Source organism: Carya illinoinensis, chromosome 9 (genome assembly GCF_018687715.1).
Source record: "Carya illinoinensis cultivar Pawnee chromosome 9, C.illinoinensisPawnee_v1, whole genome shotgun sequence".
NCBI classification, from domain to species: Eukaryota; Viridiplantae; Streptophyta; class Magnoliopsida; order Fagales; family Juglandaceae; genus Carya; species Carya illinoinensis.
The window spans coordinates 27,174,578-27,246,666 of NC_056760.1; the positions used below are offsets into that span (position 1 = coordinate 27,174,578).

General features: G+C 33.2%; 3 protein-coding genes, 1 long non-coding RNA gene and 1 other non-coding gene across 11 annotated transcripts in view; 1 reads left to right on the forward strand and 4 right to left on the reverse strand.

Annotated features, from left to right (window-relative positions):
• The first annotated feature begins 17,394 nt into the window (after positions 1 to 17,394).
• On the forward strand, positions 17,395 to 39,229 carry LOC122276047 (nucleolar MIF4G domain-containing protein 1). Its single transcript, XM_043085476.1, has 14 exons — positions 17,395 to 17,501; positions 22,319 to 22,354; positions 22,486 to 22,586; positions 22,715 to 23,546; positions 23,650 to 23,717; positions 24,123 to 24,205; positions 25,581 to 25,680; positions 25,787 to 25,872; positions 26,500 to 26,582; positions 27,023 to 27,150; positions 27,245 to 27,346; positions 32,609 to 32,902; positions 32,982 to 33,104; positions 38,515 to 39,229. Exons 2-14 carry the CDS (start codon positions 22,351 to 22,353, stop codon positions 38,896 to 38,898), a joined length of 2,388 nt encoding a protein of 795 aa, XP_042941410.1. The 5' UTR covers positions 17,395 to 17,501; positions 22,319 to 22,350; the 3' UTR covers positions 38,899 to 39,229.
• On the reverse strand, positions 30,393 to 30,550 carry LOC122277851. The gene has a single exon (XR_006229159.1). It is a non-coding gene; the product is annotated as a U4 spliceosomal RNA (small nuclear RNA).
• A 2,631-nt stretch (positions 39,230 to 41,860) lies between the features above and the next one.
• LOC122277560 (protein DETOXIFICATION 24-like) lies at positions 41,861 to 48,566 on the reverse strand. Its single transcript, XM_043087587.1, has 9 exons — positions 48,280 to 48,566; positions 45,145 to 45,394; positions 44,374 to 44,915; positions 43,288 to 43,374; positions 43,138 to 43,194; positions 42,800 to 43,038; positions 42,589 to 42,707; positions 42,269 to 42,355; positions 41,861 to 42,115 (listed from the first exon to the last, which is right to left on the reverse strand). The coding sequence occupies exons 2-9, from the start codon at positions 45,388 to 45,390 to the stop codon at positions 42,053 to 42,055; spliced, it is 1,440 nt and encodes a 479-aa protein (XP_042943521.1). The 5' UTR covers positions 45,391 to 45,394; positions 48,280 to 48,566; the 3' UTR covers positions 41,861 to 42,052.
• Positions 48,567 to 51,384: 2,818 nt separating this feature from the next.
• Positions 51,385 to 53,726, reverse strand: LOC122277441. 2 transcript variants are annotated; one of them, XR_006229009.1, is made up of 4 exons: positions 53,132 to 53,726; positions 51,901 to 52,032; positions 51,697 to 51,780; positions 51,385 to 51,559 (listed from the first exon to the last, which is right to left on the reverse strand). It is a non-coding gene; the product is annotated as an uncharacterized LOC122277441 (long non-coding RNA). The 2 variants fall into 2 exon arrangements; XR_006229010.1 differs by having other exon boundaries at positions 51,513 to 51,559; positions 51,655 to 51,780.
• Positions 53,727 to 70,885: 17,159 nt separating this feature from the next.
• The window catches only part of LOC122277511 (double-stranded RNA-binding protein 4-like), a 16,178-nt gene continuing 14,974 nt past the window's right edge, over positions 70,886 to 72,089 (reverse strand). For all 6 annotated transcript variants that reach the window (XM_043087515.1, XM_043087513.1, XM_043087512.1 and 3 more), the window contains one exon: positions 70,886 to 71,391. In XM_043087515.1, coding sequence (XP_042943449.1) covers positions 71,045 to 71,391 — 347 coding nt within the window. In that variant the 3' untranslated portion in view covers positions 70,886 to 71,044. The remainder of the gene's footprint in view (positions 71,392 to 72,089) is intronic.

Genomic DNA, 72,089 nt, shown 5'->3' on the forward strand with positions numbered 1-72,089 from the left:
GCAGGGGTTAAGACTAATGGATCTTTTGAAAAGTACTTAGGGCTTCCAGCCTGTGTTGGGAGAAGAAAAGTGACTGCATTCCACTCCCTAATTGACAGAACCTGGGCCAGAATTGCAAACTGTAAAACTAAGCACCTTTAAGTGCAGGGAAAGAAGTATTACTCAAGGTTGTTCTATAGGCCATTCCCACCTATACCATGGGGATATTCCTACTTCCAAACTTGATCACAAGGAAACTGAATCAACTACTAAGAAAGTTTTGGTGGGGCTATAATGAAGACACATCTAAAATACAGTGGGTCAGCTGGAATCAGATCAGCAAAAACAAAGAGGCTGGAGGTCTTGGTTTTAGGGACTTCAAAAGCTTTAATCTTGCACTTCTATCCAAACAAGGCTGGAGAATGCTCAATAACCCAACTTCCCTGGTGGCCATGATTATCAAGCAGAAGTATTGTGGAAAAGGTGATTTCTTAGAAGCACAACTGGGCTCAAGACCATCCTTTGCTTGGAGAGGCATACATGCAGGCCTAGAGGTCCTTAGAAAAGGGGTGGTATGGAGAGTAGGAAATGGCCAGAGTGTGAATATCTGGTCGGACAACTGGATCCCATCTCTGCCCTCCTACAAAGTCATCACCCCAAGAGAAGAAGACTGCTGGTGTGAGCAAGTAAGTGATCTTATTGATTCAATATGTAGAAGTTGGAAGGAATGTCTACTTCAGGAATTGTTTTCAACACACGAGATAGAGGCAATCAAAGCAATACCAGTGTGCCTTGGGGACAGAGAGGATAGGATGATTTGGCAACATACCAACAATGGTCAATTCTCAGTTAAGAGTTGCTACCACATGCACAGGTCAATGGAAGCTGAAGTAGATGGGGAACCCTCATGTAGAAGACAAGATGCACAAGTGTGAAAGACAATATGGAAGATCAAAACCACACCAGCAACCAAAATGTTTTTATGGAGAGCATGCAATGAGGCCCTCCCCACCTTGGCAAATTTGCAAAGGAGAAGAGTTGTGGAAGATAGTTATTGTAGTATTTGCAAACAAATCCCTGAGACATCAGGTCATGCACTATGGGGTTGTGTTGCTGCGCAGGATGTATGCAACCATAGCAGTAAAAAGGTTCAAAAAATGACATGTCATAGTGATTCACTTCTTTGATATATGGTCTAATCTAGTGGAGGTGCTGAACACCAGTGAACTTGGAATAGTGGCAGGTATCTCAAAAGGAATATGGAACAAGAGGAATGAGATTTTACATGGCAAGGAATTTAAGCATCCCACCAAGGTATACAACCAGGCACTAGCAGAGTTGACTCTATACACAGACAGCTTACAAACCTCAAGAAAGGAAAGCGACAACTCTCGAGCAGAGTCACACAAGTGGAAAAAGCCAGCTGAGAACCACTACAAGGTCAATTGGGATGCGGCAGTAAGATCAGTAGAAGGAAGAATTGGCATAGGTGTCATAGTTAAAGACCACACAAGCCAAGTTGCTGGTGCACTCCGGGCTCAAAGATCCTTCAGGGAGAGGCCTTTTGATGCAGAGGCCTATGGCTACCGCTAGCAACTGTGTTCATCAAAGAGTTAGGCATACAACAGGCTTCTTTAGAAGGAGATTCAAAACAGGTAGTTGACTTGACTGCAAGACAAGGCTTGGATTCGAGCATGGGAGGATGTTAGTGGGAGATGCAAGGAAAATATTGAACTCATGCACACAGTGGAGTATTACTCATGTTCCTCGTGAGGCAAACATGGCAGCCCATCGGTTGGCACAAGAAGCATTAGGCTGTTCAGAGGATATCTATGATGTTGAAACCTGTCCTTCATGTGTTATGTCAATTGTAATCAAAGAAATGGTGTAATCCTAGCACTCTATGTATGTATGTATCTAGAGTCATCCGTTACAAAATGTTTCTGGTTTTATTAATGAGATGAGATCTCTTAAAAAAAACAATTTTTAGAGCCAAAACTTCAAATTTTTAAGAAAAATTCAAAATTTTGTTGCATTTTAGATTAGCTTGTGACAAAAAAAAAATTAAATTGATCTATTCTTAACATTTTCCTAAAAATAAAATTATTTTAAATATAATGGAGATATTTTGAAATTCTTTGAGAAAAGGATCATTTTTTTATTTTTTATTTATTTTGTAAAGTTTTAAAATAGAGCTAAAAAAGAATTTATCTCTGGTTTGATTATAAAGTTTTGGGTTGGATTTGCGCAGTATTCTCGATTTCTATTGATGCTTATGATACAGGATCACATAGTTGGAACATTGAAAATGGTTTTGGGGTGATTCTTTGAATGTGATGTGATGTGTTTCTTTTTCTTTTTTTAAGGGAAACTGTAGGATTGTTCATACTGGCCAGATTTTATCCAGCCCGGAACTCGGATAACCGGGTTTCCGGTTCTGATTTTCGGCCCAAGTCAACTCCAGTCCCGAACCTGGATTTATAAAACAGGATGGATCCAGACCTAGTACCGGATTTTAAACCCGAAACATGGATTTAAAACCCGGTACCTGAGTTTTATAAAACAAAAAATGACCAGTTGACAATAGGGTTTCGCACGAGTAGCCGCTCACCCCCTTCCTCTCTGGAGATTTCTCCCCCAGACTTCCCTCCTCTCTCTCTCTCTCTCTCTCTCTCTCTCTCTCTCTCTCTCTCTGTGCAAAGTTTTATTTTATAGACGATGGAAGACTGTCACTCATCCTCTGCTAATCGAAGACCTGTTACTCACGGCCATCGTTTTCTACTTTTTTGCTCCGTCGTTGACTTCTACAACCCAAGGTTAGATTTTTGTTTCGTCATCTTCTACATTTTTGCCCCGTCGTCGAAGATCTGTAGTGATGTGCTATGTTTGTAACTGCATGTTTTTGGGAATCTGAGTTTGCTGTAGTGATGTTTGTATGCAGAAGAGAAACAAAAAATAAAACTTTTGACAATTATGAAAAAATAAAAATAAAAATTTTGCTCGATTTGCTCTATATTTAAGTATGGGTTGTTTTTCTTTCTTGGTTCTGTAGCATTTGTGATGTCTGTGAGGGAGAGAAACAGAGAAATATACCTTTTGTCGAGATCCCTCACCCCTCTTCTCTCCCATTTGCCCATATCTCGCAGATCACTAAAACCTTTGGTTTTTATTGTTCTTTTTTTTTTTAATATTTTGGAGCTCATGTTTGATTTTTGTGAGAGAAACTTCAAAGCCTGCTGTGTGAAAAATGTAATGTTTTTTTGGGATTTTCATTTGGCTTTCTTTTTTCGAGTTTAAATTTCCACTCATAAGGTTATATTTTTAATTTGTTAAATTAGAAGAATATATAGAGAGTCGTTAGTGAAGATGGGTTTAGGATTGTTGCAAGATTCGCGCACTAATGGGGTTTTCTTTGATTCTCTAAGTGAATGTATGTGAATCATTCAGTATTTTGGTTAGTGTTCCTAAAGCAAGTAAGTGATAGCATTCAACTTTGTATGTTTGACTTCCTCCATAAGCCTCTTTCAAAAGTTATGTGGGACCCGGAAAAGATTTTGCATATGGCCAACCATGTGTGTCTTCATTTCCAGTTCTCTTTGCATCTTTCTGTGAGCTTTTTTTTATAGATTCAGGATCTTCTATAGTTATGCATCAACCTTTCAGAATTGTAGCTAGCTGAATATTCATGCACGAGGAATTTAGCTAGAGTTTTCTTGAAAGGGAATATCCTGGCAAAGCTCCTCATGCAAAGAGAGAAACCGAATTCTTCAAACAAAAGCAGTTAAAACCAAGGTATATTAAACATCTAATATGACTACATTAATGTGTTTTATTTTTATATTTCAATCTATTCCAAACTAACAATTGATAGTGTCATCATATATTACAGAGACCCATTCTAAAAGAAAAGCCACACTGCTTTATTTAAAAAAAAAAAAAAAAAAAAAAAAAAAAAAAAAGAAAGAGCCCATAGTATTTTTTTTAACGGAGACCCATTCTAGTGTTAAATTTGAACTAGACATTATTAACATTGTGCAAACATAGTTTTATAAATGGGAAAATAAAAATACTAGAGTAAAAAAAAAAAAAAAAAAAAAAAAGAGCCCCTTTTAAGGAATTAGTCTAAATGTCCAGTTGCTGTCGAGGATAGTATCTGCTAAGATGCACTATGGAAACAAATTGGTAACAGGCTTAGGGGAACTCATCCTTGTGCTTGCTGAAGTATTTAATAGTCGATAGGCTTTAGCTGCCATGCTGTTTATTCATAAGTGAGTTTTTTCTTATTTTATAATCTACTGAATTTTTTTACTAATGTTTCATGCCAGCTTTTCTATTAATGTTTTGAGTAATCATCTTGAAATACAAATTGTCATAATCCAAAAAGCTTCAATGATGCAGTATATGACTAGAAGATTGGAGGAGGTAAATTTGGGTTTCCCTTTAGGAATGTGTAAGAGTAGTAATAATGTATCTGTTAGGCTACCATCTCTTTGAATGGCTTCCCATACAATTTGAAAATTTATTTGTTCTCTCTCTGGGAGAAGTTGATGCTAGGCCATCTTATTAGTTAACCAGATCTGGCTTGTGGGTTATAGATCCTGTTGGCATGATAAGATTACTGGTTCTCTTTTTATGTTTGAAGTGCTGGATGGTGGCGACTCTAGACCTACCTTTAGAGTCAAAAGGTGTTCATGCCATTGATTGCCTATTCCAAATGGCATAATCGTCCTTAGTTGGCCTATCCCTAGACCTTTTGCTGGTCATGCTAATGAAAAAAGTTATGACATTACTTCTAATGCTTTATCTTCTTTCCTTTTATGTTTTTCAACAACAAAATTGTAGGGCTTTGGTAAAAGCTTATGAGATGAACCCATTGATTCATCTTCTGTTTGGGTGGCTACAGCAAATAGACTTTAAGTTTTATTTAGTGTGATTAAATCACATGGAAGACTATGTTATTGATATGTAACTTAGCTTATAATTTTATATTTTGTAATGTAATCTAATTTGTAGTGAATTGCATGCATTTTAGTTTTTCATTTTTATATATTTTATTATTCTAGACAATGTTAGTATTATGCTTTTTTAACATTATCTCTTAGAAAAATATTTCATAAAATATAGGCTTTTATAAAATTAAAAAAAAATGATGATTTTCAACAGTTTTTTTTTTAAATTTCTATAATAAGTATAGGCTTTTACATAAAAGAGAATTATGCTTATGTTTGTTATAGAGAGAGAGAGAGAGAGAGAGAATTATGCTTATGCTTTTCAACATGAATTTTTCTTAAAAAATATTTAATATAATTTAGGTTTTTAGTTAAAAAAAAAACCGGGTTTAACCCAGATCTGACCAGGATTAATCCGGTCTAGGTTTCAGCCCGGGTTTGAAACCTGGGTTGCGGTCCGGGTATACCCGGGTTCCGACCATGAACAACCCTAAGAAATTGTCATCATTCATTTATCAGATAAACTTACATCTATGACCTGATATATTATGAGATATTCTCATATTAAACATGACATTATAAACTAAAATAATACATTTGAAGTTCCACTAGTACACTATTTCTTTTTGTGACTGGTCTAATCTTCACTATTATTGATACTTTCTTCAGACAAACGTCTAAGAAATAATACTTACTGCCTAAACAGAGACTCAACCTCAGCCTTCATAGAAAGAGAGGATTCAACATCTACAGACAAAAGTATAAGAGACAGACTACAAAAATCTAAGAGACGAACTCTTTTTTTATTTTAATTAACAATAAAATATAATTATGTGTTTCTTTAGATGGGATGTGTTTCTTTTTAATTATGCGTATTTTGTTCGTTGAAATCTTAAATACAAAAATATAATTATTACTATGTAGTTTTTTATTTATTATTTTATAAGAAATATAATTCATTCATATAAAAGTAAACATATACAAAGTAGCTCAATTACAATGCAACATCTAATAATACTCTATGCATAATAAAATCTGAACATAGATGTTACCAATTACCATTGAACTGTATCTTCTACTAATCTACCAATCATGAACGACCTCATTGTCCTGAAAATTTGAAATCTTCTAAATAGAAACTAAATTTTCATAATTATCAATGTATAGCTGAATTTAGAAGCAATTAAATTTTATTAATTGTATATGGATTCTCTCTCACGATGAGTTTTCTCTCCAGCTCCTTGATGAGTTCAAATCCAATCTAACCAGGTTAAGCCTGTACATGCCAACAAACAGCCCAGCACAACCATTAGTTAAAAACTTTCAGGAAACCTGTCTCCCTCTACCTGCCCTTCCCAACAACCAACATCCTTCCCCTTTTACTCTTCACAGAAACCACCATGTCATCATCTCAACCCACGAAGCCAATAGAGGTACAAAACTAGATTTCACTCTGGAATGACCTCAATTTGCAACCAGAAACAGAATTTGCCACGCAACTGTTAGCCCATGTTTTAATAGGAAGAATTATATCATCCAGGCCCTTGAACAAAAATGCTCTGCATGCAATGATAAGATCGGCTTGGAGTTTCACTGGGGCGCTAAATATTGAAGACCTAGATGCAAACACTTTCTTGTTCACTTTCAAAACACAACAAGAAAAAACTCGGGTGATGGATCAAAGACCATGGAACATAAAAGGCTTCCACATGCTCGTTTGCGACTAGCCTCCATGTTTAAGCTTGAGAGAAGTTGATTTGAAGAAATCAGTTTTTTGGGTTCAGATACATGGATTGCCATTAGAATTTATGACCCATCAGAATACAGAGAAAATAGCGATGAAGCTTGGGAGATTCATTTAAGTAGAAAAAGCAGAGCATCCAAGAATACTATTTAGAAGATATATGCGTGTTCAAGTAGAGATAAATGTGGAAAAGCCATTACTAGAAGGTTTCCCTCTCATCAGGCCAAGAAAACGGACTACATGGATCAACTTCAAGTATGAAAGATTGTCAGATTTCTGCTATTGTTGTGGTTGTCTAGGACATATCTAACAAGTTTGTCCTCTCCTACAAGATCAAACTAAGGTGACGAATTATGGACCATGGATGAGAGCAGAAAGTCAGGTCATCAGGGGCAACAACAGCATGGAAAACATGCATCATCCACAAGATAACCATCCATCTGAAATCAACCATTTTGTCGCTTCTCATCTGGTAATAGAAACAAGAAATTTTTTCCTGGATAATCGTGTGAAAGGCAAAGAGAAAGTATATCCTGTAGAAGTCAGTGCTATGTTCTGTCAAAAGTTTGCAAGTGAGTCACTGGAAAATCAAGAAGAAAGAAAAATGAACAATATCTATGAACTAGTGCAAATTAGCCAGCGAAACTGCATGAGCATGGAGATGGGAGGCATGTTCATAGGGACACGTGGCGGCACAACAAATAAGGAGGCAAACTAGTTAGAGGTATTAAAGGAAAATGATTCTGGTCATGTCAAATTCTTGGCTGAGGAAGAAAATATCCAATTTAATCCTCTGATCTCGACCACTCATTTCAATAAAGGAAATCTGACGGCAGTAATCAAACCCCAAGCTTTTAAAGCCAGCCCAAAACCATTTAATACCATCCTATTGCCCTACAATGCTCAACCGTCAGAATCAAATGATCAAAGGGATCAAACAATCGGTATGGGGCCTGCAGAACAAAGCCTCTTTCATCAAATCCTAACCCAATTTGAAAATCTCCAAAGCCCAACAAACCTAAGCCTAAAAAATCATTCACTTTTAATATTGGTCAGCCATTTGGAAAATCGATTCTGGCCTTGAGGCCTAACTAGGTGGGTCAAAACATAGTGAAAATCCCACTATCCAACCAGCATGAAATCAGCCCACCTCTGAGTACTTTTCCCTTTCATCCACCTCAAACCCGAGACATTGCCTCTATTAAACTCCCTACACACAACCTAACCCTAACTCCAGAAAACCCAATGGCATTCTTGGCTACACCTAGAACAGGATCAGAGCAGGCTTACAAGGCATTTGGAAGGATAATGACTCAAGTAGGGAAAGAATCGGCAAATGAAGAGAACATTCCGATAGCAAGGATTTTTCAATCTCAAAAATAGAAATGGTATGAGCAATTCAGCAAGAGATAAAAAAAGTCAAGGTTCACCATATCTGACAAATGATACTTTCTCTGGTAATGAATCAAAGTCTTAGGTTTTCAATTCACTCACAATAGCTGATGCGGCTGAAGTGGCAGGGCCTATGTTGCCACCAAACTAGACATAAGAATATTGGCATGGAATTGCTGGGGTCTTGCCCAAACCCTAGCAATTCAAAATCTAGGGGTAGCAATCAGATCCTATAAGCTTGATTTGGTCTTCCTGTCGAAGACAATTTTGAGTACTGTTAATATTTCATCTATTGTAGATAGGTTGGGTTATAGTATGTATCTTAATGCACCCTCCTGTGGAAAATGGGGAGATCTTTTGGTTTTGTGGATAACTAGACTAGATGTTGAACCTGTATTTGTGCATTGTAATATTATCTCTATGTTTGTGTATTCGGGTCCTACTCATAATCCTTGGCTTGTTAATCTTATATATGCTCACAATGAAAAAAAATGAAAATTTTGGGATTGATTAAATGCAAAAGTGGACAACTTTAGAGATCCTAGACTAGATATTGGTGACTTTAATTCAATTCTTAGTCAGGAGGAAAAGTATGGTGGTAGACGATTTGCTTGCTCTTCTAATACAAGTGGCCTTAGAGAGTACATGAATATGAATGTAATGATTGACTTAGTCTATCATGACCCCCAAATTCACTTGGAGTAACAATGGAAGAGGGAATGGTCACAGAGGAGAAATTTGGATAGGGGGATTGCTAATCACCTATGGCTAGATTTGTTTCCCAATGCAACCATTAAGCACCTGCCCATAAATGTCTCAGATCATACACTCATTCTTTTGGATACTTTGGGAAACAACCTTCACAAATCAAGAATTTTGGTCACAGGATCACACTAGTCATATGGTTATAAAAAATGCTTGGATCACTTTCATAAATGGTACCCCCAGTTTTAGTTTTACAAGAAAGTTGAAATTGGTCCAAAAAGCCCTTGCTGATTGGAATAGACACCACTTTGGCCACATTCAATTTTTTATTAGGGAGGCCACAAACACTCTTTCAAAAATTCAGGAAAAAGATTCTAACCCTCAAAATAGAGTGATGGAAGAAGCTGTTAAGGCCAACTGAATGAGCTCTTAAAAAAAGAGAAGAAATCATCTGGAAGCAAAAATCTAGGCAATATTGGTTGAACACAACTAATCTGAACACTAAATTCTTTCATCTTACAACCACCATTCAAAGAAGGAAAAACATGATTGACCTCAAGATTGGTCCAAATAATTGGTCTAGTGATTCTATTGTCATTCAAAATACCATTATTGATCATTTTAATGCAATTTACAAGACCACAAATCCTGAATTAATTGATGACATTGACAATCTTTTTCCTGACAAGATCACGGACCAAGATAGCATCCTCTTTTGTGAAATTCCTTCGGATGTGGAAATCTTTTCAACCATCAAACAAATCCCTTTTGGGAAAGCTCTGGGTCTAGATGGATCCACCAGTTTTTTTCTACAAACACTATTGACAAATCATTAAGTTTGACTTTAATGAAGCTATTAGCAACTTTTTTATGATTGTGAGACTTTTAAAAGAAATGAACCACACTCATATAGCCCTCATTCCAAAGACAAACAATCCTAATACTATCCATCAACACAAACCGATTAGTCTTTCGAATGTTTACTATAAGGTCATTGCAAAGATTTTAGCAAACAAAATAAAAAAAAAAAAAAGTTCCTCCTGAAGATTGTCTCTCCACATCAAACGGCCTTTGTTCCTGGCCGTACCATTCAAGAGAACACCATCATTGCTCAGGAAATTTTTCATTATCTCAGAAAAAAGAAAGGGAGGTAGGGCCTAATGGCCATTAAGATTGACACGAAAAATGCCTTTGATCTTATGGAGTGGAATTTTATCTTAAAAATATGGAAAATCTTGGTTTTCTCCCTAGATGGGTGAATTGGATCAAAGAATGCATCACCATGGTCTCGTATTCCATTCTTATTAATGGTGAACCTCACTGATCGGTGCAAAATTGCAAGTGCATAGTATCATATATTTTATAGTAAAGAGATGAGAAAAGTATCGTCCTCAATGATTGATAATTTATTTTTGACATAAACAGAAATTCTACTAATCTTGATTTTATTTAGAGAAGTCACTAAAATTTTTGTAATTGCAATTTAAAATAAAATCAATTAAAAAAAATACTCAAAACTCAAAGGAAAAGAAAGCTATTGTTTGAAGAACAAATTAATGAGAAAGAAAACTTCTAAAAAATCAATTTCACCTAACCTCTCAATATGCTTTAACCATCTAACTAATTTAATTTAATTCTCTTTATTTGTTAGCAAATCTCCAAACTCATCCAAAAGTCTCTTTCTATAGTCAATTGGAAATATTTGTGTTCACATTTTACACAAAAGTATGCAATTTAATAAAACAAGAAAGCGTTAAGACCAACGATTTTAATACTACATAGGTTTATATAAGTTTTTCGATCTCTATATTTATCTATGCCGAAATATCCAAGATTATCCTATAATTTCCTCTTTCAATAGCAAATCACAAGATCAAAATTATCTAATTAATGGCCAGTCAATTAGAAGCAATAAGTTCATAATAAATCAGACAAACATAGAAGAGAATGACTTTAAATTAGCATAGATAAGCAATCATAGTTTGAAATTAGATTATATTGTTTTCCTAGAATAAAGAAAATTTAGTTCATACTAAAAATTAAATTAAATTTAAACGAATCCACCATAATTTTCTGAGAGGAAGGGAAGAAAATCAACACTAAAAAATACTCATCGTAGTCCGTAGTGTCGTCCTTTAGCGCCTTCAAAATGAAAAATATCACTACCGTCCTTTCTCATATGTGCGTCCACATTTTCTTCAAAATTCCCTCTCTTCAGGGTCCTTCTTCAGAAATTCTGAAAAGTCAAGAAGAATCTGAATGTATCGTCTAAAACGAGGACCCTAGAGTTTTGGGTGAGACCAGCACCGAAATTAAATCTGCATACCTCTCAAAATGGAAAGTTACTGCATGTCAGATCCTTCTAGCGTCCAACGTGAGTCCAAATCCAAGGGGCCCAGTGTACGTCTCCTTTTCTTTTGCCAAGTCAAACCAAATAAATTCAAGCTATATCACTAGCTTGCGTCTTGGCTTGAAATCAAAACTAAGTCAAATCACCAAGAGCCCCATGTTGCATACATGAGGTTTTCCATCAATTAAAATAAATGACCCGTATTGTCTACCTCCACTTTTTCACATCCCTTTTTTTTTTAAGATTCCTTCAAATTTTCAGCCCCTTTTTGTCCTCAAATTTTTCGTTCATTTTCAAACTTTTTTCATTATTTTGAATTCTAAAACCTACTTCTATTTTTGAAAATCCTAGATTTCCTCTTCAGCGTTGTACGTTTCTTCAACTTTTAATTTCAACTTGATCTTTATCCTCAAAATAGTTCTGATGACTAGCTCTTATATTCAAATAAATCTTCATTTAATGAAAGAGAGTCCTTAGATGATAAATCTCTAAAATTTGGATCTTCTTTTTCTTCGAATCTGAAATAAAATTTAAATAACAACAATAAAGCCTAAAATTAACAAAAATAAATAAAATTAGACTAAAGTTTAAAGTTAAGAAGTAATAAAATATACTAAATTATGCAACTCATCACTTGCGGATTCATCAAACCTAGTAGAGGTTTACGCCAAGGAGAGCCCCTCTCACCCTTGATTTTCATTTTAGGAATAGATGTCCTTTCAAGATTGATTATTCGAAATGAGAACTTAGGTCAAATCAGGGGTATTTCCATAAGTAGAAATAATGTTGTTCTTTCTCAACTACTTTTTGCGGATGACTTTATCCCATTTGGAAAAGCTTCGAGTACCACTGCCAATAGCTTCAAAGATTGTTTTGACATTTACTCTCAATGGTCTAGCAAAAAAATTCACACAAACAAGTCCTTAATTACTTTCAGTGGAAACACCCTACCTAGACACAAGATGGAAGTTAAAAAAAATTTTGACTTCAAACAAACTCTAACCAATATCAAATATCTGGGTCCTCCATTGGTTTTTGGAACCTCAAAAAAAGTCTCCTTTTAGGATATTCAGTAGAAAATTACTCAAAAACTTGGGGGATGGAAAGCGAAAATCATTTCTCAAGCTAGGCGGACCACCTTAATTTGATCAGTAGTTAGTATTATCCCATCTTACTTTATGGCTACTATCTCGATCCCAAAGAATATCACCAAGAGGCTGGATAAAGAATTCATGAGATTTTGGTGAGGTTTTCCTTCGGAAAAAGTCCATAATTTCATCCCAAAGTCTTGGAAAACAATTTGTCAACCAAAATCCATGTGAGGTTTAGGACTTCGTCTAACCTAAGATTTCAGCAAAGCTTTCTTATAAAAAATTGGTTGGCTACTGGTTCAAGGAAAAGAGAGTCTTTGGAGTAGAATGCTAACAGCAAAGTACCTTAGACAAAGTTCTTTCCTCTCCACCAGTCAAAAGCAAAATGATTATTGGATATGGAAATGAATTATCAAACAACAAGAGCTCTTGAAAAAACGTTTGTGCTATCAGATAAACAATGGGGTAGGGGTTAAAGTATGGACTGATCCATGGATCTAAACCATGCCAAATTTCACTCCTCAACCAAGAGATGAAACCATTAAAAAAGATCATTCCCTAAAAGTTTCTGAACTCATGATGGAAAATCCTAGAAGCTGGAACATTATTCTACTACAAGCTCTCTTTAGTCAAGACTTAATGAACAAGATCTTAAAAATACCTCTTGCTCAACACAACTATCATGAAGTGGAAGATAAAATCATTTGGATTCACCATTCATTGGGGCAGTTCAGTGTTAAATTTTCTTATGTTGCAATCACCTCCAGCTTAGAGAGTGTTAATAACAATTTCATTTCCTCAAACACATGGAAAAATATTTGGAAGCTGAAAGTCCAAGATAGGTTGAAAAACTTATGCTGGAAAATCCTCAATAACATAGTTCAAACCAAAGACCTATCAAGGAGTTTTTTCCCCATTGATAGTGATGCTTGTTCTTGTCCCATTTGCAACACAAAGATAGAAAGCTAAGAACACATTTACCTAACTTGTAGTTTTACTCGGGTGCTTTGGAGACAATCCCCTTAGCCTCTAAAACATTTATAATCTGGCTGAGATAATGACCCAATGGATAGAGTGCATTATTAGTCCTCACAAAACACTTGATATCTATTTAAATGAGGAGCATTCTTTCCAAGTTTTTGCCCTTGTAGCTATGGACAGTATCTGGCTTCTTAAGAATAAAGTTGTCCATGAATCTGTTAACTCAGATCTTAAAATGTTTATTTCCCAAACATTGAAAATTTAAAAAGAAAATTTTGAAGCTTGGGACAATAATATGATTAATAATAGCCACAATTGGAAAGCTGTCACGAAAGACCATCAAATCTTAACGTTCGATGTAGCAGTGAGGGCAAAAGGAAGTACTGATTCGGCAATCTGCAGGAAGGATGATGGAGAAATTATCTTTATTCAAACCATCTTCATCCATAGCACAAATCTTGCTAAATTAAGTAGCTTAAATTATTTATATTTTAAATATTTTTTTAAGATCTTGCTAAATTAAGGTAAAAAATTTGCATTAAGGTCTCATTTTAAGTTATTGTATCAAATATAAATTCAAAACAAACTTTATTTAAAGATTTTAAATAAAATCTCATTTTATTGATAATTTTGAAAATATTTTAAATAATAGCTTATATTCTATTGTATTCTAATTAAAAATAATTAATTTAAATTTCGCTTTAGGGCACAATTTATATTGAGGTTCGATTTGGTAGTGAGATGAAAATTTTGAGTTTTTAGATGAATATTATTATTATTTTGAAATTTGAAAAATTTTAAAAAAAATTAAATTATTTATTATATTTTATATAAGGATTTTAAAAAATTATAATGATGAGATGAGAATTTTAAGATGGAGATAAAAAATTTTCAGTGCCAAACTGAACCAAGTCGCCCCGCCTCCATGGGTGAGATATGTTTGTTTTCTGCTGAGTTTCTATTAAAAGAAAGGAAAAATATAGTTACAAGCACAATTGTGCACTAATCTGTGCACCAATGTGATGTGATTGGTCAAAAAGTAAATTTTATTGAAAACAATGTTAATTTAAATTTTAAATATGAATAAATCAGTATTGGTGCACAGATTAGTACGCAACTGTGCTTGTATGTAGCAAAACTCTATAAGAAAAGCTTAGGTCGGATGGGTTTAAAAGTGGTTTTTGCACCAGCCAATAGTAATGTGCCACGTAGACATTTCAAGAAAACACCAGCTGAGCCCGCGTCCACCCGATCCTCGTCTTTTCCTCCGAATCTCCCTCCCTCCCCCCACGGTCCACCCCATCATCTGGACGCAAGCTTCTTCAGAGAAAAAACAAAAACCCTCTTTCTTTGAGTTATTTTAGGTCTATAAACTCGGATATAGTATTAGCCCATACATAATGAAACTCAAAATTCAAACAAAAAAGTTTGATGCGGATAAACCCACAAATCTGACGAGAAACATAAGGAACTAGGAAGTTGGAGATTTTCACACCACTATATTCAATTTTTTCATAACGAGAAATTCACAGATCTAAATGTTCCAACTTTGTTCTCCACAAAATAATAACGTCGGCTTCTTGTTCCAGCTCCGTGAATATTCCAGCGAAAAGTAAATAAAAAATTTGACTGATTTGGAGAAAGTACAGAGGTGTTTATGGTTTAAAGCATAAAAGAAAAAAGCAAACGCAAGAGATTTTCGAGGTTGGAGGAAGAACCAAGGCTTCTGCAGAAAATAAACAAACAAAAAAAAAAGCAAACGCAAGAGAGAGAGGTAAAAAAAAGTACAGAACAAGAGAGGGATTTTGTTTTTTCTTTGAGAGAAGCTTGCGTGCAAATGATCAGTGGGTTCAGAAATGCATACGTGGCATATTATTATTGGCTGGTGAGAAATCCACTTATAAACCTTCCGGAGCTCTCTCTTTCTATTAATAGAAGTGACTTTGTTTTTTAAAAAAAGACTGACGTTACCGGACCATTTACAGTCCAAGCCCAAGACCCGAATATAATAAAACCCAGCCTGCTCGGTTAAAATAAAACATAGATACAACAAACGTTTTGTCAAACCTCCTCTCTCTAAACTCTCTCCCCCATGCCTCTTCCCTTCGTCACGCCTCAGTCCCCTAACCTCAAGTGAAACCAAATTTCTTCTTCTACACAGCGAACTACTCCCTCTCTCAGCAAGCACCTACCTCGCCGGAAACCATCACAGAGCACGCCGAAGGTAAGCCCTCCTTCCTCCACGACGTGCGTCGACCCCTAAATCCCTCTCCGTCCCTCTCTCCACTGTCAATAACCAAACAGCCCCAGTGTGTTTTTGCTCAGCCCACCGTCGACCACAGGGAACGTCGGAACACCACCCAGGCTGCTCAGAACTAGCCGAACAGGAACCCCCTATCACTCGCGCCATTCCGGTAAGCCCATGCTGGAATCTTCTTCTTTTCTCTCTGTTGCTTTCGGTTTGACACTCTCTCTCTCTCTCTCTCTCTCTCTCTCTCTCTCTCTCTCTCTCTCTCTCTCTCTCACTATGTCGCACCACCATGTTCAGAGGTATCCTCCAGTTGCCGCTGTCTAACTCAACTCACCTTCACCGCCGCATCTCTCTTTCTCTCGGTGAGTCCCAAATCCCCGTCGCACGATGCCCCTCTTCCGTAAGCCTATGTGCTTTTTATTGTTTTGTTTTCAGCCTTCCCAAAATGCCCATGCTCATTTATGATGTTTTCCCATATTTGACCAATTTTATGAATAAAACACCTGCATCGGATTGGTTAAGGACTTTTTATATCAATTTTAAGCTACAGTATTTTCATCTATTTGAGGAATGCTACACAACTTCCCAACACTCCACACTCCATTTTTTTTTAATTTTTTAATATTTTTTTAATATATATTTTTTGAATTTATTTTTTTTTAAATTAATTTAATTCTTTTATTCATTATTTATATATTAAACTAGGTGGGAGCAACGTGTAAAGCACGTTTGTCTAATTTTATGAAATGATTATTTGTAAAAAATAATATATATTTTATAAAAATTATTGATGTCACTTAATAATTTAAGGCATATTGGAAAAGATAAAAAAATTTGTTCAAAATATCATATAATCTAATACATATTTATAACATCCATAATTTTAGCAAAGATGTATACGAAAAATTTAATAAAAGTCTAACACAAGCGGTAGTTCAAAATATGTGTCGTTTGATGTTTGTATTATAATTCATCAATTTATGTAATCCTGTAGACGATCAATAGAGACAACATTGAAATTCTTATTTTGCTGTTGGTTGAATCGATCAGGATCAACATAAAGTTAAAACATAATCTTTTTATAAAATTTGTGGTATAATATTTTTTATATATAGCATATATATAAATCCTAAAATATATTTTGAAGTTGTTGGCCGAATTTACTATTTCTTGATTAGCTCAATGATCATGACCTTTGTCATGTGCCCATCATAGCAAGCCCACGTGTGGAATATGACTTAGTGGAAGCTACGTTCTACTACCATGGGAAAAAAAACGCTTTGATTAAACACACTTGTATTATATATTATATGAGATTTTTAAATTTAGAATATTCAATAATCTGATTTAATGAAACGTATAATACACATGTATTATACTTAGGAATTCACGTCTTATGCACCTAATACACATGTATATGTTAAGGAGAAAGAGAAAAATATAATAACTAATTTTTAATTACTTATTATTATATAAACTATTAAGTATTGTAATTATTGTGATTAATAAATCATATAATAACATTGAATGTTATCTCTCTCAATATTTATGTCTTCATTCTATATGCCGATTACATTCACACGTATTTAAACAAATAGTGTTAACTTTAACGAAAAAATAAGAAAAACTATTAAAACAAGATTTTCCGTTTTATACACACTTTTTATATATAGAAGATATTTGATAAAAGATAAAATAATAAAAATTAAAAAAAAATATGGAATGTGGAGTGTTGAGAGGTTGTGAAGATTTTTTCTTTTTCATTTTTGAAAAGTCCCGTTGCACGTCCAAAATCTTATTTTATTATTTCGGCTCCTCTCTCCCGCGGTCCTCTTCCCTTCCGCGTATCAGGATTCACCTCCTCACTTCTTCCAGTTTTTTTTCTTCTTTCTCTTCTTCTTCCGTCTCCCGTGTCTCTCCCTTCTTGCTTTTCTTCTATTTTTTTTCTCTCTTCTTTCTCTTCTTCTTCCCCCTTTCTCGCACGCAGCTCTTCTCTTTCATCTTCTCTCGAGCACGGCACCGCACGGCTTCACTCCAACGCCGATCGCCCAACAACACGGTAAAATCCGAAACCCTAACCTTGATTCTTTCATCTTGATTTTGTTGTTTGGGTTTGATTTTCTTGATGTTGTTGGGATTTTTTTTGGATTTTTTTGGTGGATTTTTTTGTTGGGATTTTACTCTGGTTTTATCAGTTAAGGCATACCCATTCCGTATAAACGACACCGATAGCCGTCTAGACCTTTGAACTTCTGCTAAGCCTGTTCTCCAATCTTGATGCTTCCATAGAAAACTTTCACAGAAAATAAATATGCAATAAGTAACAACTATAATCTGGAAAGAGAGTGTGCATTTTTTCGAAGGCCATCTTCCCGTGCATCAAAGGCATTTTTTCTGTAATGCGGATCATTGGGATCTCCATTGCATCCAACCATCTCCACAAAACTCAACCTGTGGGCCACAGGCCTTCGACCTCAACTACCATCAATGTATGCAACAGAATATATAACCAAGCCCTCTCTACGAGTGAAACCAATGCGGAAGCTCCACTGCCAACGACAACAAAACATAGGAACTTTACTTGAGTTTCTGAACTTAGAACAGCAAAAGTTATATTTTCCAACAAAAATTATATATCATAATCTGGAAAAACAGCACCTGCCTTCTGCCATTAGTTTCTATGTCATTAGTTCTGAATTTGTTAAAAATGTGTTTCATCAAGGTGGCATCATCAGTACTACCTTCTCACACGTACACAGACAGACAAAAAGAAAACTTAAAGTTAGAGGTAGTACACATATATAATACTTCCTTAGATATCCTTGCAAAGGAAAGTTAAGAACATCAAATATTTCAAACTTAGATTTCCTAGCTAAGCAAATATTTCATATTTATATTTCCTAACTAGTCATTTTTGTCTTTTCAATCTGGTTTTTGTTTGGAGATCACGATCAGGGAGCTTATATGGAGTATTGAAAATAAATATTATGATAATGGATTGCATACTCTGTTTTGTCGATGATGGGTTCATGAGTCATGATGATCATTGGGCTGATTTTTAATGTTGGAATGATCCTTTTAACAATAGTTTCTTTGAGAGAAGTCTTGACTTATTCACGATTTTGTTCTTTAAGAAGCTGGCACTAGGTCTGTGTTGCATCAAGAGCCCAATTGAGCTGTACTTTGATGTAGAGTTTTGGATCAATTGGGATTTATGAAATCCTGAAAAGTACTCGGAAATATGTAAATAATCCTTGCCAGTATAAGAGGTAAAGCGGATAGGGATTTTTTCCTAAAAAATTTTGGATGCAATTGCAGGATAATATAAAAAATCAGAGAACTTTGTCCCTTTTTTGTTTTTTGAAAAGTAGAACTTAGTCAGAATGTTGAGAAGTAGCCCTAGGAAACCATGCTTTAGGCAATTTGAAAGAATAATTTTATTTTTCCTTATTTGTGTTAGTTTCCTGTTTAGAGAACATGACTGACTAAGGGCTTATAAGCCAAGATGGCAGCCTCGGGTTTCATCTCTTAAGCTATTCTCATAAGGTTTCTTTCACAATCTATTCACAATGTACCATCTCCACCATTGATCTGTTAATTATCAAGTACTGATCTGACAACTGTGATATGTGTGGAAGGATCAAGATGATACATTGTGATTATCTGTTGTATAATTGGATTTCCATGACAGCCAAAATAACAGAAAAAATGAATTGTTGAGAGTAGAATCACTGGCAATATAGCAAGATTTCTCTGTTGAATAATTGCATTTCAGACATGTAAGTTGAAACTTAACTGTGGCATAAAAATTTGTTAAAGTGGTACTCTGAGTTCATGACATTAACTGCTACATAATATTGAAGTGCTTGAATCTAGGTGGTCTATTATTGGCTTTTTGTACAAATGAAGAGGGATCATGTAAAACATTTTTAGCTGTTTACATCAATTAATGGAAATTGAAATTAGGGATTTCCTTCTTATCTCATGATTGAGAGAAGCATGGATTGTTATATTATAGAAATGGGATTATTATGGATTGTGTACATATGGAATTTTTTTTTACATATGAGATTTTGTCATCTATATACATATAAGATTATTATATTATAGATTGTTTGATTATGAATATGAAAAGGAATATGATTATTGGAGGTTATATCACATTAGAAAAATAAAATAAAAAAGTAATAAAAAAAATAAAAATTATAAAATAATAATATTTTATTATTATAGAGAATGTGATAGCTAATCCAATGTAGGTTTTAAAAGTTAAGTGATTAGCTAAAAAATAAAAAGTTACATATTCTTCAAATTTTGAAGATTAGGATAGCCAATCCAATGCCAATGCTCTTAGGTTATATGTATGGATTAATATGGTCATGAGAAATACATTTGAGGTCAACATTTTGCGAGGGCTTTGACAGATTAGTTTAAGGAGGAAAACATGTTAAGTGATATGGGTCAAACAAGTGCTACGAGTTTAACTATATGAGTCATATTTAGAGTTGCAGATAACATGCATATTACAAGTTGGGTGTATATATGGTTCTATTGATGGTTATGAGTTGCCTGGTTTTAAAAGAGAAATTATTCTGGGATTCAATTATATATTATTATGAATATTTGTTTGGATGACAAAAACGTGGAAGGTAATCTTGGAGCTTACAGGTTGGATAATTATTGCCGGTTGAAACTCATGGATAGCCTCATTAAGTGGAGTTTCTTTAAAATTAATGATGCACTCAAAGTAGAAGTTGGTGTGACAATATGCTTATGTATAGGTGCCTATTGATGTGAATGTGATTGACTGTATAAGTTCAAGTAACTATGATCATACCTTCCTTGATATTTTACGTAAACAAAATGTATAGGTGACAATATGCCTTGCGATATATTGGTTATTAGCCTTTATCATGCAGTGCTGGATAATGTTTTTTTGGTCGAAACATTCTTGCAAAAAAAAAATCGTTTTGGTCAAAACATTTTTTTAGGGAAATCTTGGTATAGCTCGCATTATGCTATGTTAGAATATCTATTCTAATGATTAAATAATTTTGTCTCTACCACCCTGTTAACTATTTTACTTAGTAGGTGTCAAAAACCATTTTTTACTTCAACTCTTTCAAAGTTACCAGAGGATTCATCTACTTGATGTTTGCTGTCAAGGAGTTGTTGAAATATTGAGTGGAGATGATTAGAAATACCCATGCCTTATAGTTAGGGGTGTAATCAGTCCCATGCAGTCTGTCTGAAGGGTTAGGGGTGTAACGGGTCCCATTTTGTACATTTTTTATAAGCAAACCAGTATATACCAGTTTTGAAAATTTAAGAACTAGTACTGGACCAATTCACTACCGAACTTCCAGTTTCGGTCCAGTCCAGTTCGGTTTTATGGATTATCTATGTAAGTAATAATATGATATTTATAGATACTAAACTATTAGTTTATTTATATTATAGTAGAAGTACATTATTTTATAATGATTAACACATACTAGTATAGTATTGAATTTAGCTCTAGTCTATATAAGTTCTAGACTTTTTATATGAGTATATATGATCAAATATGTAAGAATGTATTTACAAAAAGAATATATATTATAATTTTTTTATGCTAAAAATGTATTTATTCTTTATATATATATATATCAAAAGTAAGTTTATATTAATTACTTAATATTAATGTTTATGTTTAAGACTAAAATTTATATGTTATATCAAATGTTGTATTAAAAATTATAAGATTAATTTTATGCTATATCACATGTTCTATTAATTTTATGTTATAAGATTAATAGACTTGAATAATAAGATTAGAATTTCATGTTATATTAATTAGCAATATAGCTTATAATATATAATATAATATATATAAAAAATTATAAATATATATACTAGTCCGGTTCGGTTAAACTGGTTTTCAAAATATGAAAACCGGTACCGCACCGGACCACTTAGATACCGGACCAAATCTACCGGTTCGGTTCACCCCTTGACATTGATTGAGTTTTTTAATGTTGATTATCTAGCTAACTCATTAATAAAATCATTGATTATAATTATATTAATGATGTTAATGGTTACTAACTTAGTACACAGTAGTTAATAGTATATGTATGAATTATGATAGTTAACGCATAATGACCTATCTTAAAATTTTAATATCTTATATATGGTTAATGAATCATTGTCGTGGTCCATGGATACTTCATACTTGTAACTTAGATATCTTATAGAAAATGTACTTACGTGTTTTAATTAGGTGTAGATACTAGCGTATGTATCATTGCATTTAATATTTTGATTTGACATATAATATATTAGTTAATTGGTTTTTTTATAGTTTAATTATGAATAACGTATTAGTTAATAGTTAATAGTATATATAACATTTATGTGGTCATGGTCATAAGTTGGGTGAAAATTAGATAGTTAAGTTATACAACTACTTTTCATAATACTATTTTAAAAAATATATTTTAAGTTCAGTTGATCTGGGGTGAAAAAAGCCTACTCTGAGACTGGAACGAAAACCGGAAACTTGGAATTTTCAGGACCGAGACCGACGAAAAGGTTATATGTCCTGTCTGACTGAAATCGTTCAGTCGGGTCGGGTTTTTAGGTCACACCCCTACTTCTAGTTGTAGATGTAATTTTCGGATAGTTGTATTTGCACCATTTGGTTATGCTGTTATTCTACTTGATATATGCTCTGAATTCTGGTTGAACTAATGGACTTTCAGGTGTTTAAAATAATTTTGGATAGCTTGCATTTGAAGTTTTGTAAATGGGGGAAAAGTCAAAACTTTTAATAGGAACTCTATCTGTCTTGGGTTTGGGATGTTACATGTAACATGTTTGTATTTTTCTTGGCAGTTAGTTAAGTTTGGGAAGCTTAATCAGGAGTCATGGGTGAGCATCTTTTATTTTATTTTATTTTTTTAAGCTTATAATTCAGATCATTAAGTTTGATTTGAATTTCACCCTTCCTTTGGTTTTAGATACAAGGACATCTTAAATATTTATTTTTTTGTTTTAATCAGTCAAAGAAAAAAATTCAGAAGAGAAATCACGCCGAGAAAAACGAAAAGAAGCACGATTTGGAAAGAAAGCACAAAAGCATCAAGCTTGGCTCCAACATCAGGTAAAATAAATTTTAAGTTTTTGTTATTTTCTTTTAAACAAGTTGTATTTTTTATTTTTTTCTTTGGACTCGAGAAAATTTTTTTTCTGTTGTTATTCTTTTGTATAATGTGAATTTCATGCTAACAGGAATATCGAAATCTTAGGAAAAAATCTGGGAATTCAAACTCAAAAAAGGTGAGCAGATCGAATAATTTGTTAGAACAAAATGTACAGGAGAAAGAAATTTTACAATCAAAGGGTAAGCCTGAGAGACATCAGCATTTGGAGACTTCTAAGAAGCCACAGTCTGTGGGACTTAACGGTTCTAGTTCATCAAAGGTGGTGGAAAGAAAGAAGGGTTCTAAAGGAAATTTGAAAAAGACAAAGTTTGAAGAGTATCTTGAGATGGGGATGCAGAATTCTGCTGCATCTGCAGAGGAGGATTTGGAACTGGAAAGGAAACTTGCAAAGAAACTAAAGGTGAAGAGTGGAAAATTGAGAGGAGAGGATGATGATATCAATTTTTTATTTGAAGGGCTCCCATCTATTATTGATTCTTTAGGGGAAGAACTCCCAATAGCTGAGGAATTTCCTGACAAGAGCTCTAAAAGTAAGAAACTTAAGAAGAAAAAGTTGTTGGAAGAAGGGCCAGAAAGTGAGATTTTAGGTGACCCTAGTGTTAGATCTTCTAAATCCATTGATGCATTAATGTCAGAAGTTGTTCCTGCCGATGTGCCTTTGAGGAAGAAGCATCGGAAACGAAAGTTGTTAGAGCAAGGAAAAAATGGTGATGTGGTGGGTGATACAAATGTTAGTGCATCCAAGCCAGTTGTGTCTTGTGCTGCAGAAGTGGTGTCAGAAGAAGTTCCTGGCAAGGCACCTGTGGGTACTGGAGATGGAAAATATGTTGCTCCTCATTTAAGAGCTTGTTCACAGAAGGAATCAGAACAGTTGATCCAAATACGCAGAAATATACGAGGTGTGAAATTTGTGCTTTTAAGTATAACAAGGCCTTTTGTGCCCTGCCCTTTATGCTGAACTGCTACTTGCTCTCTAACTTTCAAATCCTTAACTTGTTCCAGGTCTTCTGAATAGATTGTCTGAATCTAACGTGGAATCAATTACGGGGGAGATCTCTAGAATCCTTCTTGTATGTAACTTTCATATATCTTAATGCTTCTATAAATTCTTTTGAGATGGTCATACGCTGTATATTCCTGGAATCTGGATATTCCCAGCCCACGGATGCCACCTGAGCACCTTTTGGTGTGGGATGTATCTGACACAGTTGGTAATGGGTGGGGGGTGGAATTAGGTTCTAGTTTTACCAAAAAAAATGATAAGATACATATCTGACTAAAAGATTTAGATTTTATACATTTTCTTTTTGACCCAGGAGACCTGTCCTGGTGCAGCAGTGTCCTTGGGAGTCGAGTCTTCATTTTCTCAAATGTTTTAGTTCTCATCTGTTTTTATCATAGTTTTGTTGAAGAGAATATTATGTAGTTGCTGGTCCAGAATTGTCTTTTACATTTTTTATTCAATCCATCTGCAGTCTATTGCTCGTGGTACTGCTTCCCAGATAATCAGTGAGGAGGTTTTGGCATCTTGTTCTGGAGGTCCTCGCGGCAATGAACAGTTAAGTGTGTATTTGTTTATTTCATCTGAGTCTCTTTTTTCCCTTCCTCTTATAAAAGCCTATGTGGCTTTTTTAGCTGTGGCTTCTTTAGCCAACATCCTCCACATGAAAATTTAACTCTTCTTTTCTATTATTTTTTTAATGTCCTGTTTTGGGAACAAATCCATCGAACAGCATTGTAAAGGCTGTGTGCAAATGTGCCCCTCATGAAGTTATCCGTACGAAGCAAGAAAGAGGGGGCCCAAAAAGGAAAAAAGGGGGGGGGGGGGGGGGGGGGGGAATTCAATATCATGTCATGTTCATCATTCTGAGTACTGGAAAAAGATCATTTTGTTTTTGGTTGAAATATTTCATGTTTTATAAAAATTTCAAGATATCTTGCGGAATTAAGGAAGTTTAACTTATCAAGAGGAAAATCCTAATGACTGAAAAATGGAAGCCCTAAGAATGTTGAGTCCCTTTCCTATGGTGGACAATTTAATTTTGGAAAAGATGTCGCTCTTGTATATGTCCCGTGTACTTGACTTCACCTATTTTAATAAAATTCTTATGTACTGATTAAAAAAAAAATTGGAAAAGATGAAAAGGCTCCTTTCATGAAAATATTTCATGTTTGATAAACTTTCAAGATATCTTGTGTGATTAATCAAGTTTAACTCATCAAAACAAACAAACAATATATCCTTTTGAATGAAGCATAAGAGCTCTAAGAACGTGAGTCCAATTTAGGTGGTGAACAATTTAATTTTGAAAACTGCATTTTATATGTAGTGAATATGTTATCTATCTAAAGAAATCCTTGAATATATTTTTTGTACATATTATTTATTTACTATTATTTGTTTTGTTATAGATCTTTCGTATCTATGAAAGAGCCCCCAAACACCTCTTTTCTCTTTTGCAAATAGAACATCGAGAGTTAAATTGTTTTTGTTGGATTTGGCAGTAATGTTGAAAAGAAAAAAAGAAAAATCAAAACTTTTCTGTTCACTCTATAGATGGCTTTGCTTCTAAGTTTTATTTCGGAAATTTTAATTAATTGATGTTGGCTCATTATTCTATTTATTTACTTTGTCAGCTTTGTTGGTCCAAGGACCAAAATTCCATATACAAGGGAGTTTTGATGGATAATGATTATTTTCTTATCAAAATTTGTATTTTTTTTTTCGTTTCTTTTTTGGGGTCTGTGGATGATGTGAATCCATAAAACTTTTTGAATGTCACAACATGGAGCTTTTTTAACATTATTTTATTCCATAAGTATATATAAACTGGACCCTATATTATTTTCCCCCTTCTTTTTATTTTTTTTTTAATTTTTTTAATTTTTTCTTTTAAATTTTCTTAATAACTCCCTCTCTGCTCTTTGTGTAGGTATGCTGCTGTTTTTGGCGCTTTTGTTGCAGGGATGGCATGTTTGGTTGGAATTGACTTCAGTGCAAAGCTTATGGCTTCTCTTGCTCTATGTTTTGAGGTGATCTCACCGTTATTATTGCTAGTTGTTCCCTACAAAATTCTTTGACCACTTATAAAAAAAAAATTAGAAAAATTTACTGAGAAAATTATGTTTTTTTACCCAGGATGAATACCACAAGGGAGACACTCTTTCTTTGCGAAATCTCTCTCTTCTGCTATCCTATTTGTACATATTTGGAGTTTGCTCAAGGTAAATAACTTCTGTTGACCTGGACTCTTACTCTGTAAAATTATCACGGCAAGAGGTGAAAAAAATCAAGGACTTCAAAAGCATATGTCATGACACAGCGATTTAGGTTGCTGGATGACAATATCTTTTGGCAAGGTCAAATTTCTGCTCATCAAGCTCTAGTACATGTGAAGATACATGCTTCAATTTGAAAGCAGAGTTAATCCTGTGATGAGCACATGCACAGATGTGATGTACATACTGGAAACATCAGTTCCTTTACATTCATTAAATTACTAATTTGTTGTAAGAGATGAGGCTATGTATTCTACGACAGCTCTGAAATTGCTTCAACTCCCTTCAAAAGAAAAGAGTGTATTGGGACATTGTGTTTTTGTTGAAATGAAAGCAATTTTCTTTATGATATTATGGCGTGACTTGTCCATGTTTTGGGCATAGATCCGGCATCAGGAACAACATGAGTGATTGAATCCCTAACTTGAGCTATCTAAATTGCAGTAGTTGCTTGATGAGTTATGTGTCCTTGTGCAGAAGTTTCATTGCCTGTTTCAATTAGTGTGCCTTAAATTTTTGTACAGTACGTAACAATCCTTTTCTAATAGCTGTATTTCTGATGATTCGTCTCAGTGAGTTGATATATGACTTTTTGATAATATTGAGCAAGCGATTAACAGAGATAGATGTCTCAACCATCTTGACAACTTTGCAATGTAAGCCTCTTTAAACTTTTGATATTCGTCTTTGCATATGTGGATTTTTTTGGCTTTTATAATTTGTTATCAGAATTCTATCAACTTTAAACTTTAAGGGCGTCCATTTTTAGTAAGTCTTGCATATCAAGCACTTTATATAGTGTTTTTGTGCTTAAAATTGGCATCATGTATATTTCCAAACCAGTTATTGATTGCAAATGGGATCCATTTTTTGGCAAGTGCTTGCATGTCATGAATTTTATATATATCGTTTTTGTGCTTAAAATCAACATCATGATATATATCCAATAACCAGGTATTATTGTTTGCTTTGTTTTGTTTGCATTCTCTAGTGTTTGCATTCTATTTTATGATAGCATGAAGTTGTTGTTCTATCTTTTGTAATTGCATGATGGCATCAGCAACTCGTTTGATTTGAACTACTATTAACTGCACAGGCTGTGGAATGAAAATAAGGAGTGATGATCCTTCTGCGATGAAAAATTTTATTCTCAGTATTCAGAATAGGGCCAATGAGTTGAAAGTTTCTTCTGGAGATGGCCAACAAAATATAAATGGCAAGAGAGTAAGTTTATTAAACGTTTTAGCATTATTATGAATTCTTCACTTTTTTTTTTTTGTTTCATAATTGCAAAGGTTGTAATTGGTGATGCTTGCAGATGGAATTCATGCTTGAAACCATATGTGACATCAAGAACAACAAGAAAAGGCCTAAAGAGGATCCCCCTCATCATACCCGGATAAAGAAATGGCTACAAAAGGTCTTTCTAGTTAATAGTTTCATTCTTTTAACATTTACTGCAGCATATTTTTTTAGAATGTTTTATTACTCTGTTATTTTTGTAATGGGATGATAGGTTTTGGTTTGGGGAAGCTTGACTTTTTAGGGGCTACCACTGGTGTCGTGGTGGGAGATTGTCTCTGAGATCAAATCATAGATCCAATTACAATGTTAAGACTATAAAGTGTTCAAATAGTACCTGTTAATTTTCATGAAATGATAAATATTATTCCTAGTAATAGTAAATTGCATTAAAAAAGCGCAATAATGGGTGCATCCCATTTATTACTCATTTTAAGACAGATTGTTTTTAAGAGAAGCTCCCAGGTATTATATATTGTAGTTTCAATACAACAGTGAACATGTTTTGGTTCATACATTGATTAGAATAGCTTGTTACCGAAACCATATGAATGATTATGAACTTCATTGTGTACATAATTTGGGAAAAAAATGTGTTGGGATCTACCAAAGAAATTGTGGTGGGTTCTCCTTTTGATTCATGGAATACCATATGGTAAGATGGGAGTTTGTATGCGTTGGGTATTTTGAAATGTTTTGTTTTTCTTCTACTTAAATACACATCTTTTTAACAAATTTCTTTGTGCTAATAGTGTCATTTTGTCTCAGTTTAGCTAGGAATTTTAATTTATAATTCTCTCTTTTTTTTATTTCTTTGTACTTTGCTTTTTTTTTTTTTTTTGCTTCTGAATAATATTTAACACTAACCTCTTTGTCATTACATTAGTCTTGGCTGCCATGTTTTACTTGCTACATAAAAATGTTTTTGCCCCTTCCCCATGATTATTGTCTCCCCTTCAAATCCATGAGGTTGCTCTCTCTTTGAAATTTCGTTTTTGCACACCTATGTAAAATTGTGAGTTATATGGTCTCATCTTGAGGTTTACCTCTTCCTGACAGAAACAAAACTTCTCTCTCTGTACACCCAAAAATTTTCAATGAAAAGTGATAATTTTTCTTTCCGGTGACGGTCTGGTGCTTGCAACGACGAGATTGTGATAGAGTATAGGGTTACTAGGAACGTTTACAATAGGGTTTTCCAACATGTAGTGATAGAATCCAAAGTTTTTCACTATCGAAGGAGGGAAGCTCTATGCTTATTACTAAGAAAAGTTGGAAGGTGGTGAAGGAGTTGAGGCTAGGGTTGTCGTGGTGTAGTGGCTTGCTAAAACACTAGAATAGTGCCCAAATGAAGAAAGAAAGGACTTCTATACCATGACAAGGGAAGGAAATCGTAGCTTCGTTGCACAATGGTGTTCAAATGCTCACGGTCACTACATGGTGCTAGTGGAATACGGTGGCGGTAGCAGGAGTAGTTTTATCTTCATACTTGAAGAGGAGGGTCAAGGATGGAGGAGGTTGGCAGAGGTGTTGTGGGAGTTCGTGATTGATGGGAGAGGTATTAGTCAGAATAAAGGAGGGACATCTATGAGGCAGGTGGTGGCGGTGCTCCAGCCACAAAAATGTTTGTACAGGGAGGCTTTGGAGACGACAAAACCTCGCAAGGGCATTAGGGTCGGAGACAGCGGCACCATGGAAGCTGGGAGAGGAGCCTATGCAAGACAAGGCAACAAGCATGGGGTAGGCAAAGCTCCTTGTATCATCGGTACAACTGGTGCACTGTGGAAGGCATCTTGTTGGCCTAGCAGAGGGGACGTACACAGTACGCTTTTGGACTTGAGGACACAATTGAAGGAATTGCAGGAGAAAGTGGAGGTTTTGTTATGGTATGAAGAGGAAAAAAGTGGGCTCGGGTTTTGCTGGACCTAGTAGAGGTATAACAAATGGGCAACTGAATAGGAAGCAACTAGGCCGCAAGATTGGGCTCAGCACATGGGGCAAAATGCAGGCAAATAATCACTTGGGACCGAGCCCGTGTGGAGAATCAGAGCAAGGTCACCTAGGACCCTCCACTGGCAGGAGTCTGGTAACCTCGCTAGAAAAAGCTTCGACGACTTCGCAATAGGTTGAGGAACCTTTGATGGAGGCCCAGAGAGTGACAGCGACGTTGGGGGAGGTGACGACAGTAGTCTCTGAAACGGCTCCCGACGTTTCCCTACCATTGTGTTGATATTCCACAAATCACAGTCACGTTAAAGATGATTCCTATTTGTATTCTTTAGTGCTTATGGCATGAGCAAAATAACAGGGCATTTGAAGACAAGGAGCGTTGATTAGATGATCTTAGATCTTTTTGTGTTAGAACCTTATCCTATGGGCCATAGCTGTAGATCTTAATTGCCTAGGCCTTCATGACTTTCTTGTTTCCATTTCTTCATCCTAGATAGTTTTCTCCTCGTTTATACTATCTTGTGTACTTGGGTTATGCTTATTATATTAATACAATTGTTTACTTACCAAAAAAAAAAAAAAAGAGGGAATATTATTAGCAAAATTAGGCAAAGCCTAAGTACACAGGAAGTATACAAAGGAAATACCTAATTCACTCTAGAAACAAAAAGAGGCTAAAGCAAATCATGAAAATTATAACCATTTAATACAAGAGCCTTAGCCCAAAAATACAAAGTACTAAAGAAAAAATCCCTAAGTTCTCCCATAGAGCGTTCTTTGTCTTCTAAGCATCTCCTATTACTCTCCAACCATAAGCACCACATCAAGCACAAATGAATTATCTTCCACATGGCAGATACTTCTATATAGTCCAATTTATTGGAAACATTAAAACTATTGTTTCAGGAAAATTCTTGGCAGATTTTGTAACGTCCCAATGGAAGGCCCAAACCACATGGCCTATACTTCAAAAGGACTAGTCAATGATACAATTGGAGTCCCATTGGAACCCAATAAAGAGCAAGAACTTCTCATTCCCAAGCAATGTGGGATCCCATACACCACCTACCATTATCCTTATCATATGGGGTATCACAGATTTCTGCCCTCTTTTCGAAGTTTTGATGATGAGGGTCCATGACTCTTCTAGGTGAGACACTGCAACAAATAAGAGGGTCCTGTTAGACCCTAGATTTTTTTCCCCTTTTTTGCAGGGTTTTACCCAAAGGAAACCCTTCCAGAAATTCTTGACGGCCTGAGCTTGAACCCAGGCCGAAGAGGGGGTTGGGAAATAGTTTTCAAGTTTCAACCAGCAATAGACATGCCTCAGTTAGAACCTCACTACCTGAGTCATTGCCCCAAGTGCAAAGATGAGACCCTAGAACTTTACAATCATATCTTTTATTATCTTTCCTTTGCAAACTACATTGCAGAATTTTCACTCACAAGCTTGTTGTCGAAAAACCCTAACCTAAACTGTGAATAGCCATTCTATTTTGAGCACTTCAAATTTACCTGAACTTCTGCACACCATTTATTGCAAAGTTAGCCTTTAAAGCTTCTACAATCATTGCCAAGTAACTTTTTCTGTCCGTGAACTTTGAATCTGTCTTTCCCTCCTTAAATCTTGTTAACCCGTGAACTAGTCCACAAATACTGATTGTCTGCAGTTCAAGTCTCTAATTTAAGGGGGTCATCCTTTGGAGGAGGAAAGTTTTTTTGTTTTTGTTTTGCTTTGTTGATATGTACATTAAACTTTGTAAATGATCAAAAGACATAGCCCAAGTATATAGGGTTATACATGAGAAATAACACTCAAGAAAACAAGAAGAAAGTAAGAAATTCTGAAAAGTTGAAAAAGAAAGACCAAAATGAGCATGCACCCAATGATAAAGAGTTTTAAAGAAGAAATCATTAAGGCCCACTGTCCGCTTATCCTCATAGCTTTGATCATTTCTTGGTTGTTTCAGACTAGATTGTGTTATATCTTGTAATTTGGTGGAACTTTTGGTGTGTTATAAAGGGAGATTAACATGTCTACAGAAAGAAACATTGTGGTAGATGATCCCAGGTTATTTATTTTGTACAAAGGCTTGTTTGGCAACTTTTGACTTCTATACTCATCTTTTTTGTTATATTCTCAGGGAACTACCATAGATGTTGTAGAATGCTTTTACACTGACTAAGGGTGGCATTTATATTAATAGTTACTGAGAAACATAAGAGACGATAGCTGTATAAATTATGTAATATCCTCGGGGTTATTGTCAGCTGCAATTGACTGAATATTTAACTATCCTCTGATTTTTTAAAATTATTTCAAGCTTCGTGTCAAGAAGTACAGCTTATCTTGGCAGCAATCGGTTGCCAAGATGTTGAAGAGTGATTAGAGCTTCCTCATTACCCTTGCTACAGTGTTTTCTTTCCACTAAAGCTTAAGCACGATAAGTTAATCACAAAACCTGCCATGATGAAAAGCAATTTATTACAATACACTCTTGTAATATCTGAAGCCAATACTGTCCCACACTTCCCCTTGTTTTAGTGAGAGTTGAAAGTTGTTGGCTTTATGGAGCGAAAATGCATAAGTTTGATTAATGTACTGACTCTTGGGGCCCTTTTACCTTTCATTAGCTATATAGACTAGTATGCATGAGAATAATGATACTCTTATATCTATTTTACAGCTCATTTTACTACCAACCAATATGATAATGCCACTTCATAAAAAATACTACAGATATTTTATTTGAATTTCAAAAGCCCTCCATTAAAATCAAAGTTGTAACCCCCTAGGGGTTGACTCAAGTGGTAAAGGCCTTCATCTTGGGTGCAAACGGTTTCTAGGGTCCATCGGACTGGGAGAGCTTCCCCTTAAATTACATGAGGTGCACTTGCGGGAAACTTCTTGCAAAGGGCTTGTGCATCCTTGGGATTAGTCGGGATTTTGTTTTCGGACACTCGGTGCCTATAAAAAAATGAATCAAAGTTTTAAAAATTAGTTGTAAATGGATTGTTAGGGCATTGTTACTCAACCCTCAGGGGTTAGCTCAAGTGGTAAGAGCCTTGGTTTTGGTGGTATGCTTCCTCCAAGTCTAAGGTTTGAACCCTTGGGTTCAAACAATTTCTAGGGGCCATTGGACAGAATTGCCTGAGGTGCACTTGCAGTAAACCCCTCATCAAGAGCCTGTGCACCCCTGGTATTAGTCGGGACTTTGTTCTTGGACACCTGGTACAAAAAAAAAAAGTGTATCATTACTCTATGTGTGACTGTATGACTAGGAATAGGGATAGCTCATAAGATAATCTAAATTTATTTTAACATTTTGCATTTCGAAATAGTAAGTGTCAAATTTGATTTAGGAAGACAATTCACTTTTCCATTATCTTTTTGTATGACATTGAGTCCTTGGTTATTCTTTATTTTCAGTTAAGGGTAGAAGATGTTTTAATTAGAGGGCTCAAATGGAGCAAGCTTGTCGATCCTGAGAAGAAGGGCCAATGGTGGTTGTCTGGTGACATGGCTTCCACAATGGACAATGTTAAAGAAGTTGCCAGCAATATAGACAAAGAGGCTCCTGAAGCCCAAAAAATGCTGCAGCTTGCTGCTGCACAGAGGATGAACACAGATGCCAGAAGGGCAATCTTTTGCATAGTAATGAGTGGGGAGGACTACATTGATACATTTGAGAAGCTTCTAAGGTTGGATTTACATGGAAAGCAGGTGGGTGCCTTGTGTTTTTCTCCTTATTTTGACAACTGTATTTAATTTTCTGATTGTTAATTTTCTCTTTTATTCACAGGACAGAGAGATCATGCGTGTTCTTGTAGAATGCTGTTTACAGGAGAAAGTATTTAATAAGTATTACACTGTTCTCGCTTCCAAGTTGTGTGAGCATGACAAAAACCACAAGTTCACTTTACAGGTGTTCTCTCTCTCCTTTTTTTTTTGGTGACTTTAGAATGAAATTTTCGGTAAAGCATGGCCAGAAATTTTGTTTTTTAAATTCAGACAGATAGTTTGTCTTGTAAATTCACATGTTCCATACCTTAGGTATGCTTTCTTTCTGATTTTTTGATAGTTAATTGAAAAATATTATATCAGCTGACTTTGACAATTACATAATCTTGTGAAAATATCAGGGCCATTCATTTGACCTTTTTTTTTTTCTTATTTTGGTTTCATTGCTAAATCACAGTATGTTATAAACTTTTTGATCTTCTAAAGACTACCATTGTTTTTGTTCAGTGATTTTATTTGAGTAATATTTCTTGGGAGACTTTGCCTGGTTGTGGCATCAACCCTGGAATTTGAGTTTGAACTAGGTTTGAATTGGTGATTGCTGGCCTTTTTATGTGTGACAAAGATAGCTTCTGTCTACTTGTAGAGATGATGAGATACTTCAGAATTTTTGGTGGGGGTTATAGCATGTCTAAGTAATTTTTGGTCCTTGCTTTAAGTGACAATCATCTTATAGACTCAAGGGTTATTACGTGCAATGCAATTGCAAATGTACAATGAATACTTGCATTATTTTGGTAAATATATGTTTCTGAGCAATGCAATCGAGGTCGAAAAATGCTTCCTGGGACTGAAGTAGGGGATCTATTATATTGTTGAACACTCTGTTACATGGCAGTGCAGGAGGGGCTTTTTAAGACAGGGCAGGGCAAGTATTATGAATCAATTTGGTTTTATTGCATATGAATCTGGCTTCAACTTTTATCACACACAAAAACACACAAATGGAGAGTAGCTTAGTGGATATTTGGATATTATTTGTTTGAATGTCATTTAATTTGTTAGTTTTAGCTGAATAATGAGTAGATAGATGTCAATACCATTCTCTTCCATTAGGACTTCTACATTGCTCTGATTTATTGCATACATCATTGAAGTAAATGATGTAGCTTGAATTGTCATTTCTAAATCACAAGAAAACCTTGCATTTTAAAAGAGTGATGTTATTGGCCTTACTTTTAGTGTGATATGTGGGATACAGTAAACTGGACACTAAGTTGGTTGTTCTTTTCTTAGAGGACTTTGGAGGAACATCGACTAAGGTTTCTTTATTTCTCCTGGGGAGGACAATTTTAAGGGGTGAGGAATGTTACTTATAACCTAGGGCATGTTTGGCCTGCGGAGTAGTGCCTAGAATCGAATAGGTATTCATGTGGAATAACAACAAACTAGAAGCAATAGATATTCCTTTCTGTTGGGAAATGAACATTGCTTAGTATTCACGCAAGAAAAACTTAAAAACGATCAAAATTAAACTTCTTAAAACTCAAATTTAAAAATAATGATTACCGATAAAAAAAATTAAAAATAATAAGTGATTGAAATTGAAAAAGAAAGAAAAATGCAGAGGGAGGGTTGCCCCTTCCCTGTGGCAGCCCCCCTCACCAAGAGTGGGGTGGAGGGAAACCTTCTTGCACCACCCTTTTGGCTTGGTGGTAGGGTGTTGGGGGTGGGTCTTCCGCCGTTCCCAAGGTTGAAGGGGATTTATAGAGGGAGGTGAGACCTTTAAGTGATAAGCCCCTCGCTAGGGATTGCTCAAGCCAACCCTTGCGATGTTGCTACTTCCCATCATTACAAGAAAAGGGGGAGAGAGAAAGAGGGGGGGGGGGGGGGGGGCACTCCATCTTGTGGTGGTGGGGGACATTCCCACCTCGCTTGCAGGGTGCTTTGCCTTGCATGCTAGGGGGATCTCCCCCACTCCTATACCCCTCACCCCTTGGAATGCGAAGAGAGTAGACTACTCTCCCCTCTTGAGGCCATCTAGCCAGTGTCCTTGCCATGCCAAGGGGGACCCCTTACTTTGCGGCAGAGGCCTAGGAGGGTGGAGGTGGATCCCTTGCATCTCTCTTTTTCTCTTTCGTTTTTCATTTCCACCCTTCACTAAAAGAAATTATTATTATTAATTTCTTTTTAAATTGTAAAACTTGTCTTCTAAGTTGTTAAAAACCTGTTCCTCTAAGTGTCATTTTATACATGGTTCTCTCTCTCTCTCTCTCACACACACACACACAAATCTCAGGTGATTCTCATAGGAGATAGTCTCTTCTTCGTTTGTCTTTTTTAACTGTTAGTTTCTTAACACTAGTACTTCAAATTGGGTTATCCAAAATTTGCCTTTGCAAGTTTCGTTGGTTGATTGGGTTTTTTGATCAGTCTTTGTTGAGGTAAAGCTTTTTACGTTTGGGATAGAGGATGGGATAACGGTCGATTGTCGAAGTAGTGGTGGATGCCGTTCAATGTCGTTAGGAAGGATGACTGTTGCGTAATTAATATCCTTGATGGAGACTATCTTAGGTGGAGGGTAGAAGGGGGGTTGCGAAATCTCTTTGGGTGGGAAACACTAGTTGTGCTACGATGTTCCAATACCTCCAGTCGATTTCTGGCCATGAAGAGTATAGGGGGAGGAAGCCAGAATGGTATGTTGATCATTCCAGAAGGGAAAGCATGGAAGGCATTGAAGTCTTTTTACCATGAAGCTTTGAATGGTGGAAAATCTCTTCCAGAAGTTTATTGGCCATGGAAGCTACAAAATGCATGAATGCAGGTTTGTAGTGAAGACTGGGAGAGCAGGAGAAATATTGGTCAAAGCTTTTAAGAATGGGAATGTTAAGATGGGAAGAGCGTCGTATGTGGAGGCGGTTAAAGGCTGCTGACTGTTGCTATCACTAACAAGAGCAATCTGGGCAACTCGAAAACTTTGTTGGTATGGCGTGCAAGCAACAAAATAGGAATATTTCTAATTACCAGCTACAAAGGCTGTTGTAGAGATCCCTGCAATGTGCCTGAGGAGGACATCGTGCAGGAAAGCGCAGAGGGCAATGTTGTGAACACCTTGGTTTCAGTGAGAAGGCAACTGGCTCTTTTAAATTAAAAAGGTGCAGTGTGCTTTAGAAAAGATGGATATGGATTTGAAGCTTAACGAGCTAAATCAAAATGCAAGCCCGGGTACTCAAATTGACCAAGAAAGAAATACGCAGCTCACATTGTTTAAGAAGAAAGCCCTTCTTAATGAGTAATGTAACCCATGGGCTAGTAAACCACAGGCTTCGGCTTGGTGTATTAAGTTTCACAATTCTAATAAGTTGGGTCATTGACTGTGCCAAGGGAGGGTGTTTATTGTCAAGTAGGAGAATTCTATCGGGCTTCTCAGTGGGATCCATGAATAATGAAGAGCTTGTTTTGATTGGTGAATAAGAATGTTGGGGTTGAGAATTAATTTGTACAAATCAAGATTTGTTCCAATTGTAGTGGATGATATCGAGGGATTGCCTCGTATCTTGGGATGGTCTTTTCTACCAATGAAGTACTTGCTCCGTTGGGAGCTCCCTAGAAGGCAAAATTTATCTGGGATGACATTTATGGGACATGGAGTATCAATTTGGCTAGGTGGAGCAGATTTGATTTAATCCCAGGTGGGCGGATCACTTGAGTATGTTTTCTGATTTGCTAAACTTGGCTATTTCTCATACCTATTAGTTTTCTCCATCGTCTTGAGAAACTTCAGCAGGATTTCATGTGGGGAGGAGTTGGGATGAATTCAAGTACTGCCTTGTCAAGTGGTCAAGGATTTATTCTCGTCTTTCGCAAGGTTGCTTGGCGGGTTAGAAATTTGTTATTGTACAACAAAGCTCTTTTTGAGTGGGCCATCCAGGAATGTGGGAGGATTTTCATTGTTGGCTTTGATTTGAAGTGATGGTAGGTTTAAGATCGGAATTTTGGCATGATATATGGTGTGGAGACCAGCCCTTGAAGGTAGTTTTCCTGGCATGGTATAGTATCTCTTGTTGTTAAGAGGTGCCGGTTGCAGAAATTTTGCAGTTTTCTGCGAATATGGAGTGTTACCTTTATTAGAGCAGCACTAGATTGGGAAGTAAATTTGATCTTTTCGCTCTGAGTATACTATTTAGAGTAGAGGTGGAGTAGGTAAGATTTGTTGGAGGAATTTTTTATGTAGTCTTTCTACTACACACTTTTTCCTTGAGATGACCTTCCTTTTCCTTGGTAGAAGATTGAGGAAATAAAGCACCATCAAGGGTAGCTTTCTCTGTTTGGTTGGCAATTTCAGTGAATCAACTGACTGTGTTGCATGTGTAAACAGGGTGAAGAAACATCAATAATCTTTTGATTCATTGCAAGGTGTCTGGGAATTATGGGCATCAATGTTTTGCAAATTCAGGATTTATTGGGTCATGACTTGACGGGTGGGCTTGTTGGAATAGTCTTGTTAGCAGTCATGGCGACTCTGAGATTTTAGTCTTTTCTAATGTTTTACATGTTTCCTGACAAGTGACACATGTCAAAAAGATACTGATGACATCATGTGGAATACATATTTAGGGTTATATTCTTGTGTTATAATCAACTAACAAAGAAAAATAGCTACACACATTCCAGCTTCTTCCACTCCCAGTGATAGCTATTCATTTCTCTAATGAAATATATTCAAGTAGCAAATCAGATCCACTCTTAGAGGATAGATGCGATTTTTTAGAATAATTAGAAATTGTTGTTAGGAAATGATATTATACTTATTTTAGTAAGCACGCAAATCACTTTGCTCTTATATTGATACTGTGTTATTTCTTCCTTGTTATTAGTTAAAGAGCCATTGAATATTTTCAGTCACTCATCTCATACACCTAGAATCCCATACCCTTCAATAGATTCATATTTTATCTATTGGCTGGAAGAAACCCTGAGGGGTAGCTTAGTTGGTCAGGCCTTGGGGTTTACTCCCCAATGGTCACCAGTTTGAGTTCTCTCAGGGCCACTCGACCCGGCCGTTAATTTCAAGGCCCTGTAGGATTAGTCGAGGTGCGCGCAAGTTGACCCGGACACCCATGGATATATATATATAAACAAACAACAAAAAACGAAGAAGAAATTTTCACAATCCAAGATAACTACAAATAAAACGAGAGCATTCAGATTTCCATAGGATGCCAAATTTCTGGTAATGATTGATGTTCATGTGGGCCAATCATTGGCCACTCCTACGGAAGCTCTATACCTTCGGCTTTGATTACAATGTTCTCTCTCTTACGTGCACAATGTATATAAAAAGCAAAAATGATGAATGTTTTGCTATGACCTCAATTTATATGTTTGAAGTCTGACATATGATTGTTTCTGATAACTTGCTTTGATTCGTATTGAGCTATTTTAAAAGTGCCATCACTTTTCTTGTTTTCTTTTTCTTTTTTTCTGTGCGCTTTTTTTATTTCTTTTTCATTTTGAAAATTTAGTGCCCTTTCTATATTCTTTTTCTTAAAATAATTTTTTTAATCTTGCTTTTACCTACTGTAATTTCTCAGTTTTGCCTTTGGGACCACTTCAAAGAGCTGGAGTCGATGCAGCATACTAGGTCATTGCACCTGGCAAAATTTGTTGCAGAGATGCTTGCTTCTTTCACCCTCTCCCTAGCAGTTTTGAAGTCTGTAGAATTGGGTGATATCAGGCGGCTCACCCCAAGGCGGATCATGCACTTCCGAATGCTATTTGAGGCCCTTTTTGAGTATCCTGATAAGCTCATATGGAACATATTCACCCGTGTGGCTGTCACCCCTGAGCTCGAAAGTCTTAGACATGGCATTGAGTTTTTCATCAAGGAGTACGTTGTGAAAACCAATAAAGCCATCACAGAAAAATTTAGGGTCGTAAAGAGAGCCCTTAATAATGCTGAAGGAATCCTCATGTGAGTCTCCATTCTCACCTTACCAATTTTGTAGGCTAAAGTGTACTACATTCTAATTTTATCACCACACCAAATTTTGGAATATACTGACCTTTTCAAGTACGATGGATGAATTATTTAGAAGGATAGGAGTATCATGCAGATGATTTTGTTTCCTTTTTCTTTGGCAAAGCATGGTATTTAAAAAATTTTGTATATACTCCACTCTCAAAGATGCTTATGCTCATTCTCATATGTTGAGTGAGCTCTACAGTTGCCACCCAATTGAATCTTGTGTCAAATTTAATATTATACTCTGATAAACTTCAATGATGACTTATGTAATGGTGTCATTACACTGATTCGAGGGAGGGATGGTGTATTTGGTTAAGACCCATTTCTCACAAAACGAAAAAATAACTGATTTCGTTAGATCTCCTCCCTCTTTTCTAATTTGGTGCGATGCCACCGTGAAAAAAACAAAAAACAAAAAGAACCCATGCATATTACAGCAATTAGGGTCCGAGAAATCACCCTCTCTGTTGCAGGGCCGAGGCTCCTTCCTCTTTCGAATTCCATTTTGTATTTCTCTAAACTCTTTTCAATAATAAAATAACGTAGAATAAAGTATCCTAGCAAAAAACATACAAAAGAGGAGGAAAAGAAAACAAGATGAAAAAACAACAAAAGCTGCCCAACCCACGCTACTCTCTATCCCTCCTCATCCTCTTCCTCTCGTCATGTGAGTCTCTCTCTCCTCTCTGAATGAGACTTACCATGATGTTTACGAATGTCAAGGGATGAGGCATCGGGTGAGCTCTGCCACCTCCCTCTTCTCCACGCTCCTTCCCTTTTCAACCCCATTTTTTTCTTTTTCTTTGAAAGCCAGATCTAGTAATACTTCAATGTATAAAACCTATAATTAAGAACGTTATAGATAAGTAGGCATATAAAACAGATCGGAAATTAACACTGCAAAAATCTTCGGTTAAAATAAAAACTAAGTTAAATATGAGTCATCATGTCTGCATCCTAGGACAATAAGTTTGAACGTTGACTCAACACTTGCCTCAAAGCGAGCCACGTCAAACTCGTGGATGCTAGCCACGAGCGTTCAAATGTTGACCCTAAATAGGTTGTGTTGCAGGTATACAATGCTCGTCGTTGTGGTGGGATTTAAGGGATTTGAAAGATAGTTTTAGAATATAAAATGGGAATTAATAACATTTATAAAATGTTTATTTTCCTTCCCAAGGTAAGAGATCTTAAAATTAAAACTAGGGTGTGATTGGCTCGGGAGAAGTCACGAACCGAAAACTTCGGTCCATTATTTTTGCTGGACCAAACTATTAGCTATTCTTTCGGTCGGTCCGATTCAGTCCATGAACATTGTTTCCTCTTTTTTCTTTTTCCTTTTTTGGACACAAAAATTAATACAAAAAATTAATTAAATTAGTAAAATTAAACATAAGTAATCTCTTTAACATTTTAAATATGGTTAATGAATATTAAATAATTAACATATACAACTTCTATATAAAATAATATATTATATATAATATTTAAAAATATATATATATATTTGGTCGGTCTCGGTCTGGTCTGATCCAAAAAAACTACACCTTAAGATCAACCAATAAAATTATCGGTCCAGTCCGGTCGGTTGTTCTAGTCCGGATCGATAGTCTTACACCCCTAACTAAAACTCAAGCATATTTTAAAAATTAAAAGAGTGTTTGCCACTGTAATCATTTAAATAAAATTACAAAGTCCTTTTACAATATATAAGTTCATATGTTCCATAAAAACATTCCTAGGCTTTGATCTATTTTCCTTGAGCCATGTCCAACCCAGCCCGAGCAAAAGGCGAGTAGGCCTATTTTTTGTTGTAGGACTTGTCTGCCTATGGAAACTGTACTTGTAATAGTAGTCAGGCGACCGAATGTATTCAGTCGACCTTATTTGGGGTCTACAAATCAAATAATTAGATTTGTGTATAATTATTTGAGGAATGAAGTATCATGTGGATATTGTGGAAATAAATTTATGAGTTTTCTTATATTGTTGGTACTGTAATGTTTAGCCTTTAGACTAAACCTTTACTTTTCTGCTACAAACCATATATCTTTTCTTTGCATGTATACTTCCTAGCGAATGTTGCATGCCTAACCTGATTCAAATCTTGGGTGTTGTCATATGGCTGGGCACCCATGGCACCATGGATCCTCGGAAGGTCTTTTATCGAGGGATGGGGCACCAAACATTTCTTGTTTCAACTTCTCGTCCTCTAGCTTATTAATGAGCTTATTAAGAGTACATTTCTTCCTTCAAGTATTATAATTAATATTAAGGGACCAAAATGTGTAGGAATGGAAATTAGAATGAGATGCACAAGAATTTCATAAGAAAATTCTAACTTTAGTACTACCAATCTAGTTACAAGATTTGACATTTCATAATATACTCCTTTATATTCCCTTTGCCATTGTACCGCATTGAGACAAGTTTGCTAGGAAGTGTACTTGTCTCTACCTTTTTCAAAATGACTAATTAGTCTGTTATTTGGCTCAGGTACTTCTTGACATTTTTCTCTTTAGGCATTGAACCCCGAATAGAATCAGGAATATAATGCTTTATTATTATAAGACTCATGCGATAATAGCACTCTCATTTCTTATAAGTTGTCCTCTAGTCAGTATAATTTTGATTAGCAGGTTAGGAAGGCTCATTAACCCAGAGTGCATAGTACAAATCTATACACTCAAAAACAGTAGTAACATGCTCTTTCTATTTTGCCAAATTAGATCCATTAAGAATTTGAATGTTATTCAAATTGGCAGATATCAAATCTACATTCACTATAAGTGAAACCAATTAAACTCACAATAAATAAATATCTCACAATTTTAAGTATTGACCTATAATTATCATCATGCAAGTTTTAGTTTAATTGAACAACAAAATCAATCAGATAACATGACATAAAATTAAAAGAAAATTTTATGATTTTATAAAAGTGAGCCCTTAAGAAACTTAGTGTATCATTGCAATCAAGTTTTAGTTAAACACAACAAAATCTTGAATTAGGCTAAGTGGTGTTGACTCAAAAGAGGCAAAAAAATGAATAAGAAGTTGTTGATATTCCTAATTCATATGGAGGGAGAATGTAGGAGCTCGATCTATTTAGAATCTTGTGCGGGATCTAGAAGCCATCGGTGGAGACGCTCAGATGCTTTTTCAACCTGCAATAAAAAGAAGCGCGCGTTCACTCATTACAGCAATATCATGTGCGCCTTCATCGGACCAAGAATAATGCAATTGCTGATCGTGCTGAAAATGTGTACAAAAATGGTAACTGCAGGTATCATCAAGCTATTTCCAACTGTACTACTTACTTGGTCATTCCAATTCAGTCTCCATATCAGGAAGGAAAGCACTATTGTTTGCATCAACACTCCAATTAACATTCCGATCCACAAACCCTATACATGTTAAATGAAGTAAATTAAAGAACATGAGCATATATTAAAACAAAATTGATATATAGATACAACTTTTACATATCCTTTGAATTTTGTTTGGCTTTTGATCAGTTTGAATTCAAAATATAATAAAATTTATAGTTAATTCGAACCTAATGGACCGCGGATTACTGTATGTTTATGCTGTCAAGTAATGTTAGTCTGAATGTAAATATGTTAATGTGAGCTCTTACCCTCACTTCAAGATCGACAACATAACAAAGCACAAGTCCTATGGGGATGCCAATCACATAATAGCAGCCAATGTTAATAAGTGCCACAATGCCCTGTAAACCAGCACCTATGGCCACACCTAATTACAAGAAAACTAAAGATTAGCTACATTGATAAACAGTTCAGCTATGTAAGTATATAACAGAAGATGATACTGTTGTCTAAACTCACCAGTAAGTACTGGTTGAATACTATTTAGCAAGATTGAGAGAGAAAGAAGAGTAGAGATACTTGAAACAGCTTCTGCAACCTCTTCATCACTTGTAAACAAGTAGGAAATTTTTTTCCCAAAAGCCAAACACAAGATGGAGAAAATCACACCAAGACCAAGTGAAGTACAGAGGATAACTTTAATGGAAAATATTGCAGCTTTAGAATCTCCTTTCCCGATCTCATTGGCTACACGCACACTGTACAAATTACATTACAAGGGGAATGAGTTTGGACAAAACAAGTGGAGATTTTAAAATTGTGTGTAAAGGAGAAGTTGTTATCGATAAAAGCCTTACCATGCAGCAGCCAGGAATCCAAGGCATATCATAAATTCCCATGCACTGATATTGAGGCTGCAAAAAGGAGTTAAATGTTGGAGTATTTCTCAAGTAAATTGAAATGGTAAAAAAGAAGAAATCAATATGGAAAATAGGTAAAACTCATACCAGATGGAGAAGGCAGAGATGGAAACCGTTGCATTTTTCATATATCCAGCTATCAAGACTAGGATAGCATTGTACCACAGCTCTAAACTGTCAAACATAAAACCAAAAATCAACTCTCTTTATGGTCCCAACATAACTTATTAACAAAGAAAAGTAATTAGAAGGTTTTGATCAAAATTGAGCAGCATCAAATGGATTTGAACATATATTATAAAGAGTCGTTTATTGGTTCCTACTACCAATCGAGTTGTGCAGCAAGTTCAATTCTCCCACAAGGATGCAAATGGGATGAAGGAAAAGTCATTGAGTAAAGGGGGCAATTTTGTGTGACTCAAGACCTGTGTGTGTCTATGTGCATAATATTTTTCTTTTACTTTTATTGCTCTGTGCTTTCTTATTGTTGATTTGTATAAAAATGTATTGTTTTGTTATGATCTGTCGGCATGTTCCATGCCAGTAGAAGCTCCTTGTAGTCTCTACTCTGTAGCTCCAACCAAATCACTATTCTATGTTTTAGGGTAAAAAGAGTTGGCCAAATTAAAATTTGGGGGCATATTCAAGGAGACATGTAATTGGGAACAACTTGGAGAGTCGATCACTAGGAGCAATATCTAGCTACTGTACTTATATTTCAAAAGTTTGCTTTGTAGAATATCTTAAAGAATGGAGAAGCAGAGTAGATTATAACAGAGTTTAGTAAAATGTTGTTATCTGTATGATGTATGATATCATGTGATGGCCATGTCATAGTTGATGTGAAGTGTAAGAAAGAGTAATGCTACAAACACATCCTAATATTGTCACAATCTGGGAAAGTGTTAACCGCATCCACTCTATTTAGCACATCATCAAAATCTGGAGACACTTGAGTCAAACTTCTTCTAATTGGTATGTTTCATGGTAGCTCTAGAAACAAAAAAGCTTATGCTTTTTTAATATCAGTAGCCAAGACAAACCATATAGTATGTGAGACTTCTATTCCTTAAGAGAATATCTCTTTCTCGTAACCAAGACAAACCATATAGTATAGTGAAAGAAATTTGAAAAAGGCTCAGAAAAAAAAAAAAAAAAAAAACCTGGAATTACCAAAGCATCACACCAGAAGAAACAGACAGCTTAACAACAGGCCAGATATCTTTGAAGGCATCTGTAGAGAATCCTTTCCATGAATTTGGGCACCAACCTCCAAAGACGTAGATGAACTCTCCAATGACAACTAACCAACTAGCGATGTTGAAGGCACCCATGGCACCAGAAACCCCCCAGTTGAATATGTTCACGAAGATCCAAGACAGAAGCACATGGACTACAAACGACCCCGCAGAGAGCCATCCAATAACCATGTTTTTGAGTTGTGCTTGAAGGAACATTTGGATGGTTAAGCCAAAAACAAAGGAGTATAATATAGGAATGAACCACAAAGAGATGGCTTCTGATGCTTCTGCTATCGCGTCTTCCTCTTGTAGTAGTTTAAAGATGGGACTGGCAAAGATGAATAGCGGGAGCAGTATTGTTGCTGTAACAGAATCAACAATCCATGATCGTTGCAAGTAAATGCCCATCATGTGGTACTGTCCTGCTCCAAATGCTTGACCACATAGTGTCTCTGTGGCACTTGACATGCCCAACTTCAAATTATAAATAATAAATAAATAAAAAATTAGATAAAATGTGTGAATTAAATTAACATTGGTAATATTAATTGACACAATGGTAGATCATAAATAAGAGAAATGTAAATCCAGCTCTAAGTGTACATCCAACAAGTGGTATGAAAATATATTTTTGCACTGAAATTATTATTCAAGAAACAGATATAAGGTTGACAGAAAATAAAATAGATGAGAAACAGCTTACCAGTATCCCATTCACAAAACGTGCAAGAATACTTTGTACAATTGCGTATGCAGCCAGATCCAGTCCATTAACATGGCCAACAAAAAGCTGTGTCACCACATACATTCCAAAAGAAGTCACTCTAGCCAACATAGAAGGAAATGCTATCCTCCATAAAAGCTTTGATTCCACCCAAATCCTTGTTTTCAGACCAACTTGCTCTTGTGCTTCCAATCCAAGAAGCCTCTCCTCCCCATTATTATCCATTCTTCTGCAAAAGACCATGGAAATCAAGTCTTACATATGTAGGCTTGGGTTTTTAAGGTTTCGAGGGAATGACATTATCTCATAAAACTTGTAGCAAAAAAATGCTTGCTCGTTCCAACTGAGTCATGAACAAAAGCACAAATTCAAAGGACTTGCACGGGACTTGGCTATTTAGAGCTTGTACCTAGGCATTACCCTATTATTTATTTTCCTGGCAACCTTCGGGGCCAAGGCCTCTAATCCCGTGGGCAGTGGCCGTGTCCTCGCCCCTGTTCAATGATTCTATGAAACGATATGTGTTTACATTAATGCTCAATCTATACATAAAGAACAATTCTGTTTTTGTTTTTAATCTAAATTGAATGTAATGAATTTGGAGAATCATGAATTTTTTTTTCTTTAATAAATAAATACAATCTAAGTTCTATTTGTCATAATACTATTAGTGAACTTTCTAATTACTATGAAGTATTGTTTGTACCAATTAACACATTAAGAAGGATTGTACTATCAAAATAATACAAACTTCGGCCTGGTAACATCTCATCTATACCGTACATTAGTTTTTTTTTTTTTTTTTATCCAAAATCAGTATATTTTATTTCTAAATTTTAAAAAATCTCTTTAAATAAATAGTAATGAACAGTATATAAACAGTAAAAATTGACATGAATAGTATGTGAACAATATATAAACAGTGTATGAATAGTATACTATGAAGTACGTAAACAGTAGACAATTCGGCTACTATTATTAAATAGTAAGACCCACACCTTTTTCAAATCCAAAAAATTAAAAATTATCTTATCTCATCTTACTATCTAAACATATATATTTTTTTTACAAACTATTTCATCTCATTTTAACTCAAAAATTTTATTACTATTCAAAATATCTCATCTCCTCTGAATTGTGTATCCAAACGGAGCTGTTTAAATGTTAACACATCACCAATATAATACATATTAGTTTTAACTAATTTCTTTGTTATTGTAAATTCCTTGTTAGTACACACTCGTATTAAAATTTGAGTAATACTAAATATAGTCGCAGAATGTGTAAGTAAAAAAAAGTAGAGTCTATTATTAAAAAATATGAATTCTGTATTTACTCACTTTTTTTAAAAGAATTGTGAGATGTTTACGTACTCCACGACTATAAATATCATTTCTCTATATAAGCTGATATTATTTAATGCGATATATCAATTTATAATAAGTTCATTCTTATGGGATGAGAATCATTCCTCCGTGACAAAACACCCAAGGTCCAACTTTTTATCTCACCCCCGTTCTCTCCTACTCATGCTTCTTCACTCCTTGGCCTAACTGAAGTCCACCTAAAAATCCAAAATATGGTGTGCTCCTTACAATTTTCCTAGAAAGGTCACCACGTTCTCGCCTACTCACCCTTTTCTTTCCTTTCTAATGAATTTCACAACGTACATACTCAATTAATAAATCCCCTTAGAATTATTACTCAATTAATAATCTAGCTATATATAAAATAGTAAAATACCATGAGATTACACTAAAACCTTTCAGTCGAGAAATTTGATTACATAAATTCCCCTGATAATGAAATTTATTCAATCGAAAAACTAAAAACATTTAAAAATTAAAAATAATACTTTTGGAAATTTTTATCATTTAATTAATTAAAAGTTAGGTACGCACTCATTGAACTAAGAGACAACGAATTAATGCAGTGCAATAAAAGATTCGAAAAGTTGAGATAACCCAAAAATAAAAATAAAAAAATAAAAAACTAGAAGGAAGAATTTCAAATAAATATTTGTGATGAATTATTTATAGATAAAAATAAATTTATTTTTTAATAATTTTATATATAATTATAAAATATGTAAATGTTATGTAATCGTTTTAAAAAAATTAATTTATTATTAAAAAATTAATTTTTATTATATAAATATTATATTCTATTATTTTTTTCAAAACAACGGTCGCGTAAATATCTTTTTTTTTTTAACAAAATTAATGTCTTTATGGGATTTGTTAACGGGTGGGTGCCCTTAATTAGTGCACTCGTTAAAGTATTAAAAAAGGCCGTGAACTACCGACATTTTAATGGAAATTTAATGGAAAGAGAGCACAAGCCGCTTTACAATCTAGAAAATAGTCAATTTAATGCACATTTTTCCCCTCCGGCCATCCTGCTGGCCGTTCGTTTCATATATATTTCTTTCCATGTCTTAATTAATTTTTTATAATAGAAACGTGGCAAACTTGCTTATCCCCCCCCCCCCCCCCCCCCCCCTTTTTTTTATGGGAACCCAAAAAAGTGATGACCAATAAATAAATAAATAAAAAAGCAAGAGAAAACGACAAAGAAACAAACAAGAACTTAATTGCCATGCAACTGCCATTCGTCGAGCAAGTTCAGACAAACAAACTGGTAGTTGCAAAGTGAGCAGGATGCAGACAATAGACGTGAACGTCTTGGTCGTCTACTTCTTCGTTGATTCACCATTAACTCCCCTCTAGCAGATTAGTGCAGGGAGATCCAAAAATCCACTAGGTACTCATATATATCCATATTATGGTCACAGGTTATCAACATGTGGAATTAATAAAAACCATATCAAGAGAGTTCCTCTTCAACCCAAGAAACTTGTCTTCTCTCTTCTTCTTCCTTTTTTTTAAAGTTTTTGAGACTAGGCACGTTGATCGATATTCAGAGTGAGTTTCGTAGCTTTGGCTCTATATAGATATCTGGGTACCGAGTGTTCGTATATATATGCACTTAAAACTCCAGAAACACAAGCAAGTAGCGCAACATTAATCTGAACTGAACTTAAAATTGATAGCAAACTGCTACTATTGCTTTACATGAAAAGGAAATCAATATACATATATAAAGCTTAATTACCTCAACTAATAGCCCCTGTATATGCTTCTCTGAATGAACCGCCTTTCGTGTCAGGAGCCCGTCCTGAAAACGCTCCTTGGAGACGGACGCAGAGAGAGAGAGAAAGCAGAGAGGAATTACAGGTATACTTGGTTGTTTTTATATATAATTGGACGCAGTAGTGGCGCAGTGCGTGTTTGAAGTTTGATTACTCAAGCAAGTAGTGGCCAGGAGTAGGGCACGCTTTTGGCCCAAGTCTCTTTTTTTTTATTGTCGGGATCCAATAGAAAAATAGTCGTCGGGATCCCATCGGAACCCAACTATGGTGCGAAGGATGATGATACATTTCTTTTATCACTGATTAGTCTGATTTACTACTCGAGTAGTTGGAATTTTTATTTTTTATTATTATTTTATTTTCAATATTTTTTTAACATTCTTACTTATTAAAAAAATTAAAAACATATATATATAACTTTATTTAAAGTCACTTTCTTATTTATTAAATAAATAAAAAAATAAAATAAATAGTAAAAAAGTCACAAAAGAGTAGACAATCTATCATTATTACGGTGAAAATAACATTTCTGTTAGTTAGGATTCAAGACTTTGACATGCAGCTACAGGACCGGCTCAATGGTAAGTTTGTTTAGGCATTACTTAATACCCCACTTTATGAAAGGTTTCAAAATTAAAAAAGATGTGTTTTTTTAATTTCTTTTTTTTTAAATAAAAATTATTTTTTTAAATAAAATTTTAAATAATTTTTATATTTTTCAACGTGTAGAAGGTCCAATTATTAATATTTATACTCCTTTTTTGCAAAATAATTTATGAAATGAAAAGGGAAAATTAATGCATGAATGTTTATCTTTGTTGTCAATATCACAATGACAACCATTTCGTCGATATCACAATTATGATCGCCATTTGTCAAAAAACCACTTGCTACGGCAGTTATGGTCTTGATTCATAAGACAACTATTATGATCTTAAATGAAAGAATAATGTTAATAATATGTTCTACGACCGTTTATATATTTAATTTATTTTTTAAAATTTTTTATTTATTAATTAAAAAATAATTCTTAGTATAATGATATTTTTTTATTTTTTAAAAATATTTTAAAAAAAAAGTATAATTTACATTAAGTATATACCAAATAGGCAAATTGAGAGGCATAATAGCACTCCTCATAACACTACAACAGATTGCACTTTTCCCGGCAGTGGAAAAATTCCCGCCAAATACATATACCGGCGATTACAAAATCGCTGCATGTTCACCGGTACTATTCAGCCATTTCCTATATACTGTGGCGGAAACAAAAAATCGCCGCTAAAACTAAAGGATTTCCCAGCGATTTTTGAATCGCTGGCAAAGGAATTTAAAAACAGAAAGTCATTTGCCAGCGATTACAAAATCGCTGCCAATTCCTTTGCCAGCGATTTTCTAATCGCTGGTAAAGGAAATTAAAAATAGAAAGTCATTTGCCAGCGATTACAAAATTGCTGCCAAATCCTTTGCCAGCGATTTTTGAATCGCTGGCAAATATTTTTCGGTTATTAAATTCTTTTGCCAGCGATTTTCTAATCGCTGGAAAATCCTTTGCCAGCGATTTTTTATTCACTGGCAAAGACCTTTCGGTTATTAAATTCCTTTGCCGGCGATTAAAAAATCGCTGCCAAAGGATTTCCCAGCGATTAAATGAGCGCTGCCATTAAATACCGTTTGCAGTTTTATCAGCCTATTCCCCGCGAGAAAAATGGCCTTTTCCGGCGATTTTTAATCGCCGCAAATAGTATTTTTTTAAAAATAAAAAAAAATTATAATACAGTTGAACCTATATGGCTGTCATAGCCTAAAACACACAACATCCTTATCATACAATTAAATCAACCTATTATATCTTATAAATTCATCAAAATCTATATTCATTCCCCTAGATCTAGACAACCTCACATAATATCCATCCTAAAGAAAAGGAAAACACTGACAATAATTTCATGGCTAAGTTTTCATGATTTTCTTGTATGTCTTTCTATTTTTAATAATTTTTTTTTCTTGTATACATCACACGTGCTTGAGCTAAGCCTATGTGCTCTTCAATAAATGTTTTGATCACATATAAACTCACAGACAATTAAAACATTGTTACAGCAAGTACCATTACCCCACATCACATACCTCCAAAATCAATATCACCTACTGTACTTGTACAACCAACCTTAACTAGACACCAAAGAAGCCAAAAACAAATGAACATATGCAAAAATGACGTTACAAAATTAGAAATGATCAATATAGCGAAATAAATCAGATATTTGAACATAAAATGTGGATAAATGAGTGTTTCAATATCACATAATCATGGATGGAACATAACGCAATTTGTGGGGCATAAAGACATGTAAACCAGAGTTATCTAAAAAAGAATTGTGTGATGAGGGAGAAAAAAGCAATTTAACAAATAGTTTTTTATACGTAAGGAAGATTTTATTAATACAGAAATTGGCATAGCCCAAGTATACAGGTAGTATACAAGAGAATGCACCTAATTAGGAACTAGAGATAGATACAAGAAATTCAGAAAGCAATTTAAGAAATATAAGAAAATAACTCTAAAAACTATTGCCATATTTTTTTTATATAAGTAAAAATTTATTAACATCAATAGGCATAGCCAAGTACAGTGGATGTATACAAGAGAAAACACCTAGCTAGGGAGCAGAAATAGCTAAAAATTATTACCATAATAGCGAAGACATGAAGTAAATATCGAAAATAATAGATATAAAGTACATCCCTAATCCTACGACACAAGTAAGGAGAATCAAGGAAAAATGAGAGGAAGGAAACAATTTCTTTTGACATTGGTCAAACACATCAAACAACGCTACGGATTAAAATCATCCTACATGATAAACAATATGTAAATAACAAAATCATTGCCTGCCTTGAGAAAGTAAATCGCCGCCTTCATAGTGAGCATATAGAGCATTCGTTAAATTTCTCCAAATTTTCCATGACATCTACAAACCAGTGGAAGCAGATGCAAATAAAAGGATAACTCCCATAAACAAATATGATTAATCTGACTACAATTGTCAACATCTATACAGAGAGCATCGTTTATGAGTATTCCTGAGCATTTCAATCAAATGTATAACAGGTAACAGGAGCAGACAGAGTGACTACAGCAATAGCAACAAATCAGTAATGAGAATCACCTCAACTGGAGTCATCAATTCTGCCGGCTTTTCCCAAACAGATTGTTTTGTTCTCTTGTTGTAATAATATCTGACAAAATGTAATAATCAGTAAGGGAAACAACCAATAAAAAGACAGAATGGGGTCAACCATTTCAAGGATTAAAAAAAGTCCAACTGTTGAACCTTTAAGACAAAAATTGGGTCAAAAGACACGGAATGCCTCACATAAATCTGTTTCAATTTGGGAAGGAGTGAATGAGAAGATTGAGAGGAGGTTAGCCAGCTGGGCTTTGTAGGTTCTCAACCAACCTATCAAAAAAAAATTATAGGGGTATACTGCCTTCTGAAGAGAAGATGAAGGTGCAAAAATACAAAGGCATGAGAAAATTTGAGAAACAGATAACAATTTCTAATGTGTTAGTACAGTACCTGGAGAAAGTAAGACCATTCTGAAGAGGGGATGAAGTTGAACAAATACATAGGTAAGAGAAGAATATGAGAAACAACCCTTTCTCTATACTTCCCATCTGCCTTCCTCCCAACAATACATGAATAGAGCTACTGGATTTAGAAAACCCACAAGAAATTAAGTATGGAAATAACTCACATTCTTATCTACTGGATTTCACACTAAATTCAGTCAACATTGTATTTTCACAATGTATGAAAAAAATATATCTGTTAGAAAGATATGTTTAGGCAGAAGTAAAAAGGAAATAATGTTTCCTCAAACAAAGAGAAGTTTTATGTAATATATTAGCATGGAATAGATCACCTATCCTGTTTTCTAGAAGTAACTAAGCATTCCCCATTAAAGTTAGCTTATTTCCCAACAAAATGTTCTTATTACTATTAGCTAGCTATAAAGAATCATGGTTTAAATCTCTCAAGCCCCAAAACAGAGTGCATAGCAGAATTTTCTGGAAAAAACTCTGTTGAACATTTTCCAGCTAACTAACTAATAGCTATGGTTGTCAAAAGATTAAGTATTCTACTATGACCAAGTTGTAGATGAAAATCAACTAATAGTGGTTTTTGAAAAAGATTAAAGATTAGCATATGAATCAAACCCGAATTTTTATAATTAAGTAAGCTTATTAAAGAAAATGTTTTGAAGACATTACAAACATTAGCATGGACATATTTGCAAAAAATATAACAACTACTTTCAAGCAACCAAGCAGCTCAAAATTGATATTAACAAGCATCAACATTTTATGCAAAGATGAAAAAATATTCTTAGCTGTTCTTGATTTTATTTAAAGCATGTATGGACAATGTAAAGAAACAACAGGTTGCTTTTTCCCCAATTTCTTTCCCTAAATCTAGCCCTAAGACTAACTCTCAATTGAACAAATTCTATGAATGGGACAAAGATAGCACTGTGATATATCAATGATTGAAACAAAAATATACTTTGAGGTTCAACATTTGACAATACGAATCTACCAAGATTCAAAATCAACCTATTTTAGCGATGATATGCACAACATCGGCAGATCACAAGATAAAAATAAAATAAAAAAACAAAAAAAGGACAAAAACCCCTAACTGAGATTTGTTCATGTCATCCAACAATCCAAATAACCACTGAAATGGCCCTATGTTCATGCATGTTACTAATCAATAATGATTTCCACCTGTGGATTGAGAAAAATACCTCGCACAATCTGAGTAGAGGTACCGAATAGTGGATTTTGCCCAACAGAGCCCAACACGAACTAGTTTGCCTCGTTTTAGCTGTTTTGTTTGGGACTTCTGACCCCTTTGTTTCGGACTAACACTTCAACAAGAGGTTAGCCCCTTCCCAATCACAACAGAGGGCTTCGTTTGGCAGGGGTACTGCGTGTGTACATCGTGGTTCTGACTGAATAGGGATTATATTTTTGGTAGCCGAAGTACTACTCGGTTCAGAATGTGGAAGATTTGAAGGGGGTACTGTGTGGGCAAGCTAATGGGTAAGCCATTCGATGGAGGCACAGAGGTTGGTTTTGGAAGGAAACGACGACAAAGCTTCAACCACACAAGAAAACGCAGTGGAGGAATCGAGATGGAGCTTTGTGGGTATTCGAAAATGGGGATTATCGCAGCGAATTAGTATGGAGTGAACGGAGGGATTTCGGTTGCAGTTTCTCTCAAGCTCGATGAAAACCAAACGGAGAAGAGGGGGTAGCCAGACTGACTAAGTCGCGGGCGGGAGGGGAAATAAAGTGGCAATTTTGGCGCCCGTATATTTATTAATATATGGCAGCGAATTATTTTGCCACTAAATGCATAGTAAGTCGTTGGGATAACTTAAGTGACACACCTCGCCACTAATTAAGTTAAATTTGGCAACGATTATGAAATCACCGCTATAACTCATATAATGCGGCGATATTTTTTGCAGCATTTAAAAAATCGCTGGGAAAAGCCCAGATTCTTGTAGTGTAATGCTATTTATAATTTTAGAGCATGGAAGTTTTGTCCACTCTCTTTTAAAAAAATAGGATGATTATTAAAATTTATCTTTTTCTTTTAAAAGAAAGGGGACTTGCACGCTCTAATAATAAATAAATAAATCAATTCACAATTGATTATTTATATAAATTTATGAAAATATATAAGTATTCACTAATGAGATTTGTTTTTTTTTTTTGTTTTTTTGTTTTTAAAAGAATTACTTAATCAAACAATTTATGAAACAAGTAATTCTGAATTCATTCATTAAACGAATTGAAAATAAAAATTGTAGACGGTGATAAATCCATAACTCCTTTTGCTATGGTATCAAATATAAAGAGAATTTAAACATTTATAATATAATATTCGATTTGATTTGACTCTCCATATCTCATCAAGATTACGACGTTTTTCAAGAATCATCCTATACATATTTCATTTTATTATTTAAAAAATTTTCACATAAATATAATCAATAATTTATTTTTTTAATCTTAAAATAATAATAATATTAATAATAATATTTTATTCAACTTTTAACTTTTATATAAAATTATTTCATTATTGAAATAACTTCTAAATACTAAGTCTCTAAGTTAATATTCTTAAAGTAATTCTACATACAGTCGTGTGTAAACGTCGTGTAATCGTTTTAAAAAAGAGTAGAGTCCATAATTAAAAAGTTAATATTTTTCTATGTGAATTCCGTATTAATTCACTTTTTTTAAAAAGATTACGCAACGCCTATATAATCACGATTACAAATATCATTTTTCTCATATTCTTAAGATAAGTTTGAGGAGTGAGATGAGAATTTTTAATTTTAAATAAAAGTTTAAAATGTTATTTTTTAATATTATTATTATTTTAAAATTTAAAAAAATTAAATTATTTATTATATTTTATATAAAAATTTAAAAATATTATATTCATATAATAAAAAAAAACTTTTATATTTCACCCCCATACCCCTAACTTGGCCTCAGTCTTGATGAATGGAATTGGAGAAGCAGAAATGCAAAAAAATCTAAATTATAATAAAAAAATAGTAAATGCTATTCTCATTGGTTCCGATAACTTTTTTATTATTTAATGATTAAAAAAATACGTTTTTAATGATGTTGTCACTTTTTAAAAAAAATGTATATATATATATATATATTTTTAAAAGTTATTCTTATCTGGACCGTCTCATGTAGCACTGCTGATCTAACAAAATATCACACACAGTGCAGCTACCTCCGGAGCTCTCACCCACAGATTGCACCTACCCCCGGAGCTCTCACACTTCTCAAAACTCCCAATTTAAGACCTTTCATCCTCCCTCCGTCAACTTCTCCGCAAGAGTGACATATACAGCAGAATCCCCAGAGTATCCAGCGCCCTCTGTCCTCTCTCCGGCCACTTTTGATTTAGCAATACTACACAATCTTCTAATATTCACATATTATTTTTTTAATTTATTATATTTTAAAAAATTAAATTTATTCTATTTAAATTAATTTAATTCTTTTATTCGTTATTCATATATTAAATATTTAATAAAAAATTTAAAAAAAAATAATGTGCGGAGGTTTTATGAATAATAGGAAATTATGTAGATTTTTTCCCTTTAATTTATCCTAAAAAATTATTTTACTGTAAATTAAATTTAAGTGTCATCGTAAATTATATCAATTTATAGTTATATCTTTATAAAATTTATTTATAAATAAAATATTTTTCAAAAAATCATTATTTTGTTAATCAACTCTTGACATGTATATGAGATCGGCTCAGCTCACTGAAGCCATTTTCCAATTGCATTTTTTTTTTTTTTCAGATTCATGCCAGCGGGCCACCGCTAGTTATAAATTTTTTGTTTTAATTTTTTAATGTATTTTTTAATATTTTTAATTGTTAAAAAAATACAAAAATATAAAATTTCACTAATAGTTATTATTTTGACTATTAAATAAAAATTAAAAAATTAAAATATAAATTTGAGGGGCTAGTTCCACTAGCATTTTCTTTTTTTAACTCTTAAATAGTTGAATAGGAGAGAGGCTTTGGACTGCCGCCGAGCGTTTGTCACCTTTTTTTTTTAAAATAACTAAAAAAATAACAAAAAAAAAAAGAGAGAGAAATAATTGAATAATAATTTTTAAGGTGAAGGGTTTTACTATTCATCATCTTAATATATTACAGATTATACTTATTTTTATCTTTTTAAAATTTTTTAAAATAATTTTTAATTTTATTCTTTTTAAATTTATTGAATTCTTCTATTAATTATTTATATAATACATATTTAATAAGAAAAAATAAATAAATAAATTATATATTTATAATATAAAAATAATAAATAAAATTTTTCTTTAACGAGGGAGCGGAGAAAAGAGACAGGGAGTTGTGAAGTGAATAAAATAAGAAAATATAATAAACTATAATATCTTTGTCGGCCTAGCGGAATTTTTAATTTGCTGGCTAGGAAAAATGTGGCCGTATTCAATGAGTAAGAACACTAGTCACTCGCAATGATGTACGTAACACCAATGCACATCAATATTTAAATATTTATTATTTTAATTTTTATTATTTTCATATGTACAGAATATTAATATATATCAATATTTAAATATTCATTATTCTAATTTTTATTATCTTCATATTATCTTATAATATATCATTAGATAATTAAAATTTATTTATTATACTTTATTTGTGAACCTATTATATAATGACACATTATGAGATGATGAGAGGATGACAAGAAAATAAATAATGAATAGTTTTTTTTAATAATTATATTAAGGGCTAATTTGGATGGTGAAGTATTTCACAATTATTTATTATTTTATTATTATATTTTTTATCTATTTTTTCTTATTTTGTACTTATTTATTATTATTTAATATTTTTTTATTATTTTATTATTTTTTCACTATTATTTACAAAATATTTGAAATTATCTGACTGTCCAAATGCAACATGCATTAGCAGAGCCAAATACAAATTATTTGCTAACAAAGTTATAGTTTATCTACATATTGGGATAGTTACTATCCTCAATCTATTAACTATTTTATTGATTAGGAAAAAACAAAAACTATTTTATTATTTATCCCTTTTACCTTCCACTTGCTCTCTCTCAACAAAAAGTAAAATAATAATTTAATTTAATATTAAATTATTAATTAACATATAATCATTATAATTACAAAATGTGAAAAAATTATATTATTATTATATAATTAAAGTGGTCAGAATTTGATATCCTTGTATGTATGTAAACTGGAAGAACAATGATAAGGATGGTACCTTCTTATTATTTATTTATTATTTTTTTTGTATTTGATATATTTATTATTTTATTTAATATTAAAAAATTAATTATTAATAAAATTATATATTTTTTAAATAATTAAGAATGTTAAAAAAATACTTAAAAAATAATAAAAAACTTCAAATACACTAATAAATAATAAATGTAAGAAAATAATAGTAACGATATCAATACCTAAGCTGGAAATGCTTTTATTTATGACAATGGGGACAGGGCGATCGGACTTTCTGTCTCTTTTAGAATTAATAATGGAACCCATTTACTAATGAATTTCTTTTTTATTTTTTAAATATATATATTATTTAATTTAGTACAGAATTAAAAGACATTTATGGGGGACTCAGAAGGTAGTCGTCGTACCGTTCATACATCAATGATCAAACGTCATTCTAATTTATTGTTGGGTCTCTATTACGACTGTTCATGGAGAAGACACGTAGCCAACGGCACTGCCACGTATTATTAATTGGCACGTGGTTTCTTTCGTTTTTTCAAGTTTTTTACCCTGATCGTACAAAATGTTAAAAGTTTGACTGGCAAGTGGTATAGACTAATTTCGTTGCTCTGTGTTTGAAACTCTGAATATCAGGTAAAGCGCGCAGTCAATGAATCTATAAATATATATATAAATGTCAATCACTCAAATGTTTTTAGTCAAGTCGCCCTAATTTTAAATATTGTGAATAGAATTTTTATGAAATGTTAAGATGTGTGTATATATATAATGATTAATCTCTCGCTTTTTATTAATTTAATTTTTTTTAAAAAGTAAAAATTTCACATTATATTATAGCGAAAATATTGAATTTGAATCTATTTCATTGACATAAATTAAATATTTTATACGTTGAACTCACTTATTGACAAAGACTATGGTCCATAAATGAGCAAAAATGTTTAAATAAATATAAATGATTAAATTTATTTTTTTAATTAATTTAAACTTTTGAAGAGCATGAAAATTCCTTTATTGATATATTTTTTTCCATACCCATTGAATAATCCTATCTTTCCGTACAAACTACCTTAATTATAGGAAAATGCTTAGGAGCCCGCTGGGGAGATATCGCTGATTTTATGATTTTTTATTTAATGATTAAGTAAGTATTTTTTAATAATTAAAAAAATATTTAAAAGTGTTAAAAAAATACATGTAAATAAAAAATCCAAAAAATAAAACACACATTGATAAGCCAAAAAAAAGGAAGGTAGAATATGCTTTTAAGTCTTTAGATATGATGTTTACTTCATGTTCATATGTTTTTTTTTTTTTATGTCATTTTGATAAGGTTATGTTTTTCTTATTGAACTTTTATTTATTTAATTTAATGTATATGTTTGAAATGTTGGGAAGTATAAAACTCAATTCAATCACTTAGATAATTCAATCATCGTAGAAGCTAATTTGTACGATTGAGATTAATGCATGTACGTAGGATTGACCCAACCGATCGAAAATAAGGTCGAGCAATGGAGTGTTGGATATATGATGAGGGTATGTTGGCTGATGAATGTTGTACTATTAATTAATATCTGAAGGTTATTAGTTTACTTTCTCTAGTAATTAATTCAACGCTTCTTCTGCAACTTAAATTTATTAAAGAATATTAGTTCACACCTTTCATAAGATTTATTAGTACACGATGACCATAAATACAGGTTATGCATCCAAAGTCTCAACTACCCAATTAGCTATGGAATGGGAAGCCAAAGTCTCAACTACCCAATTAGTTATGGAATGGGAAGCCGGCTCTCTCTCTCTCTCTCTCTCTCTCTCTCTCAGCTAACCAAATTGACGCTGAACAGAATTTAAATTAATTCTGTAAGTTAATTTCAACAGATAATTCATAAGAAGAAAATAAGAGATTTAGTCAAAATATAGATAAAATTTTGAATAATATTGATTAATAATAAAATTTAAAATTAGTTTATAAAGCCCACAAGTCGGATTTAAATAGTTACAAAATTTGAAATTAATCAGATTATTATTGTATGAGAAATTAATACTAAAATAAACAATAATCCTACTAAAAATTTGGTCAAAATCAAACTCCTAATCACTTCTAAACTTGAAATTAAATATTAAGTAACAATGAAAGAATGATTATAAATATATGATTTAAAAGAAAATAATTGATATTATTTTAAATGATTTTGAAAAAAATTATTGATATGAATGATATTTCATATCAATTTGAATCTGCGCTACAAACCCTTGCACATTTGCATGGAGAAAGCAACCCATTTATCATCACTCATGGGCAACACGGTGCAGCCTTTAGGAGTTGTCATGTTTGGCATGCGTGGGACAACATATATTATTTCACAGGATGAGGACCTCATTCCGGCCAACTGGTGTCACGAGACTTTCCATATCAAAATCAGTTGAGCAGTTTGTAGTTGAAGAAGAATGTGAAGGTAGGCCAGTTTTAGGCATGAAAGGGGTAGAAAAGGATGTATCCGGTGCACAGCCATGTAAAGAGTCAGATGACAATGAAGCTCTGTCACTCGTTGTAATGGTATCGGATCCAGAAGATACAATGGACGAATAACAGTTGAATTCAGCACTAACTGTTATCGATCAGATGAGTAGGCTTTGGAGACATAAATTCCATTATCAAACATCATTGATGTTAGTACCAATATGGATACCATTTTAAGAACAGAGGAGTGAGATGCAAATCTAATGAATCTCGCATGTGAACAAACATCTGCTTGCCAAAACCATACTAGCATTAATTAGTGGCAGCATTTCAAGGGGTAGAATTATTTAGTTTTTGTAAAATTTTATTTCTTTTATATAAAATTGGTTATAGACTAATTTTGTTTTAAAAAATTAAAAAAATTCCATAATAAAATTCATAATTTTGTTTTTTGTTTTAATTTTTTTAACTATTTTTTAATATTTTTAATCATTAAAAAAATATATAATTTCACTAAAAGTTATTATTTTGAAAATTAAATAAAAATAAATAAATGAAAAAAATTAAAATATAAATTTGAGGAGCTCCATAGCATTTTCTTTTTTTTAACTCTTAAATAGTTGAATAGGAGAGAGGTTTTGGACTACCACCGACCGTTTGTCACATTTTTTTTAATAACTATAAAAAAAATAACAAATAAAAGGGAGAGAAATAAATGAATAAAATTTTGCAACCATGTAGTGAGGAGTTTTTACTCCTCATCATCCCAATTTACTACACGTTATACTAATTTTTAATTTTTTTAAAATTTCTTTAAATTGTTTTTGGTTTTATTCTTTTTAAATTAATTAAATTCTTCTACCCATCATCTATCTAATACATATTTAAAATTTTTCAAGTATCTTTGTAAAATCATGAAATTCTCTACCAATTTTCTTGAACAAATTGGTTAAATTTCAATTATCAAGATTATATAACAAATCAAATATTAAAAATAAATAATCAAATATGCAAAACACAACGAATGATTAAGAAGAGAAAACCTTTAAAGAACTATTTAAGGGTAAAACCCTACGGGGCAGCCAAACCCAGGAAAGTCAATCTTATTGTTTAAAAATCAATTACAAGTAATTTTCAATTACAAAACTTTTGTTACTTGACAAGCTTACTTTTACAGACAAATAACTCATTTGTCTTCTACAGCAGTAGCAACCAGAACTTCTGGCGATCTTCAAACTATTGACTTCTCTCCTGGAACTTCAGTGACTAAAATCTAATTAATCATCTTTCACACTTGAAGCATGATCACACACAATGAGAGATCACAAATATGAACATTCACTAAGGAATTTTCTCACCAAAATATGTATTAGAAAGTACTCTAGAAAATATGTAGATCTGAATCTCTGTAGATCCTAACCAATAGGATCTCTTAAATAAATAATATGAAAAGAGTTCTGATTAAAGTATGATTCTGCTGACGAATAGAATTTGTCGCGAGAACGTCTCCTGACGAATTGCTGATATTTCGAGATAACTTTCTTTTTGCAGTGACTGATTTCTGTTCAGCTTCTGTTTTTGATAAATGCAGATCCTCATGGACTTGATTTTTACATCAATGACTTATGTAAACAACCTCTAAGATTTCTAGATAGACTCAATATTGTTTAAAGATAAATCAATAATTATTTTACATTCATCCAACAATATCAAATATAATGATAAGATAAGCCTTATCATATAGTTATCTAATTCCAGCCGATTTTTACCTTGGTGACAAAACCAACTTGATGAATGTCTTGCATCTACAATCTTCCCTTTGACAGATTGGTGACAAAACCAACTGGATGAATGTAGTGTGTACCTAAGACAAAAACAACCAGTAGACCAAGATCTCGTAAAAAAAATCTTAATACAGTAATGAAAAAAAATGATATAGAACACTCTTTAAAATTAGTCTCAATAATAATCAAAAGTTAGACGTAATGTAAACTTACAAAAATAGTGTTCTAGTCATAATCAATAACCATGTTCAGTACTTAGTTCTCCCTCTCCATATTCTGCTGCTCCCCCTAAAGTATATAGTTCTTCCCCTCAATAAATAGCTGCTCCCCATTTTTATTTTAAGCAAATTCATTAAACTCTCACTTACTTAAACTCCCCATAAATTTCACAATATTAAAATATTCCAATTTACTCTTCCAATATGGTATCATCTTCCAATACTCTCACTTTTTGTCACTAATTTGATAAAATACAAAAGAGAATAAATATCATTTATGTGTGTCAAGATGAAGACATAAAGAAAGACATGATGAACAATTCCCATGTGTCTCAACTTTTCATAGATTAAATGCACATGATGTATGAATATGAATGTATGTTAAACAAACATCAAATGATTGAGGCAACTTGGTTGAGACAAAAAATCAAACACTTGGTGAGCATACCATAAAAACGAATGACAAGGCCAAGAACCCACCTAAAAATCGTCCTCAATACATGCAAACAAGACTCAGAAGGAGCAATCCAGCCATTATCGAGTCAATCCAAAGTCAAAGCCAAGCCAACAAATCACGTAATCAAACTTTTCATAGAATATTTATAAAAAAATCAATCTGAGCCCTAGAGAAAGAAAATTTTGAACACCATACATGACTTACCTTGATTAGGAGGTAGAGAAAAATAGGATATGATTTGCCTCTGAATCTGAAAGTTTAGGAAGAGATAGAGGTTTGAAGGAGTGTGCGGTTGGGCTCAAGAGAAACGGAGATAGAGGGAGGTGGGTGAGGTCCTGTGTAGATAGCAGGAAATAAGAGACAGGGAGGGGGTCTCGACATGGGTTTGGTCTCGAAAAAAAAAAAAAAACCTTAAGTCACATAAGTGACTTGCGCCTATGCGCATGCCATAAGTCATAGAGTCCCACTGGGATTTCAGCTAATATTTCAAAGCCCAATTTTCAGACTAGGCAAATATCCCATATTGACCAAAAAGGAAAAATAATTTATATTTTAATTTTTTTAAATATTAAAAAAATTGCAACAAAAAAAATATAAAAAATAATAGTAATAATTTTAAAACAATATAAAAATGAAAGAAGAGACAAGTAACATGTTTTACTTTATCTTAGTTCAACCATAATGTATTTCACAAAACAAATATGATCATTTATACCATCTCATTTGCCACAATCACTATGGATGTTCACTCCTCATAAGATCATCAATGTCAAAATTCATGTGAGTGTGTGAGTGAGTACACTTATACCATAGCATTTATTATTTTTATTCTTAATATATTTCTGGTACTTTTATTCAAAGTATTTTCTTCTTATGGATGCTCACAAGAGTTCGTTACTCACCTTAAAAGTCAAACTTTATGCTAGGGTCTAGATATATGAGCATATCCTCCAAACACTAATTTACACAACCTTTTTTTTTGTTTTTTTGTTTTTATGTCCATTTTTTGTTGCTTATCTTTTTCCGCAATGATTAGAACAATGATTCTTTCTATAAGGACTTAAAGAGATAGATCTGTGTAAGGTGTTAGTCTTTTTTCGCAATGATTTAACACTAACCTTTTCTATATGGATCAATTCTTTGTGTTTGGCAAAGGGAGAGCTCTTTATAAATGTACTAGGTTCAATTAGTATTAGTCAATTCAAGACATGAACTCTCTTTATGATGAGCATCTTAATAACCAATATAAATTTCAATTATAATATGCATACATACAAGTTCCTCACTGTGCATTGAAAATGAATTTTGTCAAGTTGACTCATACGGTTAGTATGCACAAAGTGAATTGCACAAAATAAAGAGATGCTTTGGTTTAAGAATTTACCATGTGAGAACATAAGTGCTCAAACTTTGACATATCAAGCATGCACTTTTCTTAAAGAAAAATCTTAAACTAAACTATAAAATTTTTTTATATTATATATTTTTTTATTTAAAACTGAAAAATAGAAACATAATAGCAAAACAGAAAAAGAAAATGCATGTCTTAGATTAGTCACATGCAATGAATGCAAGAACATATAAAAGGTCCTATCAATTAATGTGACATGACATTTTTTTTTACCACCCACTTTGCTTTAAATTTCGGTCTATTCGTTTCATCAACACCACTTTGTATAATCATTTCTTTATTTTGAAAGCAAAAATCTACCAGTTCACCAAGTTTGAGGCTTAAAAAATTAATTTGTTAACTCATATCACAAACTTGATTCTCTAGACTCTTTCTTTTTCACTTCAGATTTCTTTCACTTGCATTTTTCTTCACTTTATTCAAGTTAAAGCAATTTGACCTTATATGACCAACAACACTACAATAATGACAAGTATGAATAAATTTACCTTTGAACTTATCTTGGTTGGGCTTATTTGTCATTGATCTATCATGTGAGGCTCTTGGAACCAGTTTTAGACATAGCCTTCTTTGGAACTTTCACATCTTGACTTCCTTTAACAAAAATGATATCTTTTGATGAAGTGGTAGCGGATGATAAGTATTTAAGTTCCATACTTTGAAAAGTCATATACCCCAAACCCATGTGATCACAATTAAATTTTTGAAAACTTAATATTTCTTCTAATTTTTGTGTTGCTGTATTTTGTTTACACTCCTAAAACTTTTCCAATTCTTTTTCTAGTACAATATTTTGATCTTTTAATATTGATACTTCAATACCAAAAATTTTTAATGTCCAAAGATTGTTTTTCTCATTCTCCACAGCAGTAAATATATTGTACAGCTTCTTGTTGAGTTTCTTTGATTTGATTACTTCCTCAAATAGATCATTATAGGCTTCTTGAAAACTTAACTCATGATTAGTCACAACTAGAGCAACCTCCAAATCACTATCATCATCATCATTTTCAGATTTTGTTAATCCAATATCAGATTAACAACAGTAGAAAAGGCTACAAAAGAATTGTCATCATTAAATGATGAACTTGAAGTTTTAGATTCTAAACTGTCACTAAGTGTGACATTCAATATTTTTCCTTTACTTTTCTTGAAATTTGAAAATTTAATTTTTATATGACCATAACCAAAACATTCACGATATTTTACTTTATCATTATTATCATATTTTTCTTTATTCCATTTTTTAAAATAATTTTTCTTTACAGAAAATTCTTTACCTCTTTTTTTTTTTTTTTTCTCTCCACTAGACTTTTTATTAAATATGAATTTTCTGAACTTTCTTGCTATAAGATATATATCCTTATTGCTAAAATTTTTTCTATTCATTATCTATATAATACATATTGAATAAAAAAATTAAAAAATTATATATAATATATAATATAAAAATAATAAATAGAATTTTTCTTTAACTACGGAGGGTAGAAAGGAGACTGTGTGTTGTGAAGTGAATAAAATAAGAAAATATAATAAACTATAATTTGTTGGCCTCGCAGAATTTTTAATTTGCTGGCTAGGAAAAATGTGCCCGTATTCAATGAGTAAGAGCACTAGCAATGATGTACGTAACACCAATGCACATCAATATTTAAATATTCATATTTTTAATTCTTATTATCTTCACATGTACGTAACATCGATGCACATCAATATTTAAATACTTACCATTCTAATTTTTATTATCTTCATATTATCTTATAATATATTATTAGATAATTAAAAATTATTTATTATATATTATTTATGAACCTATCATTTAATGATACATCATGAAATGATGAGAAGACGACGAGAAAATTAATTATGAATAAAATTTCTTTTAAATAATAATTATATTAAGGGCTAATTTGGGTGGTGGTGTATTTTCCTATTATTTATTATTTTATTATTATTTATTATCTATTTTTATTATTATTTTATATTACTGTATACTATTATTCAAATTTTTAAATTATTTTTTCACTACTATTTATAAAATATCTAAAATTATCTCACTATCTAAATATAATCTAAGTCTATTGCATTCGTAGAGCCAAATACAACTTATTTGCTAACAAAGTTATAGTTTATCTACATATTGGGATAGGTACTATTCGCAATCTATTAACTTTTTTATTACTTATTCCTTTCTCCTTCCACTTGCTCTCTCCCAACAAAAGGTAAAATAATAATTTAATTTAAAATTAAATTATTAATTAACATATAATCATTATAATTATAAAATGTGAAAAAATTATATTATTATTATAATTAAAGTGGTCAGAATTTGATATCCTTTTACAGATGTAAACTGGAAGGATAATGATAAGGATGGTACCTTCTTATTATTTATTTATTATTTTTTTTTTGTATTTGATATATTTTTTATTTTATTTAATATTAAAAAATGATTATTAATAAAATTATATATTTTTTTAAATAATTAAGAATGTTAAAAAAATACTTAAAAAATAATAAAAAAACTTCAAATACACTATTAAATAATAAATGTAAGATAATAATAGTAACCATATCAATACCTAAGCTGGAAATGCTTTTATTTATGACAATGGGGACAGGGCGATCGGACTTTCTCTATCTTTTAGAATTAATAATGCAACCCATTAAGTAATGAATTTCTCTCTTTCTTTTTTTTTTTTTTTTTTTTTCCTTTTTCTTAAAAAAAAAAAAATATATTATTTAATTTAGTACTGAATTAAAAGACATTTACGGGGGGACTCAGAAGGTCTCGTACTGTAAATACATCAAACGTCATTCTAATTTATTGTTAGGTCTCTATTACGACTGTTCATGGAGAAGACACGTAGCCAACGGCACTGCTACGTATTATTAATAGGCTCGTGGTTTCTTTCGTTTTTTAAAGTTTTTTACCCTGATCGTACAAAATGTTAGAAGTCTGACTGGCAAGTGGTATCGACTAATTTCGTTGCATTGTGTTTGAAACTTTGAATATCAGGTAACAGCGCAGTCAATGACTATATATAAATATATATATATATATATAATGTCAATCACTCAAATGTTTTTAGTCATGTCAATCACTCAATTGCTTTTAGTCAAGTCGCCTTAATTTTAAATATTGTGAATGGAATTTTTATGAAATGTTAAGATATATATATATATATAAATGATTAATCTCTCGCTTTTCATTAATTTTAATTTTTTTTTAAAAAATAAAAATTTTACATAATATTAAAATAAAAGTCTTGAATTTGAATCTTATTCCTGTACTATACACTCTATTTTATTTAATTAAATATTTTATATTTTAAACTCATTTATTGATAAAGACTATTGTTCATATGTGAGCAAAAATATTTATGTAAATATAAATGATTAAATTTAATTTTTTTTAATTAATTTAAACTTTTAAAATAAATATGGAGCATGAAAATTCCTTTATTGATATATTTTTTTCTATACCCATTGAATAATCCTATCTCCCCCTACAAGCTACCTTAATTCTAGGAGAAATGCTTGGGAGCCTGCTGGGGGTTACTGCTGGAATGGGAAGCCAAAGTCTCAACTACCCAATTAGTTATGGAATGGGAAGCCGGCTCTCTCTCTCTCTCTCTCTCTCTCTCTCTCTCAGCTTGCCAAATTGATGCCGAACGGAATTTAGATTAATTCTGCAAGTTAATTTCAACAGATAAATAAGAAAATAAGAGATTTGAAAATAAAACACAAATAAGAGATAATAAAACTCTCATGCAAGTTAGAAGAAAATAAGAGATTTGGTCAAAACACAAATAAAATTTTGAATAATATTAATTAATAATAATATTTGAAATTAGTTTATAAAACCTATAAGCTGGATTTAAATAGCTACAAAATTTGAAATTATAAAGATTATTATTGTATGAGAAATGAATACAAAAATAAAAAATAATCCTACCAAAAATTTGGTCAAAATCAAACTAGAATCACTTTTAAACTTGAAATTAAATATTTACTAACAAGATAAAAATAAATATAAATATATGATTTGAAAGAAAATAACTAATATTATTTTAAAAGATTTTAAAAAAAGTTACTGATATTTTCATATCAATTTGGATCTGAGCCACAGACCCTTGTAAATTTGCGCGTGAAGGGTGAGCCGAGGCTCCCTGACCATTTACGTTCAACTTGAATTTAGATGAGGATTATATGCTAGATATAGTCACATCATGTACCGATGACAAAGTTATTGCAATTTAAGAAGAGTAAACATTATATTCTCTCTTGCGAACACGACCAAATTCATATAGATCTATCTACCTACATTGATCATATGACGCTGAACAATTAAGAATATTCTAGTGGCTAATTAATCAGAAAAAACTGTTAGATTATCTATCTCGACTTTCGAGAGCTTTTAGGATGTCGGGGTCTTACCCAAATAGACCAGTTAGAGCGCTTTGTGGCTTTGTTTGTTTGATGTAAGGCTTTGTATTTTGGCGGAGGCCTCTTGGGCTTCATACAAGTTCAGTGGGCCTATTGCTAATCTTCCCCCACAGATTTCATTGAAATGTGATGTATATTTAGCACATTTTAATGGTGGTCAAAGCGGAAGTGACAAAATCCCAAATATTTGAAGATGAATTAAATCTCCACGCTATAACATCCTGAGAATGACGGGTTGCTCATTTATAACATGGCGTACTCATTCCAGCCAGCGGCACAAGACTTTTCATGTGTAGCATAGGACCGTTCATGAGTAACATAAGACTTTTCATGTGTAGCATAGGACTGTTCATGTATAGCAGAGGACTGTTCCTCATTTACAACATGGTGTACTCATTCCAGCCAGCGGCACAAGTCTTTTCATGTGTAGCATAGGACTTTTCATATGTAGCATGGTTTTTTTTTTTTTTTCCCAGTCCAAAACTCTGACAACCGAAACTACAAAACTCTTTCCAGCCAAGGACAAACTCGAGCCAATACCCGCATGAATAAAATTGATTTCATCCAGCCCGGATATTGGCTAACTCGAGTTTAAAAGTCGGTAACCAGATTTTTTATTTTTTTCAAAAATCCATATTCAAAACATCATAAGCTCAAAGGGTTTTTTCTTCTCAAATTTACTCCTCTCTCTCTCTCTCTCTCTCTCTCTCTGTGTGGAAAAATTTCAGTATTTCATGATATGCTTCTTTCATTGAGTTTTAGACTATTAAGTGCTGAAACCTTAACCTTCCTCTATCGAGTACCAAAACCCTACTAGTCTTAGCCCTACTCTTAGATCTAAGACATGGCTTTGAGTTGTTTTTATTTTTTTGTTCTAGATTTACTCTTAGATCTGATCCCATAATTTGCATTATATTTTCTATTTACTTGTAGATCTTAGAATCATTGATGTGCTTTGATATCTAGATTTTTTTTTTTTTTTTAAATTTTACTCGTGGAGATATGGTATATAATTTTGATGTTATTGGAAAATCAGTTTCTTGCATTATTTTGTAAAGATATGCTTTTGAAACAAAAAAAACATAATTTAAATACATAATAAATAGAAAATTTTTATATATAAAACAAAATGTTTTTCAAAATTTTTTCTCGAAAAGATTGTAATAGGCTACTTTTAGATTTTTTTTTAAAAAAAAAAAGAAAAAAGAAAAAAGCTTTTCATCATTATCTGATTATAAAACCCCAGATTCATCAGATTCCTACTTGGTTAATAATCTAGGTATACTCAGATATCTGGTTTGAAATTCAGATAAACAGTCCTAAACTGTAACAGTAATAATCACACCTTTCATGAGATTTATTAGTACACGATGACCATAAATACATGTTATGCATCCAAAGTCTCAACGACCCAATTAGATATGGAATGGGAAGCCAAAGTCTCTACTACCCAATTAGATATGGAATGGGAAGCCTGGTCTCTCTCTCTCTCTCTTTCTCTCTCAGCTTGCCAAATTGACGCCGAACGGAATTTAGATTAATTTTACAAATTAATTTTAAAAGATAATTCACAGAGAGAAAATAAGAGATTTGATCAAAACATAAATAAAACTTTGAATAATATTGATTAATAATAATATTTGAAATTAGTTTACGAAGCCCATAAACTGGACTTAAATAGCTACAAAATTAAAAAATGTATATGATTTTGATGTCTTAGAAAATCAGATTCTTGCATTATTTCGTGAAGATATGCTTTTGAAACAAAAAAACCCTAGTTCAAATACATAATAAATAGAAAATTTTTATATATGAAAAAATGTGTTTTTCAAAATTTTTTCTAGAAAAGATTGTAATAGACTACTTTTAGAATAATAATAATAAAAAAAAAGCTTTTCAGCATTATCCGGATTGTAAAAACCCAAATTCATCGGTTCCTGCTCGGGAAATAATCTAGGTATACTCAGATAACCAGTCTGGAACCCAGATGAACAGTCATAGACTGTAGCAGTTAAAGAATGCGAGAGTAGGACAATTTCACACATGCAAAGGGCAGAGAAGAATTCTTGGATGCGTATCCCTTTTTAACAAGTTACAACGGTCGGAACTCATTCCAGCTAGCAGCATAATAATATCCACCAAATCAGTGTACAATTAGAAAGATGAAGGACATAAAGATAGGATATCCACCAAATCAGTGTACAATTAGAAAGATGGAGGACATAAAGATAGGACAAATTCAGAAAGGCAAAGAGCAAATCGAAGAATGTAACCAATACAAAAACCACGAGTTAGAGCACTCCCAATGGCTTTTCTATCCTATCATTCAAAATACATCAGTAAAATTTATTTTTTCTATTTTACATGTTAACTTTTACAATATACCATACATTAACTTTGTCTTTTTTTTTTTTTTTTTTTCTTCATATCATTTAAGTATTATAATTTTTATTCTTTTCAAATATTTTAAAAAATGTTTACATATGAGGAGGAAATGGGAAATCACATGAGAAGGAAAGGGTAATTAAAAATGTTTACATTTGATGAATAGGATCCTCTACATGTAGAGGGATCACTATAGCAAAATGTATAATATTTTTAAAATACAAAATCCAATAGAGTAGCATTTTAAGAACATTTCTTTATATTTTGAAGGAAAATACATTTTACAAGTCATTGGGAGTACTCTTAGAACATATACCCTTTTACAGCATGGGGCAATCATTCCAGCTGGCGACAAGAGACCTTCTATAACCTAATCAGGGTAGCAGTTAGAAGATGAAGAGCATGATGATGGGGAGGGAGATGACGATGAAGGTTGATAATATTGAGTAATTTGAAAGGTATATATTCCAGTTGCCAACATGTTTAATCTCTAGCCGAAAGATTCATACGGAACAGCAGGTTATCATCAAATCCATCCTCTGACTGAAAATATATTTTTCTTCTATAGATCCAGTATTCACATATTTATATATGTGCCATACACAATTGGACAGTTCATTAATAGAATCTATGTGACAGATAGAAAAGGTCCAAAAGGATACTCAACCAACAAACTTAGCTACTGGGGGGAGAAAGCAACCCACTTATCATCACTCATGGGCAACACGGTGCAGCCTTTAGGAGTTGTCATGTTTGGCTTGCGTGGGAGAACATATATTATTTTACAGGATGAGGACCTCATTCCCACTGGTGTCACGAGACTTTCCATATCAAAATCAGTTGAGCAGTTTGAAGATGAAGAAGAATGTGAAGGTAGGCCAGTTTTAGGCATGAAAGGGGTAGAAAAGGATGTATCCGGTGCACAGCCATGTAAAGAGTCAGATGACAATGTAGCTCTGTCACTCGTTGTAATGGTATCGGGTCCAGAAGATACAATGGACGGATAACAGTTGACTTCAGCACTAACTGTTATCAATCAGATGAGTAGGCTTTAGAGACATAAATTCCATTATCAAACATAAGTGATGTTAGTAACAATTTGGATACCATTTTACCAACAGATGAGTGAGATGCAAATCTAATGAATCTCGCACGTGAACAAACATGTGCTTGTCAAAACCATACTAGCATTAATTAGTGGCAGCATTTCAAGGGGTAGAATTATTTAGTTTTTGTAAAATTTTATTTCTTTTATATAAAATTGGTTATAGACATTAATTTTACTTTAAAGACTCCAATTATGTTCATTTGGATCTGGTAGTTTTGCTCATGAGGTTTGCCACAGCAGGCAATTACATTCATCTCAAATGCAATTCGTGAAAATAGCATGAGCCCATCAACTGAATAGAAGTAAAATTTATTAAAATGTAAACCAAATCTGATACAAAGAATGATTTTTTGGCAACAAGGAATTTCGAAAAAGTGCAAACTTGACTTGTTAGCATGAGCCCATCAACTGGATAGAAGGAAAATTTATTAAAATGTAAACCAAATCTGATACAAAGAACGATTTTTTGACGGCAAGGAATTTTGAAAAAGTGCAAACTTGACTTATTTTTGCCCATTCAATACCAGATCTGTGTAATGCGCCCACATCATATGAACCAGGTAAATAGTCTGCTTTTCAATGCTAGGATGTGGCTCCTAGATATTGTTTGCACTCA

Coding starts and splice junctions, on each gene's coding strand:
- LOC122277560 (XM_043087587.1), bottom strand. CDS start 45,390: ATGGATAATAATGGGGAGGAGAGGCTTCTTGGATTGGAAGCACAAGAG. Junction 42,708..42,799: donor TATTCAACCAGTACTTACTG/GTGAGTTTAGAC, acceptor TCTTGTAATTAG/GTGTGGCCATAGGTGCTGGT. Junction 42,116..42,268: donor GACTGAATTGGAATGACCAA/GTAAGTAGTACA, acceptor TTTTTATTGCAG/GTTGAAAAAGCATCTGAGCG.
- LOC122276047 (XM_043085476.1), top strand. Junction 23,547..23,649: donor AATACGCAGAAATATACGAG/GTGTGAAATTTG, acceptor AACTTGTTCCAG/GTCTTCTGAATAGATTGTCT. Junction 24,206..25,580: donor GGTCCTCGCGGCAATGAACA/GTTAAGTGTGTA, acceptor CTCTTTGTGTAG/GTATGCTGCTGTTTTTGGCG.